The sequence below is a fragment of the Poromitra crassiceps genome, assembly GCF_964638095.1.
Source record: "Poromitra crassiceps genome assembly, chromosome: 7".
Lineage (NCBI taxonomy): Eukaryota > Metazoa > Chordata > Actinopteri > Beryciformes > Melamphaidae > Poromitra > Poromitra crassiceps.
In genome coordinates this window covers 53,834,562-53,906,650 of record NC_139628.1, presented here as the reverse complement: position 1 = coordinate 53,906,650, position 72,089 = coordinate 53,834,562, and the positions used below count along the sequence as shown (strand labels likewise).

The window sequence follows — 72,089 nt, the reverse complement described above, 5'->3', positions numbered from 1 at the left end:
TTTTTTTTTTTCTGGATGAAACTACACATTCTAAGCTTTCATTTTTTGTGTAACATTATAAAAATATTCAAACACAAAATTTCCTGCATTGTTTTATTTTCTTGAAAAGAACCTTCACAGGAGTTGGAAATGAACACATGCTGTATATTGGAGGCAAAAAAAGGTCACGAGCGATGACATCATCACTGCTGACATCACTAGACACTTGTACCGATGACATCATCCGAGCCTATGACATTGAGGACAGTTATGACATCAGCATCACTGTTATAGAAAATATTATTGTCTTGTACTATAAACAATGGGCCGTGGCCTCTCTGGGCGTCCCCCTGTCCGGACAGCCATATTCAGATGACCTGTGTGGAGTTAGCACAAAACATACAGATCTTTTATAACTGCTGCTTTGAGATGTGGGGGCGAGTCTATAGTACTGTAGTACTATAGAATAGGATATAATAATCTATAAATAACTATCTATATATAATAATATATAATAATATAATATATAATAATAATATATATAATAATATATATAATAATAATCTATAAATAACTATAGAATAATAATAGTACTGTTATCTAGTCTCTTTTTGAGTATCACTCACAGTGATTGTTGTATAAAGATACAACAATCACTGTGAGTGGTACTCAAAAAAGCAGGGGTAGAGGCAGAGAGGTACATGGTCACATTGCGGGCAGACAAATTTGGTCTCTTTACGGTGTCCCTTTGCTGCGCAGTGTGCACATTTGCGATTTGCCTTGCTCTTGGTGGGCAGGACTTTCACCGGCTGTGGCACATGTCCCGCAAAGTCCACATTCTGCCTCACTGAATTGGACCGTTTGCGTGTGTGTCTTGGTGTCTTTCCTGGAGGAAGAGGAGGTGGCTCGTCTGCCGGAGGAGGAGGGGGGGGGCAAGCAGATGTCGCCTCCGTCCACGATTTCACCACAGACAGGGTGAAGTCTTTGAGCACTTTGCAGCTGGACGTAGGATTGCATTTCCTGTACACAGTAAACGCGTTGCTCATTGCAATCTGCATGAGGTAGACCACGAACTTGGAGCTCCATTTGGACGTCTTCCTCACAAATGGATAGTAGGAGATCTTCTGGTCAAGTCGATCGACCCCACTCATGTACTGGTTGTACTCGACAACACATGCTGGCTTGCTCTGCAGGACCCGTTCACTTTGCCCTTTCTCTTTTACCGCCACAGTCTTCATGACATCCTGGTGGAAGGTGGAGATCATCCTGACGATGCGCTTGTCCCGCCATGCCAGGAACATCACCCCATCATCATGACGAGCGAGTCGTTCACCTACTCGCAGATCCGACATGGTCACCTGCCGGATGGACGCAGGTTCGCCCCTCTTCACCCGGAGTGTCCCAGCTGAGTGCATCTGGAGGCTGAGGAGACGTCGGCTCACGGTCCCGCTGTTGTAGAAATTGTCCATCCACAGACGGTAGCCATAACCCTCAAGGCCGGCAATGAGGAACTGCACGGTGTCCAGAAGTGTGCTGTGAATTCCACAGTATGGTTTCATTGCATAGCAATAACCGTTATCTGAATCACACAGAATGTAGCTTTTTATTCCGTACTTTATCGGTTTTGCTGGATTGTACACACGGAAACGTAGCCTCCCCCTCCACAACAGCATCCCTTCATCCACACTAATGTTTTGTGAGGGCTGGTACATTTCCTTGAACTTGGAGAGGAGCAAGTCAAGGATGAGCCGCACTTTGTGGAGCCGGTCGGTGGCATCGACCCTCTGATTGTCACAGAAATGGAGAAAGCGCCATATCAGCTGGAACCTGTTGCGGGACATTGTCTTCCTGAAGTATGGGGTCTCCATCGCCACATCAAGAGACCAGTAGTCCGCAATCCTGGGCTTCTTGATAAGGCCAGTCAGGAAGAGGAGCCCCAGGAAACGCTTCAGCTCTCCCACAGACAGCGGTTGCCAGGCGTTTACCCGGGTGTAGGGCATGTGCAGCTCATCCAGCAGCGCGATACACTGTTTAGCATAGATGTTGGTCTGCTCAACTATCATCTGCAGCAGCTCATCACAGAGGAACAGCTCCAGGAAATCTGCCGGCTTGTCTGACTGGAGTGATGCAGCCGCATTCCTGGGACCTGGCACTGCTGTGAAGGGGAAGATTTTGGGGCTCCAGTCTGGCATCGTATGCCAGCGTGGAGAGTCCTCCTGACGAGGCTTGCCCGCTGAAAAATGAAATAAAAGGTTTTTCTTCAGACAATTGTGATATGTAAAAAAGCTGTCTTTTTTCCAATAATTAGAAGCCTTGTGTTGACAATAATAATAATAATAATTGATATTATTATTATTATTATTATAGATGAGCTGGCTGCATACGTGACATGAATTTCCTGTAAAGTATCTATAGATTCTCACCTCTTGAAGACCCTCTCTTCCCAACTGCAGATGCCCGCACGCGCTCAGTCACCACCTCCTCCTCCTCCTCCTCCTCCACCACCTCCTCCTCCTCCTCCTCCTCCCCTGTAGTCAAAGTGAGTTTATAAAATATGATACATTCTTGAGGGAAAAAAGTTTATGTTTTCAATATCAGATGAATAATTGTAATTCTAAAATGGCTTATATCTCACCTTCGTCACTGGACTGCAAGCGGGCACGACGAAAGCTGGCGGGAGCACCTGCCTCTTCATCGTCAGTCCCCTCCTCAGAGCTGTGCTGCAACTCTGAAATTTTATATTTTACATGGTATTAGTAGGCTAATTCAGGATTGTTATTCTTACCAAGCTTTGTGTTGACAAAAATAAATTGATGAATAAGTGTGTGCGTTTATTTTTTTTATTTTTTACATTATTACCTCCAATGGTTTGTTTACTTGCTGGCCAGTGATGCCTGTTCCTATATAGATACTGTACTGTAAGTCACATGTTTAGATTGTTCTCATGTTCTCATGGTTTCCTTTTGTCCTGACAAATACATGGTGGATGAGTTGAGTTCCCTCCCCCTCCCTCCCCTGATATGTGAAGCGCTTTGTGTGTCTAGAAAGGCGCTATATAAATCCAATCAATTATTATTATTATTATTATAGATGTAGCTGGCTGTATACGTGACATGAATTTCCTGCAAAGTATAGGTTCTCACCTCTTGAAGAAGACGCCATCGCCACATCCCCCTCCTCTGAGCCTCTCTGAGGCGCCAGATCAGTCTCCTCCTCCTCCTCCTCCTCATCAAACTCGTCAGAGTCTGTAGTCAAAGTGAGAGTTTATAAAAATAAGATACATGATATGTGTTTTCAATATCAGATGATTTTTTGAAAATCGATTCATCTCACCTTCGCTGGAATCCAGGTGGGCATGACGAGGTGGTGGATGCCAGTCACCATCCCTCGTGTTGGATTCCGCAGGATCCGATGAAGGATCGGACGAGGGGTCCTCCGAGTCCGTCTCCGGAAGATCTCTCCTCCTCACGGCACGGCAGAGGGCCTGCTCCAGCGTAAGATGGCCAGCTCCAGGCCTAGGCCGTCTGCGCCTGGGCATGCTGCTAATCTATAGCTACACCTGGCTATAAACTAGCTAACACAGACACACAGACAGAGACAACTACACACACACACACACACACACACAGACAGACAGACAGACAGACACACCGACACCAACACCAACACCGACACTTATTTTTTTTATTTTATTTTTTATTTTTTTCACAAACACACTACTAACTAAGAGCTAATCTACTGCTAACGCTAACTAACACACGCGATCTCCCACACACACACACACACACACACACTGTGTGTGGTTTGTGTGTCTTAGACACACAAACCACTCACCAAACACGCCAAACACTCAAATCTACTCACCACACAATCTCACAAACTGATCTAAATATAATCTATCGCTAATGACTATGCTAAATACTCGCTAAATACTCGCTATGCTATGGATATGCTCAAGAGGAAATAAACGGACCGAGAGGAAGGGAAGACAAGGAAGGAATGGTGATTGTCGCGCTCTCAAGAAGAGAAAGGCAGCGCCCTGACGCAGGAAGGGGGGGGGCAGCACTGCATCGCGTCAAGATTGCGCCGATTTACGCATCCGATTCTTGTAGGGATTCATGTTGAATACTTGCCCAAGGTCCTAAACTATCTAAAAATTGAATAAAAGCAATTTCGAAAAAAAGACGCCATATGGCGTCTTTGGCACCCAAGCGAGATTAATAAAAAGACGCCGTACGGCGTCCATGGCACCCAAGGTGTTAAGCGGCGACAGCCAGAAGAAATACTGAAAATCTCTGAGAAAACCTGTCTTAAGAAGTGTGACCCAGTGTCTCAGAGTTTGATTGCTGGCCAGCAGTATTGAGGTTGTGGGTTCAAGCCTCAGTCAGTTTTGAGGTTGTGGCGTCAAGCCTCAGTTTTGAATAGAGACAGCCAGAGGAAAGATTGATGGATTCACAGCTAGTCTGTTGTATGAGCTCTTTATGTAAAAACAATGACATCTCAGTGAAAATGGTGGCCATCTTGGATTTGAGGTAAAATCTGACTTCCCTCCACATCTGAAAATAAACCTTATGGTATTCACTTACTATGTGAGAAATGTCATGCTTCTCTGAAAAGGTGCACAATTTTTATAAGCACATTTGTACATTGGATTCAGGGAAATGGTGGCCATCTTGGATTTGAGGTCAAATCCGCCTTCCCTCCACATTCGACAATAAACCTTATGGTATTCACTCACTATGTGAGAAATTGCGTGCTTTTTTTTAAGAAGTGCACAATTGTACATTAGATGTGGGGAAATGGCGGCCATCTTGGAATTTTGGTCAAATCTGACTTCCCTCCCAATCTGAAAATAAACCTCATGGTGTTCCCTAACTATGTGTGAAAGTTCACGTTTCTTTGAAAAAGTGATAATCTACTAATACAGCCAAACCGGAACAGTTACAGAGGAGGAAGAGAGGGTAGAGGGCAACTGGTCTTTACATCACAACCCCCTCAAGTAGGATGCTGGTAACTGGACCGACAGCGCCCTCCACTAGGAAGGCGGTCAGCGGAGGAATAAGCCCCCTCAAAGCGTAATATAATAGGTGCATTAGTAGTTTTCAACATGGGGTCCAGGCAGAGATGAGAAAAGTACACACATTCTTAGAAGTACTACAGTTACTTGTCGAAAGTGTAATGATTTGCGAGCAACCTCTGACCTATGACCCCTCCCCTGAGAGTTAGAATAGCGTCATCGGAGCACTCCCAAATCACGGAGGCGAGAGACCGTGATAACCAGCGGATCTCTTCCTAATAGAGGCTATCCCATACGACTATAAATACCCAGAGTAAAAGGCAGACGTAAGTTCCCCGATGAGTAACAACACGTTAATCCTTAGTCCACCTCCGGGTCCTAATCTAGGACCTCTATCCCCTCCTCCCCGAACATCGGGTGGGCAGTCTACCGATACAGGTGGCCTGACGGCACTTTTTCCCTCCAGGGTGAAAGAATTTACTAACCTATATAGTAGAATCACCCAGTACATAATTTCTAGTGCGAAACGAGCTGAAGCCCGAGATCATTCTGTCATTTCTACATGCATGGAGGAGGCTAATTATCTGAACCCAAAATCATGCCTCTTACCTTATTGGATGTGTGGACCCTTCTCAATGATGTTTTGAAGAAAAAAATAAAATAAATAAAAAAGTCCTTGGATTTTATAGGTTTTATATAAGTTAACACTTCTCCTTACAAAGCATACTATCATTGTCCATTACATTCTGTCCAATATAGATGACATCATTATCCAATGTACATTACCTTAAAGTCCCTGGAAACCAAAATCCACAAAAACGTTCTAACTATGTTATTTAGGGTCTTATGTTAGTAATTTTGTGCCTCCGAAATTATTATACATTACTTTCAACCCAAAGCCTTAAAATCGCCACTTTTCTACAAGATTCTAAAAAGTACTTCCTCATTGAAGACAGCAGTGCGCGAGGTGCTAAAACGCAGGAGCTTATGACGTCATAAGCTCTATATAACCTTTGTACACGCGCGCAATCCGCACCCACCTATGGCAAGTCCGTTCTTTGCCCCCAGTGACAGCGCTCCCTCGCTGTCCGTCTCCCTCCCACTCTGTCTCTGTTTTAGATTAGCAAGGTGTCGGGTTTCAGGCCATTCAGGCAGAGAGAGAGAGAGAGAGAGAGAGAGAGAGAGAGAGAGAGAGAGAGAGACAGAGCCGCTGAGCAACGCGCGAACACACACACTCACACACACACACACACACACACACACACGGTGTGTGCACTCATCTCTCTTTCTCCGTTTCCCTCCCCCCTCTCTCTCGCCTCTCCGAGAGACAGAAATTTCCCTGCTGTAGATGGGACACGCCCACACATTCCGCGGGAAAAATACACTCTAAAAAATAATGAAATCTCATGAGTTTTGCCATGGCTGTCAAACCTAAATTTATATACTTTGCGACGTTCATCATCGTTCAAATTTGGCTGGTGGCTTATTAACATAGGGTCCTGTGATGTGATTAACTCAAAATGCTAAATAATAAAGAAATATTTCTGGTTTCCAGGGACTTTAATTTTCAACACGGAGTTCATTATATTCTCCCTATTTAAGTATCACTCTTGGCTTTTAACGATTTATTATCTGAGGTGGCCAACCTGTCTAAATGAAACCTTGTGTATCTCTGATATGCATCTCGCTCCCATCTAATGTGGCTCTGGTTGTTTCCTCTCTCTCCCTTGTGGAGTCTATATCTGGTCTTCGTGCTCCAACCGTGTTCTCACGGGGGATCTCCTGCACGGGCACTCGGACAGTGCTTCTTTTTCCCTAATTCCAGAACTTCTCTTAATCTAATGGCCTGCCTATCACCTCTCTCTCCCTTGTGGAGTCTATATCTAGTCTTTGTGCTCCAACCGTGTATTCACGGGAGATTTCCTGCACAGGCACTCGGACAGTGCTTCTTTTTCCCTAATTCCGAACTTATCTCTTAATCTAATGGCCTGCCTATCACCTCTCTCTCCCTTGTGGAGTCTATATCTAGTCTTTGTGCTCCAACCGTGTATTCACGGGGGATTTCCTGCACAGGCACTCGGACAGTGCTTCTTTTTCCCTAATTCCGAACTTATCTCTTAATCTAATGAGACCTGCCTACAGAATCTTTGCTCTCTCTCCCTGGTGGATTCGAGCGCATCTAAGTGACGGTCTCCCGTCTGACTCCCTGCCTATGCAGGAGAGCACCAAGGCTCTGAGGTCCGGTTCTTTTATCTGTCCTTGTCTCGAGGGTGTGTCTATATTTTTGCTGACTCAATGACTTCAATTCTGATTGGATGCTACATGATCCCTCTCCTAATGGTGGCCCTGCCCATCTACTGGGCCACCTCCCTTAAGGCCTAAACATGGTCGTCCGTCCGCCTCGAATTGGAGCCGTCTCGCCGTCTGGCGGCGCCAGCGAGCCCTACATGCTCGGACGCCACTACGCCCTCCCTCCCTCCCTCCTGTGGAAGCTCCGTGTGAAAATGGCGGAGATTGTGTGCCAGGCAGTCTGAATGAAATTGAATGTAACGTTGCCAATTCTATGTATTAAATTCTAAAAAACGACCCTCAACATTTGGGAAGGCTAAGCCACACAACTAGTTCGTTATAATCTAACATCATGCTTTGAAAGGCGACTTTACGACGAAGAGCCAAGGCAACGGCCAATCACAACTCTCCTGCAGCTGTCGTCACGCACGTATCGTCGCCGTGAAGTCACATTTTCGAGCAGCCCCCGTCAGCCGACGGCGGCCCCTCCCCGTAGGACGGCGCTCCACCCGCCGTCACACGGGGAGGGCGGGGCGAGGCTCTGACGGACGACCATGTTTAGGCCTTTAGGTGTCTTGAACTCAATGATACTCTAACTGAACCATCCTTATCTGAAAACATCCATCAACTGGGACACCTCCTATGGTCTTGAACTCAATGACACTCTCTTCCCACTCTCATCTGAAAACATGTTATGTAACAGGCTTACTTCAGCACACAACAATGCATTAATACAATTGTCATTTCAAACTTTGTGCATGTAACACAGACTATTTCAGCATACAATTTAAAATCCATTCATATTGAGATTACATTTTCCACTTGGAAGTCCATAGACACGTGTTCACATCCCTCAGTCAACACAATGCATTTCAACGATATAATACAATCCATGTTTCACGTGACATATGGTTATAACATTGTGACTTCAGTGCACACAGGATATATAGAAAAACTTTGGTGAATAGCATTTTGATTAAATAGGAGTCTCCTCTCCTCCAGTCGGCTTTGCCCCCTCGCAGGTGGTGGAGCAATAGTTCATCCAAAGTTCAGCTTTTCCAACAAAAGAAAGACTCTGGTAAAAGTAGAAGTACTGATTCAACCGGTTTAATCAAGTAAAAGTATTTTTTTTTCCACAAAAATACAGGCTCTGAAATCTCTGAAAAAAATTCAACATTATTTTATGGGAAGGGAAATTTGTCTTGGACATACAGGCTGCTACATAGCGTAACATAATACAGAAGAAAACAAAAATAGTGCATAGCACACAAGTGCTGACAGTGCAAACATTACAGTACAAAACACCAAACAGAGTAATGCTAATCTAAGTAACGTAAATCTGTATGCATATGGACACACTCCAATTAACGCTCTTCAAGTAGTAGGATTGGCTACAGGTGATGTATGCTGATGGTATATAATCTCTGCTCCTGGATTTGTTTGAAACACAGTCACTGAATAACTAAATCTATAAATGAAAATAAATAAACTGACTCCCTTCAACCTTCAAATCAGTTTTGGTGCATGGAACACAAAGTCCTTCATCACTTGTGTTAGTGGTAGGGAGTGGACTTGGTTCAGGCGATGTGTGCCCAGCACTTGGCGGATCCAGGTCCGACACACGTGGGCCAGGCTGCGAGGACATCTCTTGGCCTCCGCCCTCTCCTCCAGCTGTGCCTGCTCTGTGGTCACCAGGACCGGGTCAAACTTGACTGCTGCGTCGATGTGCCACAGACATTACAGACGGAGGTATTTATGCATTTTGTAATATACTTCTAGCAAATAATCATCTCGATTCTGCACTTCTTATTTTGTGATTTTGTCTTTTTTTCTCTCATCAGCTTTAGTGCATCATTTTGGCAGTCTGAAAGGAGGTCATTACACTGCAACAATCAAGTGTCCAAATCAATCTAATGAAAGCGAAGAGTGGTATGACTTCAGTGACACCAGTGTTACAAAGGTACGGTGGCTCATTTTTTATTTTTCTATCATTTGCTGGCCGATCATTGCGGATAATTTACAAAATCCTCACACACTCGACAGGAGTACACAATCAAATGTTCGTTATGCAGTATTCATACAATAATTATGTAATAATTAATCACTTATTGTGATATTTTCAATTCTACAGGTCGAACAGCCACTATTTCTGTCATTGTGTCATATTTATGTCACAAGGTATATGTTTCCTTTATTTATCCACAGATTAGATTAAAGTTATTGTATGTATAATATGTTCTGCTTCATTTTGACTGATTGTAGTTGTTGTAGTAATAATTTCCCCCTTTAAACCAGCTCCCATACAGCTTACCTTCTCATTAGACCCCATCGGGGCTGCAATGGGTTAGCTGCTCATTGTGGCAGTAGCCAAGGCCAATAGGCCATTGGTTACACCCAAACTTGCTACGAAACAGAATTATGAAAAAACACCCCTAGAGTCTGCGAGAGCGGGGGCGGAAGATGACTCACCTATGGTTGACACGATTATTGACTCTGGAACGGACTTGACTATGAGTAGGGAAAACATGTCAGTGGAAGCCACTAGTTCAGATGTAGATGGAAAGAAGCGTCAGGTTTGCTTGTGTGGCTGGCAGAAGGTAACAACTTTGAGGGGCCTTAGAATCCATCAAGGCAGGAAGAGGTGCTTGGTAGAGGGAACACAGGGACCCAGGGCCGATTTTACACTTCATGGGCCCTGGGGCTATTCATCTCTGCAGGGCCCCCCCCCTCAAGCGGAAGGGAGTGTCGAAAAAAATTTGAGTGTTTTTTTTTAACCTTTTTTAGCCGTATTTAAAGGAATATCTCATTTTAAATCAACATTAAGATTATACTGTTGTGATGTCATTATTCAGTATCTTCTCCTTTTCTCACTAACTTTCATGTCACCACCTGCTCTCCTGTCAGCATTCTAACTTACAAACACAAACTGTAGGTTTAGCTTTCTCTGCCCTTTTTTTCCTTTTTTGACTGCCGCTTGCAGTCGCAGTTTTCTTTTCTGGAAACATACTGGCGCCGGTATCAGGCTTTCTTTTTCTCTCACTCCAGGACCAGGCACCTCCAGCAAGCGGGCAGCAGTTTGAGAGCAGGTTAATGAACTCAGTCATTGGACAATAGGCTTCAGCCTGGGCGCCTCCCGTCGTGTGATTGGTAACCTAAATGTCAGACCTGTCAATCAACGTGTCTGAACTTGTGATTTACCAATCACAATTTACCAATCACAACACACACACACACACACACACAGGGGCATCCCTGTACATCTGGGGGCCCTAAGCACGATAAATTCGGGAGCCCTCTCACAGTGGATGTTATTACTCTGCAAAAAAAATTGAATGGCGTCAGTAAAAAAAATTTTATTTTTTTTTATTTTTTTTTTGGGCCCCTTGATGTCCCGGGCCCCGTTGGTAAAATCGGCCCTGCAGGGACCCCGCATTGATACTTATTTCTTAAGAAGTTTATCAAGTCAGTCGGGTGAAGTCCAGCGACAGGAAGTAACCCACAGCTCGCAGGACATCAGCACCCCTGATGTTGAGGCAGGTCCTAGCACCGAGGAAAGCAGAGAGGCCAGCCAGCCAAAAAGGGAGAAGATTAGCGGTCAGAAGCCTAGAGTTAAGTGGCCAGGTGCAGCGGAAAGTAGGAAGTGGGAAGATATCAATAGTGATTTGGTTAGGATGTTAGAGAAGCTTAAAGGAACTGCTGAGAGTAAGTTGGAGAAAATGGGAGATTGTATTTATGATTATGGTAAGGAAAGTTTTGGCGTCTTTGAGAAAAGGAAGAAACTAGAGGGTGAGGTAGTTAAATCTAGGCGCCAACAAGAGATAGATAGACTTATCCAGGAGAGAAGACAGCTTAAGAGGCAGTGGAGGAAAGCTACAGAGGTTGAGAAGGAAGGCATTGATTGCTTGCAGTCAGATGTGAGGGAGCGGTTGGCAGTTTTAAGAAGAGCAGAGAGCATTAGGAAAAATAGGAAAAAGAAAGAGAGAGCTAGAATAGCATTCTATAAGGATCCATTTAGATTTGTGAAGTCATTGTTTAGTAAGGAAAATAATGGTAGCCTTATGGTACCTAAGCAGAAGCTTGAGGAATATTTGGAGGAGGTTCACAAAGATAGGGAAAGGTTTAGAGAGATGACAGTCCCAGCTGATATTCCACCTATTGGTGAAATAGAGAGCCAGTGTGATGATAGCACACCAAGGTGGAAAGAAGTTCAAGAAGTAGTGAGACGTGCAAGGGCCTCTTCAGCCCCGGGTCCTAATGGAGTCCCCTACCGGCTGTATAAGAGTGCTCCAGATGTGTTGCAGTTTCTATGGAAGCTGATGAAGGTAGTCTGGAAGAAGCAGGTTATTCCTAAGGCGTGGCGTAGAGCAGGGGGAATCTTCATTCCTAAAGAAAGGGACTCGTTAGAGATAAGTCAGTTTAGACCTATCAGTCTACTTAATGTTGAAGGGAAGGGTTTCTTTAGTGTTGTGGCACAGAGGCTGTCTAGTTATCTAGAAAAGAATAGGTTAATAGATACTTCGGTGCAAAAGGCTGGAATTCCCGGCTTCTCCGGGTGCTTAGAGCACACCAGCATGATCTGGCACCAAATCCAGTCAGCTAGGCGTGAGAAGAGAGACCTGCATGTAGTATTCTTGGACCTGGCTAATGCTTTCGGGTCAGTGCCGCATAGTCTGTTATGGGAGGCCTTTGATTTCTTTAGAGTGCCAGGTAGTATAAAGAGCTTAGTTAAAGCCTACTTCTTAGATATTCAACTCTGCTTTACCACAGCAGAGTACACTACAGCTTGGCAGCAGCTGGAGATAGGCATTATGGCAGGGTGTACAATTTCCCCATTAGTTTTTACCATGGCAATGGAGATCATTATTAGGGCTTCAAAATGGGTAGTGGGTGGAGAAAGGCTGCAGGGAGGGCTGCGGCTCCCTCCAATTAGGGCATACATGGATGACATGACGACTATGACCTCAACCGCTCCATGTACTAGCAGATTGTTGGATAAGTTAAATAGTAATCTGCAGTGGGCTAGAATGAAAGTGAAGCCAAGTAAGTCCAGGAGTATTTCAATCATTAAAGGGAGGGTAGTAGGTAAGAAGTTTGTTATAAATGATGAGGTGGTGCCTACAGTGTTAGAGAAACCAGTCAAGAGTTTGGGAAGATGGTATGATGCAAGTCTCAGTGATAAGGGACAGTTTGAGGAGGTGAGGCAGGAAATGATTCAAGGTATTTCAAGTATAGACAAGTCAGGGCTCCCAGGAAAGTTAAAGTTGTGGTGTTTGCAGTTTGGATTGTTGCCTCGGTTGATGTGGCCACTGACAGTGTATGAGGTTCCCCTTTCAAAGGTAGAAAAGCTAGAAAGGATGATTAACTCATTCATTAGAAAATGGCTCGGAGTCCCACGCTGCCTAAGCAGTGTAGCCTTATATGGGAAAGGCATATTGGAATTGCCATTATCTAGCCTGACAGAGGAGTTCAAGTGTGCTAAGGTTAGACTGGAAATGACTCTGACTCAGTCAAAGGATCCAGTGGTTAGGAGTGTAGCGCCCACAGTTAAAACAGGGAGGAAGTGGAACCCAAAGGAGACAGTACAGCAAGCACAGTCAGCTCTTAGACACAGGGATATCATAGGTCAGGTGCAGCATGGGCGTGGAGGCTTAGGGTTGTGCATAGGGAAACCTGTGTGGAACAAGGCATCAGTAATAGAAAAGAGGAAGATGGTAGTTGAGGAAGTACATAGGCAAGAGGAGGCAGTAAGATGTACTAAGGCAGTGTCGCAGGCAAAGCAAGGACAGTGGGTGAACTGGGAGAGTGTAGAGAAGAGAAAGTTGAAGTGGAGAGAGTTGTGGAGCATGGAGGCCAGCAGAATTAGATTTATTCTAGGGGCTACTTATGATGTGCTGCCATCTCCCCAGAACTTAAATCAGTGGTTGGGCGAGGATGGTGCCTGCCCGTTGTGTTCTAGTGTATGTACACTGAGGCATATACTGTCAGGGTGTAAGGTCAGTCTCTCGCAGGGGCGATACACCTGGCGTCACAACCAGGTGTTGAAATGTTTGGCAGCTGCAGTTGAGGAAAAGCGGCTAGAAGTAAATTCTCTAGTTGCTAGCAAAGAGACTAGACAGATCAAATTTGTACGTGAGGGAGAAAAGATTAGACCAATTAAGGTCAGGCACAAGTTAGGGCAGCTAAGTGTAGGTGGAGCCTGGGAAATGAGGGTTGACTTGAATGAACAGCTAGTCATCCCAGCATATATAGTTAGCACCCGGCTACGTCCGGACTTGTTACTGTGGTCTGAGGTAGAGAAGAGAGTTTATTTTATCGAACTCACAGTCCCGTGGGAAGATCGAGTTGAGGAGGCTTATGAGTGCAAGAAAGCTAGGTATGCTGAAATGGCAGCAGAGGCAGAGCAGCGAGGTTGGAGGGCTCGAGTGCGGCCTGTAGAGGTGGGCTGCCGTGGTTTTGTGGCAAAGTCCGTTATTGCCTTACTAACTGAGTTGGGCATTCGGGGACGGAGCCTGAAACTTGCGGTTAGCAACATGTCTCAGGCAGCAGAACGAGCAAGTGAATGGCTGTGGATAAGGAGGAAACATGCTAGCTGGGGAGCTCGCTAACGTCAGATTGATTGTTGTTGGTCATTGTTATGCGCTCCCACTTATAGGTGTATTGGATTGAGTGTAACATCTCTCTTTCTCTGCCACCAGTTGCCTACCTGGTCATCTGCCAATCATCTGCCTGGAGTCAGCTGCTTTCAGTTTACGCTGATTGCTTCTAGCACTGATATACAGCAGCAGCTCGAGGCGTGCTCTCTCTCTCTTGCTCATTCTACTCCTGGTTCATGCTGGTGGCAGCAGCATGGCCATCCCTGGGTTTGTTATGTTTATGGTTTCATTCCTTTGTGTTTAATTTCTTTACTTTGGGGAAGGTGGGACGGTAGCCTAGTTTTCGCGGCTTTATTTCCTTAGTTTAGGTTTTGTTATGTTTTTGGTAGTTTAGGGTGGTGCCCGGTCCGACGACTACAAGTCGGCCGGTGCGTGCCCACTCTTTTGTTGTGTTTAGCCGTCCCACCTGACCTGGTTGTTGTTTTGTGGTTTTTTGGGGAATTTAAGATTTTAGTTTCAAATAAATAACTTTTTCTTGTGCAAACGACTCCTTGTCTCCTCTATGTTATTGGCTTCCATGACGAGTCTTTCTGGTGGCCGTAACATATTGGGGGCTCGTTAAAAGCTTAACAGCAGGCCCTGTATGGGTTTTTTTTTGTAGGTGTCTAATGGCAGTCTACTTGTAGTATTTTTGGGTGGGGGTAACCATTTTTTGTACTGCTTTTGATAGGTGTGCAACTTTTTGTATGCAGTGTTCTGTTTTGTAGTTGCTAAACCTTTTTTTGTATGCAGTAACCTGAGAGGGTATTTTTGGTCCCCTGCTTAATTGCACTTTTTTGTTCTGAATTTGAGTATGGAGGTCAAGGATGAGTTTGTGGAGGCGCCTAGCCTAGAGAAGTTTCATCGCTGTACTAAGGAAACCTTGCTTTTGATTGCAGAACACTATGAATTACCTGTTTCTAGACAAGGGAAGAAGCAGGGAATTAAGGCTAAGGTGTGGGCGGGCTTGGTGGAGAAGGGGATTTTATCTCATAGTCCTGACACACCTCAATCTCCTGTGTTGTCTGAGCAGAAAATGGGTGAGATGATTACATTGAAGCAGCTGGAGATTGAGTCTAAGCGGTTAGATGTAGTTTTGAGGGAGAAGGACGTGGAACTTAAACGTCTTGAGGAGGACACCAAGAGAGCAGCGATCCACCTGCGTGAGATGGAAATTGGTACTCCTTCTCAACACGTTTCTAGGCAGCCTGATTTTGATGTGAGCCGAAATATTCGTTTGGTTCCGCCGTTCAGTGAGAAGGACGTTGACAAGTATTTCACATTGTTTGAGCGCGTGGCTACGTCATTGAAGTGGCCTAGAGAAGTGTGGACGCTGCTTTTACAGTGTGTGCTGGTCGGCAAGGCACGTGACGCGTATTCGTCGTTGTCTGTGGACAGTAGTCTCAACTATGACATGGTTAAAACTGCCGTGCTCCGAGCGTATGAGATGGTACCTGAAGCGTATCGTCAGAAATTCAGACGTTTCAGGAAGTATGAAAGCCAAACGTACGTTGAGTTCGCTCGTGAAAAGGAGGCTCTGTTTGAGCGTTGGTGCGCGTCACAAGGGGCAAAAGATTTTGCCCAGTTAAAATCCTTGATGCTGATGGAGGATTTTAAGAACTGTCTTCCGGATAGAATAACAACGTACCTTAATGAGCAGAAAGCGTCCGACGTGTCTAAGGCCGCTGTATTGGCGGACGAGTTCGTGCTCACTCATAAGGCTGTTTTTGGAGAGCGCTCCTCTGGTTTTAGTGGCAGACCAGTGGACCGTGGTGGTTATGTCAGGGACAGAACATTTCCTACACCACACTTTTCTGCGCCACTAGAGGGTAGCAGTGTTCAAAGAGAGGGCAGTGTTAAGAAAGAGGGCGAAATTAAGTCTGATAATGATGTGGGGGTTAAGGATAGTCCTATGTGTTTTTATTGTAAAAAGATAGGACACATTGCGGCACATTGTGCCGTGCTAAAGAGGAAAAATGCGAAGCCAGTGGCTTTGGTAAAGACCCAGCAGGCTCCGGAAAATCCTGTTTTTGTTGAGGGAGACGATTTAGATGTTTTTGCCCCTTTTGTTATGGAGGGTTTTGTGTCCATGGAGGGGATGAATAAAAAAGTCCCTGTGAAGATCCTACGTGACACTGCTGCTTCTCAGTCCTTCATTCTGGAGGATGTGCTGCCTTTCTCAGCTAACACTTCTATAGGTTCTGATGTTCCGGTGCTGAGTTTCAGTATGGAGAATTTAGGAGTTCCCTTGCATACTGTAAACCTTGAGTCTGCACTTGTTTCGGGGCAGGTAGCTGTGGGCATACGTCCTCAGTTTCCCATAAGGGGAGTGTCCATGATTCTGGGTAACGATCTAGCTGGGGGGAAGGTGTTGATTACTCCTGATGTGACGCCGGTTCCGATGTTGCAGTGCCCAGACGAGCTTGCTCAAAAATATCCCCGAGTTTTTGCATCATGCGCTGTCACTCGTGCTATGGCTAAAGATCAAGCCAAAAGTGATGAGATTGACTTGAGTGACAGTTTTATGGCAGAGCAGGATGGTGGTTTTGTGCCTGTTGTGTCTGCCCATGACCAGCAGGTTAATGAAATGCACCTCGTGGAGGCTGGACGGCTGTCTCTGTCTCGCGATCAGCTGATTGCTGAACAGAAAAATGATGCTTGTTTGTCAAGTCTGTTTGATGATGCGGTCTCGGAGGGCGAAATTGAGTCTGTGGAAAGAGGAGTTTTTCTTAAGGACGGTTTGCTTATGCGTAAATGGTCTCCATTGAGTGCATCTGTTCAAGATGATTGGACCATCGTTAAGCAAATCGTTGTGCCACATAAAATCAGGAGCGAAATTCTGAGTTTGGCCCATGATAGGCCTCTTGCGGGTCATCTTGGTGTGAATAAAACATATGACCGCATATTGCGACATTTTTTTTGGCCGGGGCTCAAGAAAGATGTGGTTCAACACTGCAAATCATGTCACATATGTCAAGTAGCGGGCAAACCGAATCAAACCATTGCCCCTGCTCCTCTGTATCCGATTCCTGTAGTGGGTGAGCCTTTTGAGCGTATCATAATTGACTGCGTGGGCCCACTTCCTCGTACAAAGGCTGGCAATTCATTTTTGCTGTCCATCATGTGTGCGTCCACTCGGTTTCCAGAGGTGATTCCATTGCGCAAAATTACAGCTCCTGTTATTGTGAAGGCTCTGACAAAGTTTTTTTCATTGTTTGGACTCCCAAAAGTGATACAAAGCGATCAGGGTTCAAACTTTATGTCCCGTGTGTTTGCTCAAGTCTTGAAACAGCTGGACATAAAGCACTGTCATTCTAGCGCTTACCATCCCGAGAGTCAAGGCGCACTTGAGCGTTTTCACCAGACATTAAAATCTATGCTGCGCGCTTACTGTCTGGAATTTGAAAAGGACTGGGATGAGGGCGTGCATCTGATGATGTTTGCAGTGCGGGAGGTCGTGCAGGAGTCACTTGGGTTTAGTCCTGCTGACTTGGTTTTTGCCCATACGGTCCGCGGTCCTTTAAAGCTCCTGAAAGAGAAATGGCTGCAGGACGACACTAAGCAAAATGTGTTGGATTATGTCAGCAGCTTCCGTTTCAGGTTGCGGCGGGCGTGTGAGTTGGCGATGGAGAACCTTAACACGGCACAAACGAAGATGAAAGGGTGGTTCGATAGGAACGCTAAAAGCAGAGAGTTTTCCCCAGGTGATCAAGTTTTGGTGTTATTGCCAATTCCTGGGTCTAGTCTGCAAGCTCGGTATAGTGGCCCTTACCGAGTTGAGAGGAAGATGGGTGAAAGGGATTACCTTATTGCCACTCCTGACCGCAGGCGTAGGAATCGTTTGTGCCATGTAAACATGCTGAAGCAGTACTGTGACAGACAGCCTGTCAATCCTCAGGTTGAGGAGCTGTCCAGTGCTGAACCGCCAAAATCTGTCTTGACCACGATGGCGCTGTCCAGTGCTGAACCGCCAAAATCTGTCTTGACCACGATGGCGCTGTCTAGTGCTGATATGGATGGAGGCGGGTTGAAAGGGGCTGTAGCGCACGGTAAATTGTCGAACTCCGAGGCGTTGCAGACCCTTGACTCGTGTTTGTCTCACCTGACTGAGTCACAGCGCGGTGATTTGATTCAGTTGGTTGAGTCAAATAAATCCTTGTTTTCTGACGTGCCGACTCAGACATCCCTTTTGAAGCACGATATTGATGTGGGCGGTGCGAGGTCTATTAAACAGCGCCCATATCGTGTTAATCCGGACAAGCGGTGCCGTCTTAAAAAACAGGTGAATTACATGTTGCAGCATGACATTGCTGAGCCCAGCTGTAGTCCATGGAGTTCTCCTTGTCTGTTGGTTATAAAAGCCAATGGTGAGGACCGTTTCTGTACCGACTTTCGAAAAGTTAATGATGTAACCATAGCTGATAGCTATCCTCTCCCACTGATGGAGGATTGTGTCGATCACGTCGGTAATGCCACTTTTGTTTCCAAATTGGACCTTTTGAAAGGCTATTGGCAAGTTCCTCTAACTGAGCGTGCGAAGGAAATCTCTGCATTTGTTACACCTGATGATTTCCTGCAGTACACCGTCATGGCCTTTGGTATGCGCAACGCGCCGGCTACTTTCCAGCGTTTGGTTAATGTCGTGTTGTCTGGTTTGTCTTTTTGTGAAGCCTATCTTGATGATCTGGTTGTGTGCTCTCGGTCATGGGCTGAGCATGTAGATCATTTAAGAGAGGTGTTCAAGCGCCTTGTTGAAGCAAACCTGACAATTAATCTCGGCAAGTGTGAATTTGGTCAAGCCACCGTCACGTACCTTGGGAAAGTGGTGGGTCGTGGTTGCGTGCGCACTATTCAGTCCAAGGTGGAGGCTATTGTGGCATTTCCAGCTCCCACCTCTAGGACTGAACTCCGTCGTTATTTGGCGATGGTGGGTTATTACAGAGGATTCTGTAATAACTTCTCCACAGTGGCAGCACCTTTGACTAACATGTTGAGTCCAAAGGTTACTTTTGTATGGACAGACACTTGTCAAAAGGCGTTCAACCGGACTAAAAGCGTGCTCTTGAGTGCGCCCGTGCTTGCGGCGCCGGATTTTGATACGCCGTTTAAATTGGCTGTGGATGCCAGTGACAGTGGTGTCGGTGGGGTCCTTCTTCAGGATGGTCCTGATGGCGTGGAACATCCCATTTGTTACTTTTCGAAGAAATTTAAGACGTATCAGAGATGGTATTCCACAATTGAAAAAGAAGCTCTGGCCTTGATTTTGGCTCTAGACCATTTTGAGGTCTATGTGGGTTCTTCAAACATTCCTGTTATAGTGTACACCGACCATAATCCTCTGGTGTTTTTACACAGGATGCGTAATAAGAACAGACGCTTAATGAGTTGGAGTCTCGAGCTACAGGCCTATAATTTGGAGATTCGGCATATCCGTGGAAAAGATAATGTCCTGGCTGACGCATTGTCGCGCAGTAATAATTGTGTCTGAATTATGTTTTCTGTGATGGCGTGTCAGAAACCATGATTCAGTGACTTAGGGTGGGGGTGTTATGCGCTCCCACTTATAGGTGTATTGGATTGAGTGTAACATCTCTCTTTCTCTGCCACCAGTTGCCTACCTGGTCATCTGCCAATCATCTGCCTGGAGTCAGCTGCTTTCAGTTTACGCTGATTGCTTCTAGCACTGATATACAGCAGCAGCTCGAGGCGTGCTCTCTCTCTCTTGCTCATTCTACTCCTGGTTCATGCTGGTGGCAGCAGCATGGCCATCCCTGGGTTTGTTATGTTTATGGTTTCATTCCTTTGTGTTTAATTTCTTTACTTTGGGGAAGGTGGGACGGTAGCCTAGTTTTCGCGGCTTTATTTCCTTAGTTTAGGTTTTGTTATGTTTTTGGTAGTTTAGGGTGGTGCCCGGTCCGACGACTACAAGTCGGCCGGTGCGTGCCCACTCTTTTGTTGTGTTTAGCCGTCCCACCTGACCTGGTTGTTGTTTTGTGGTTTTTTGGGGAATTTAAGATTTTAGTTTCAAATAAATAACTTTTTCTTGTGCAAACGACTCCTTGTCTCCTCTATGTTATTGGCTTCCATGACGAGTCTTTCTGGTGGCCGTAACAGTCATGATTAACGGTCCGCATCAACAGGGCTGAATCATTGACAGTGGTGGTGTAGTTAGGGATTGTTTGTTGTTGGTCATGATTGACGGTCCGCATCAACAGGGCTGAATCATTGACAGTGGTGGTGTAGTTAGGAATGTCATACTGAATCGACCTGGATAGCTAGGCTTAGATAGTGAGGTAATATGCAGTTGTGTGGTGGTAGCATGGAGGGGGGTGTTTCCAGGACGCTGGATTACACTGTTAAGCCTTCTTGAGGTGTCGTGGGCCTAACTTAACGAAACGTCGGTGAAGGAAGGTGCCCACTTGAAAACCCCAATGACATGCTTCATACTGCTGTTGGCTAGGGTAGGTAACTGGTGATTTGTGTCTTGTTTATTAGTTTGTTAGCCTGTTAGCTTTATTCTGGATTGGGCTTCTAAATGTGTTTTTCCTCGGATTTTGGCACAAGGGATAGTAACATCTTGTCCTGTGTATTAATTAATACTCATGTACAGGAAAGGTAAGTTTGCAAATGTACAATATTCACCTCTTGGTTAATTTATTCATTTATTTTAGACAGTAGTTATGTTGATAGCTTTAATTTGTCTTTTCTTTAAATCACCAAATCTCTTTGTTTATACTGTATCAGTAATTGGGAATACAACCTCCCATTTATTTAAATATTTTAACCAACAAGGCCGTCATCAGCCAGTTGAAAACACAGATTGCCTGATAAAGTTGTTGTTTGAAATGTTGCTTGTTGAATGTGACACTACTACTAGCCTATCTATCAGTAACAGTGTCTGTTTTCCCCTCTTCAAAGTGGACAAACCTGATCCCAAAAGAATAAATTAAGTCATTCAAGAACCTGACTTTACAAAGTCAGGAGCTGTGGCGGTAGAACCTGACTTTACAAAGTCAGGAGCTGTGGCGGTAGAACCTGACTTTACAAAGTCAGGAGCTGTGGCGGTAGAACCTGACTTTACAAAGTCAGGAGCTGTGGCGGTAGAACCTGACTTTACAAAGTCAGGAGCTGTGGCGGTAGAACCTGACTTTACAAAGTCAGGAGCTGTGGCGGTAGGAAGATACGACACGACAGAGAGAGGAGCGACTCCTTTCCCTCTGAATCATCTGAAGGACTATAGTCTTGAACTCAAGCAAAAGTGTGACATGGAAAGCGGTGATGATACGGTGGTGAAGAAACAGCGCGGGGGGCAGAGTATCGATGGAGAGCTGGAAGAAAAGCCAAACCAGGATGGATGTGATGTAGCAGCACATGCTGGACCATACAAAGAGCCGTTCCATCGCAGATGCACTGTAAAGGCAGACTCTCATAGACAAGAAAAAAGCAAGGTTATGGCAGAGGATTCCCAGAAAATCTTTCAGAGACTACTGGAACAGACTGCGGAAGGAAATCAAGAAATGGCCTTTAATGGGAAAATGTCAAGAGAGATTCTTCCTGTTGCAAAAGATGAAGAACAAATCAATCACAAGGAACATCAAAAAGACAGCAAGCCAAAGAGACACCAGGATGAGACGAATCATCTTACCTGTAGAGGAGCTCCTCTGGTGCAAAGACATACAGTCAACAATAAGGCAGTGCAAAACAAATATTCACAAAAGCAAGGACTAAACCCAGAAGTGATTTCCTCTGCTGCTATGGGAACACAGCATGGCAATGTTGGAAACAATAGAAAGTGTTTTGTAGTGAAAAATGTGATGGGCAGTAGCCTTACAAGAAATAATGACAAACATGCAGGGACTGAATGTGTAAAAATGAAAAGGGACGATGTAGCAGAGGCAAGCATAGAAACATTTGATGTTACACAGGGGGGAAAAGCAGGAACACATCCTACTTCCTCTAATCACTCCTCTACTTCTACAGGTCAATCCAGCTCAGGCATAGAAACCATGAACTCAGTGAGAGAAGGGAGGAAGGGAAATGTGCAACATGGTCTGACTCCAGGCCGCGTGTCGCGCTCCAAACCTTGGAGGTGATGAAAGAGAACATGAGGCGTGTAGGATGAAAACATTTTAAAAATGTTCAGGAAAGGACTAAGTCAATTCCATTTGTCACTTGGTTTTTTACAGGATTCACATTCAAATTCCTACAATCATAATATGGTTCTAAATATTTTGACCAAAAGTCATACAAACCTCATTCCTTTGTCACTGTGTATTGGCCATGTATCATGTGTGCTAAATGATTCTGATTAAATATTACTATTTTAATTGAATGTCTTGCCTGATATTGCATGGTGTTGCTAAATGTTTTGAGTTATCCTTTCACTTTTTGTTTAACATCGACCTGTACAGTATTAAGAAAGTCAGTGACATACACCCATCTTCTTATAATATAAAATTTAGTAAGTGGGTTCTGTCTGTCTATTTAAATTTTTGTCCCACTGATGTCACAATGTCTGACATCATCAGTGATGTCATCAGTGACATAATTATTGACCAAATCATCTCATGACATCACTGATGATGTCATAGGCATTGTGACATCATCAGTAATGTCATAGGCATTGTGACATCATCAGTGACAGGGATGTCATAATGCGAAGTTGAGCAATTGTGCACTGCGCATGCCAATAGAGCAGGCGAGGCCACGCAGCAGCTGAGCGTTTGGGTAAAACAGCAAATAGTCATTCTGTATTCATGTAAGATAAACTTTATTAATACAGATCAAAGTCAAACTGATCAAAAATGGAAAGGCAGTAGGTACAGTCAGAGCCGTATAATAGAAGAGTCGCGACATCTCCATTCACTCCAATGGACCAGTTTTTTACTCTCAAGAGTTCCAGGAAGTAAGGTCCTGGATTAAGCAGCACTGTTGAGTTGCAGCAAAATAGACAGTTTGTGTTGTACTCTGAAAGGGGTTTTCATCCCTTGAATCAAATTGTACATTAACAGCTTTATTTTAGCATGGCAAAGTAGCGCGAGACCCATTCCTGGCTGGCCAGGACAGCCATGTTTTCTTCAATGTCCTGCATCTCTTCATCAGTCAGCACTGCCACCCTGCGCACCTCTTGGTACGACCACACTGCATGACACAGCTGACCAGTGCCATCCTTTAGGGCAGGGCACTTAAATATGTACTGGCCCTAGGGTTAAAGAAAATACCAATTATATTGCATAATAATATATTACCAGTAGAACGGTTCCTGCAGTGGAGCTGGCTGGGGTTGCCAACATGGAGGTGATATTAGTTAGATAGTTTGGTTCCAAATAATATGTCCAACTGATACTTAATTTTTTTTTTTAATGTAATAATACAAAATTAAATTTTGTTTATTCAAGCCGATGGGCTTTTTCTCCCCCATACTTAAATGGAGATATAGCATTTTGGAATAAATCTTGTATAAGCGATGACCATGTCCCAACTGATAAATACCACCTGATGCCCCACTGACAAATCTGGGCCATCAACACAAGAAGCATAATTATGAGTGAGATGGTGGAAGGAAAGTAGCTACCTGATCCAGCAGGCTGCGGCACCATCCAGTGAGAGATTGTGGGGTTACGGCGTGGCCGCAGGACATCTCTGCTCTGAGGCCCAAGTCTCCTTCCACCGAGGCTGAGCAGCACAACAACATCAATGGAGTCACAGTTACAGTATGCAGCAGGTGATGCGTGCAGGAGGGGAGGGGGGGGGGGGGGGGGGTGGGGTTAGATTGGGGGTTAGCCAGGGCTGGGAAGGTTACTTTAAAAATGTAATCGATACAATTACTAGTTACCTGTTAATTTTTTTTAATCAGTAACGTAATCCAAGTATCACAATATAAAAGTATACTGTAACTGATTACTTTCTGTTACTTTTGAACAAATGTCCTGTATTTGACTATTGGAGTTTTGTGGCACGCTCCTCAGGAGGAGATAGATATTTCCCAAAACAGCTCATAGCCTACTCATTTCAGACTTTGTGTTGGTTACAGCAGGCGTTCAGCCAATCTACTGTTTCGCCTGTTTCTCATTCATAATAACACAATAACAATAATATTATTTCTATCTTTAGATTACAGTGCACTGATTATGGTTTCTAGTCTTTTGTGGGTGCACTGGTCCTTTTTAAGAGCCAAGTGTGTTTTTTCTCCACGCCTTTTTTTTTTTGCACCATATGATATCAAATATATAGACAATACCCAGTGAGCATTTTTCGGTTGAAAAGACGTTTAAAAAACGTTTCGGGTCAACATTGAAAAAAACGTGCAAGAAAGGTCTAAAAGTGAGTTTTTTCTTTTTTTTTTTTTTTTTTTTTAACTAAATGTAGCCTAACTGTAATCTTGATCACATCTTGTTTCTGTAACTGTAATGGATTACAGTTAGCCTACATTTCTTGTATCTTGATTACAGTAACCTGATTATATGTAATCAGTTACTTCCAAAGCCTGCAAGTAGCCTATACACAATACGGCCACCACTGTTGGGCAAGTTACTTTCAAAATGTAATATACTACATATTACTAGTTACTTTCATTTGAAAGTAATAAGTTACTTTACCATATTACTGTCTGTGTGTAGAGTAACTTGTTACTTATTATACTACTATTGCATTACTTTTACCAAAACAACAGCAGTAGCAGAATGACATCGCCGCCCGGAACCATCCTGAGAAATAATTTCAACCGCCTTGAATTCAGTGTAAACAATCCAAAATTCAAAATGTTATTTTTTTCCTTTGTTATTGTCATCTATAGTGGTTATTTGCATAAAAACACACAGTTTGATTGTATCTTTATTTAAATATGTGCTTTGATGAAAAACAATTAACCAAAAGTAATATATTAGGCTACATGTAATATCGTCGCCTTGCTAAACTAATGGCCTAAGTCACTTTTTTACGAAAATGATATTTTTGCCTAAGTCAGCTCTTCAGGATGCTCCCCACCTCTGGTAAAACGGCCAACATCCTAATTGAAAAGAAAATGCTGTTTTTACCTCAATAATCTAATGGCCTAAATCAATTGTGTGACTAAATCAATCTAACTGTGACTTAGGCCATTTTATCACTAAGTCACAAGACAATGCGACTTAGGCCATTTTACAAGCTTTTAAAATGGCATCTGCATCAAGGAAAAAGAAATACTTCAACATAAAGGAAGCTCTTTGTATGTACAAACTGCTAGTGGGTTGGTTACGGGTGTAGCCTCAGCAAGTGGGACACCGATTAGAATGAAGAGGGCCAGAGGAACATATGCCAAGGGTGTTTATTTAAAGCAGATCCCTTGATGCTGATGTACAGGCAGATGTACAGGCAGATGCAGATGTACAAGCAGATGCAGATGTACAAGCAGATGATTTAGGCTTCAAATAATGCATCTGTACATGGCAATCAATAGGGAAGAACGAAAGCAGCCTCCTCCACTGCTGTCTGGAGCACACACTGAGTGTGAAGGCTCTTAGAGCCTCTTAAGTGCAGGTGTGTGGTGATCAGTCCAGAATTAGGTGCAGGTGTGCTTAGGGGAGGGTAAATGGCTGGAGGTGAGGGAGTGATGGGTTATGGGAATTGGAGTCCGAGAGTCACTTTTGTACAGCCGCCCCCATATTCACTAGTGAATATGTATACTAAGAAAAGTGACTAGAGGCAGAGGAATTGAAGGTAAGGAGAGTAAATGAGGCAAACCGTTCGGCTGTCATGGCCGCCCCATAGCAGGGTGAAATGGGGCAAGCTGCATGGCCGGTGGAAAAAGAGCCAAGACGGCCGGAGGCAGGGCTGAAGGGGCCATCTGGTCCGGAGGGCATCCAGGAGGCAGAGCAGAAAGGTTGAGCAACCCCGGATGATGTCCCAGACACTGACACCACAGACAGGACCTTTCCGGAGGCCGACCTGGATGCTGGTGACGCCGGCAGGTATACTCAGGGGGCCGGCCCAGATATTGTCGACTCCGACTGGACTGTTCTGGAGGGTGGCGCCGAGGGATGGGAGCCACTGAAGATTGGTGCCGAGGGATGGGCGCCAAGGGAGCAGATGGAGGTGCGGGGGCCACCAGAGCAGGGGGTGCAGGGGGCACCGGGACTGTAGCTGGGGGGGCCACCAGGACTGACGGTGCGGGGGGCACCGGGACTGGCAGTGCGAGGGGCACTGGGACTGGCAGTGCGGGGGGCACTAGGACTGGAGCCAGGGGGGCCACCGGGACTGGCGGTGCAGGGGGCACCGGAACTGGCAGTGCGGGGGGCACTGGGACTGGTGGTGCAGGAGGCACCGGGACTGGCAGTGCGGGGGGCACTGGGACTGGTGGTGCGTGGGGCACTGGGACTGGAGCCAGGGGGACCACCGGGACTGGCAGTGCGGGGGGCACTGGAACTGGCAGTGCGGGGGGCACTGGGACTGGCGGTGCGGGAGGCACCTGGACTGGTGATGCGGGGAGCACCGGGACTGGCGATGCGGAGGGCACCAGGACTGGCAGTGTGGGGGGCACCAGGACTGGCGCCAGGGGGCCCACCAGGGTTGGCGGTGCGGGGGGCACCGGGACTGGCGATGCGGGGAGCACCGGGACTGGCGGTGCGGAGGGCACCAGGACTGGCAGTGCGGGGGCTGGGTGAGGCACAGGGAGCGCCTGGGCTGGGTGAGGCACAGGGAGCGCCTGGACTGGGTGAGGCACAGGGAGCGCCTGGACTGGGTGAGGCACAGGGAGCGCCTGGGCTGGGTGAGGCACAGGGAGCGCCTGGACTGGGTGAGGCACAGGGAGCGCCTGGGCTGGGTGAGGCACAGGGAGCGCTTTCCTTGAGTACAAGCATCCCTCTACCGCATCAAGCCTCCTCAAGAGGTGTCTCAAATAGTCCATGGTGTCTCGTGCAGGTTGACCATGCTGCCGCTCAGGTGTAGGCCCAACTACATGGGGATGGTATCGTTGTGGGGGAGGGGGGTGCGATGGTGGATGATATCCCCACAACTGAAGGTATGGAGGTGCCCTTCTTCCCCCTACTGGCTGCTGGTTCCTCTGGTCCATTCCCACTTGCTGAGGCCCATCCGGGCTCGAAGGACCATGTACATGCAGCTGGATAGAACGCTCATCCATAGGGACTTGAGACTTGACTTGGACTTGCCCCTCAAAGACTTGACTTGGACTTTCCCCTCAAAGACTTGACTTGGACTTGCCCCTCAAAGACTTGAGACTTGACTTGGACTTGCAAAAAATTGTGATACTTGTGAGCAGTGAAATTGTTTGAAATGTTAAAGGGTTAGTTAAAACCCAGCAAAGAGCTGGAGGAAGAAGTGAGGAGAGGCACATGCCTCCTCAGTGTTTGATTTAATTGACATTTGTTTGATTTAAGAAGGATTTAAGTTTAAATTACAATTTGTTAAGAGTGACCCAGCAAAGAAGAGCTGGAGGAACAAGTGAGGCACATGCCTCCTCAGTGTTTGATTTAACTGACATTGTTTGATTTAAGAAGGATTTAGGTTTAAGTTTAAATTACAATTTGTTAAGAGTGACCCAGTAAAGATGAGTTTGCTTTATTAAATGAAAGTCAAACTGCCCTCTGTCTCCTGAGTCTCTATCTATGTGCTCCACTAGCGTTTTAAACTGTTTGTGGTCACAGAAATGGGAATAAAAGATGTGCATTGTTTTGCCTAAGTCAGGTTTAAAATTGCCTAAGATGCAACGGCATGTTCATAAATTGGCCTAAGTCATTTAATCCACTTATGCAACATGATTTAACATACAGCGTTATTTGTATGTTAATAGTCATATATTTTCATAACCTTTTTGTGTGAAATGATTAAGGAATATCATATACTCTCTATTTGGTTCAGTTTTTTGTGTCTCCTGAAAAACTTGAAAATATGACTTAGGCCATTAGTTTAGCAAGGCGACGATATGTTACTTTTGTAGGCCTAATGAGTTACCCCCAACACTGACGGCCACAGACCTCGCGATTTGAGATGTCTCTCAAACGAAAATCAGAGATTTTCTCGCGCATGCCCCAATGCAAGAAAACAAATCGATGCATGACTTTCATACTGTAGTGTGGATCTAAAATAGGGTTCTATTGCGGTTGCCACCCAGTGACGCGGTTTGTTTACGAAAATGCTGCTCGGCTGATCCTAGCCTACATAAGATCACTAGCCAGCCGTGTATTTATATTGCACTAGGAAAGCCAAAAACAGTGGAATAGCCTACCATGCATTTGGTTTACGCGGTATTCGACAGGCTGTCTCCTCTTTTCACTTTCGATGTGCGCTGCGTGCGCTGCAGCGTACGGTTTTCACCACCCGCGTGATTTCGAATCGCACATAGGTTACGCAAAAACCACGCCCTGTGCCCGCCTACGCACCAGTCAAGCACCGGGATTGGCCAGGAGCAAGTCTTTTGTCTTCTTTTGACAGCTGGAATCTCCCACACCACAAATCAGCGCAGAGGGGTGGGACTGGACGGGCGGGACAGGTGTAACCTCGCGTAGGACAGGTGAAAAGCTGGAAGAGATCCTCTCTTCCAGCGGTCATCGCGGTCATCGCTGGCTTTCATGGTGTCGCCATGTGGAGAGGATAAGTCAAGGATGGGAGAGGTTTTCACACAGAAACCGTTTTTATTGTAGAGCAGGCCAGGAAGTAGTCTAATTAAAAGCAGATGACAGGTGTAACCAATACCATTCATGATGGCTCTATTCCATTTAGATGTTCCTGTGCCCTCATTAATGTTATTGGTTATACATGCTTTACTTCCTGCTTTACCACCTCAAAACGGTTGCTGTGCCTATACCCTCCCTGACTACCAAACGAACAGCCGAGTGTTTTTGTCTGCTTGCGCTTTCCGTAGCGGGTTGGCCCCTCCCCTCCCTGTCACAGAAAGAACATGGCTGCCATCAGGAGTGGGGTGACTCCGGGTTGCCTGGCCAGATGTTTCCTGAGACAGACTGGCAAACTGAGCCGAGGCAGCCATTCCCTCACAGACACGTTGAACCACGTAGGTGTTGTTCACAGTCTTATGTCTGTGGCTTTATCTCTGCTTTTGGTAGAAAGCGATAAACGGCGACTTTCATCGGCTAGCTTAACTAGGCGGCTAGCATCCTCACTGCCTTCTGTGACTTTGACAGTGCAGCTGTCCTGACAAGCAGAGAGTCTTCTCATGTTTACAGTGTAAATCATCAGGTTAATACTGTCCTTTGATGGACTGATTGTGGTAACACATCATATCAATTTGCTTGCTAATTATCACCAAGACTTGAGTTAAACCAAGTGTGTCAACATCTAACGTTACCTGACTAGCAAGCTAAGCTAGCAGGTGCCAGCTTTGCCATCATCCATAACAGCATATCGTTAAATAAGGATTAAACATACATTTTAATCACGTTGTAGATCGTTGTGTGAAGTGTGACACATGTTCCACCTGTTTTACATCCAGAGGTTACACCAGAGGTCCCATCTCCACACAGTGTTTGAGTGCAGGACACCTGCCCCCAGGGCTCTCCTGGGCCGAAGACACCATGCAAGGCTCCTGTTGGTTAACGCAGTGCCAGTCAGAAACAACAGCTCACAGGTGACTTGAGTCGACCGATCGTCTTCATGCAATGCTGCTGTTGTCTGAGAGGCATCAGTGAGCTGCATCTCTGTAAGAATAAAGCTCATGGGTATGTAGAAGAATACATAATCCACGCCACAGCATAAGTGCAGAGGTAGCCCCATAACGTGACCCTGCTACTGTACTCCGATATTCTCGTACAGCAGTCAGGGTCACACAGCGTTCGATTCGTCAATGGGTGGGAAACGCTGTTCAAAACGCTCTCCTACCCGTATCCGACGTCCGATTGCAGATCCGAAGATATGATAGTCTCCCTATGGAAGCCAGTAATTTGTCCGGCGCTGTTAAAATGATACTGCTGCGTGAAACAACCGTTTAAAAGCAGTCTTTCCACAGCCTGTGCTGAATTTACAGCAGGGTGTGTTTGATCTCACTATCATGGTGCACCGCTTGCACGCGGCGAGCAAACACATGCAGTCACACGGAGACGGCGGCTCAGTCAGTGATCAATGCAAATCCAGCGCACCTGGGAAGCAAAACATGTCATGAAATACTCAAACTCCCAAGGTTCCTGTCGGCACTAGGAAGCTTCTCCTCTCCTCAATACTGCACAGGCTGTGGAAAGACTGCTTTTAAACTGTTGTTTCACACAGCAGTATCATTTTAACAGCGCCCGTGAAATTACTGGCTTCAGTAGGCGGACTATCTAATTTGCTGCCAAAGTACAGTATGGTACATGAAGACAATGGAGTGGAAGTGCTGCTGGGTCTTTGTGGTGATCACATACAGGTGCTCTTTGGTATCTCAGTCAAATGTAAAATGCAAGTCTCCTTCAAAAACGATCCAAGGAACACTGTAGGATTTGTGCAAAATTAAAATGCCTTAATTCTTCATGGCAATATATGTATTAAAATGACCAACAAGTTGCGACCAACATAGGTCTTCATAAGGATCATTGTCAGCAGTAGCTTACACCTACTCTATATTATGTTACACTAATGAGTAGAATGGGAGGATGGTTTTTTGATAGATTTTTTTTCTGAACATACAAAAGAATATAAAAAAAATCCCCCCATTCTACTCATGAATGTAACAAAATATAGGCGTAATCTATTGCTGACAACATTTACATGGAGCATAATAATCAGCTTGAATTAAACACCAGATCCTATTAAATCACATCATTAAATCACATCAAATCACACATAAACTGTTGCCCCCGAAATCTTCAAAGCAATTGATTTCAATCAGATTGAGGAAAAAGTGTGTACCGTAAATTCCGGACTATAAGCCGCACCGGTGTATAAGCCGCACCTGCAAAGTTGACTGTTTTTTACATATATAAGCCGCACCGGACTATAAGCCGCGGGTGTTTTAATGGTATTTTTTTTTTTTTTTTTTTTTTTTTTTTTTTTTGTGTTTTAATGTTTAATTACCATATGTAAGGGTTCATGCACAGAGGGGATTGTCGGGAAAGAGATGGCTGTTTGAGGAAGCTCCCATTTATTAACATTTCAACAAAACAACATAACACAACACCACCTGTGTTTCTTTTTTACAGTGCACACAGTGTCATAGGGTGTATTCACACCTATCTCGTTTGGAGCAGTTGTTCCGAAACGGAGAGCATTTTCCCCCTTGGTGCGGTTCGTTTGGGGGAGTGTGAACACAGCAATCGCACTCGGATGCGGGACAAAACAAGCGGACCGAGATCGCCAAGAAAGGGTGGTCTCGGTCCGCTTCCAAACGAACTCTGGTGCGGTTCGTTTGTGGTGAGAACGTGAGCCGACCTCGATCCGCCACAACAGCAGTAAACGGTGCGCATTTTTGGATAAACCAGCTGCCGTAGTCAGCTGCGCTGTGCGTAATGGCCTGAAGAACGAACATTTTTATCGTTTAAAAACAACATCTTTCAGATCCTGTTTTGGCGACTTGTGACTTGCATCGATAAACTTTGGGGGATTTTTGGATCATCACATCAGCAGTTTGAACTCAATCAACTTACCTCGGACCATGGGAAGCAACGTTAATGTGTTGAATCTCTACGGATTTTGCGTGCGGTGTGCTGCGCAGCACACCGCCCTCTCTCTCGCTCTCTCTCGCTCTCTCTGACTGCGGTCACGCCAATGAAAACAAATCGTGGTAATCAGAGCCAGCCTTCTTTGTGATAAGATTGTCTGGTTCAATCAGACAATCAGACTGATTGCATGTCTTCCTCGAAATGTCCGTTTAAATTATTTATTAATATTTTATTCCTGACAGGACAGGTGTTCATAGCCTATGTCTCGGCTAATCCTCATCTCCGTGATAGTAGCCTAATAGCAGAATTTGCGAGGGTCTTTGATCTTCTATCTCCAAATTCCCAATAGCCTAAATAGGCTAAATAAATACATAGGCTACATAGCATACATTAATAAATAAAGATCTCTCTCTCTCTCTCTCTCTCTCTCTCTCTCTCTCTCTCTCTCTCTCTCTCTGCACGGCGGACGCCCGACATAGCCTAAAATGTAGGTCTAACAAAACGCATTTTTATAATCATATAGGAAAATCTCTGGGAATTATTTTGTCCATCCCGAGAGGCTATTAGCCTATCAGAGTCTCTGCTGGCCAATCCAGGAAGTTTGACAATACTATTTGGACCGTTTCATTTGTGGCTGTGTGAACACAAACGAACCAAGGAACAAATGCAACAATTGTATCAATTAAGTACCTGAATCGGAACAAAGCAAACGACCTACAGGTGTGAATACACCCATACAGTGTCATACAGTGTGGTGAAAAGAGGGCAAGAGAGGAAATTAAAACAGAAGTGGATTTATAGTTAGAAAGAGTGCTAAAGAAGAGAGAATTCTGTTTTTTTTTTTTTTTTTTTTTTTTTTTGAAAAAATCCATAGATAAGCCGCACCGTTATATAAGCCGCAGGGGCCAAAAAAGGCCAAAAAACGGGAAAAAAGCCGCGGCTTATAGTCTGGAATTTACGGTATGTAAACGAAGCTCGTGACCCTGACGAAGACCTATGTTGGTTGGATGGTTCTCCATCAATGTGCAGGCCTATTGGTCACAAACAAGGAAGTGATACATCATCAATGGACGGAAGGGGGAGGGGTTAAAGAAAGTACAATATGGTACATGTTTAGTAAAGTCTAAATTATGTCTGATTTTATCGGTGTACTTTGGCCTACCTTTCACAATGATGCCCTGTTGTATTCATATTGCCAGATCCCGCCTGAAACTAGATCCATGGCGATTCCAGATTTGGAAGCCTCCGACTCTGCCCTCGTCCTGGATTCAGGCCCAGTCCTCCTGCCTGCTGACCCCGCCCCCATGATCACAGAATCATTCACTGAACAGGTGGGCTGAGGCTGCGTTCAAAATCAAATCATCTGTCAAATATACACTTTGTCTCAACTGAACGATGTGGTGGCGTTTTATATTGATGCTTCCAGATCCCGCTTGAAGCCATCTCCATGGCGATTCCAGTGGTGGAAGCCTCGGCTCCTCCTCCCGTCCTGGATTCCTCTCCTGTCTTTGCGTCCGCTGACTCCGCCCCTGTCATGATGCAGCAGCTCGGTGAGCAGGTGGCTGAGGCTGCACCGACTGCGGCGGACGTCCTGCAAGCTGCAGAAATCAGTCTAGCGGAGCTGGGCTTGGCCGCCAACACCCCAGTAGGGCTGATCCAGAGCCTGCTGGAGTCCATGCATGTGGATCTTGGCATGCCCTGGTGGGGCGCCATCATGGCAGGTGAGCACAGATCGACACAACCTCACCGAACATTAAACGGACGGACCATATTATTAAAGGGCATTCTACTATTAGTTGAAGAGTGCTGCACTGCCCTCTGTTGGTTAAAGGGATAAACCCACTTCAACACTGCTGAAAATAAACTGTACAGTATATTGTATACAAATACAACTGTATTGTAGGTGTATTTTGTGTTTCTGTGCTGATTTTATTGCTTGCTTTGTTATTCCTACAGATAACTGGTTAAATATAGACAATGCCAATTCATATAGCAATATTTGCAGCACAGCTACAATGGACAAAAGCTTTCGACTATCTAAACTTATTCTAAAGCATCAAATGTCAGGTTTTGCTGTCAGTCCCTCAGAATCAAAGAGCAAAGGGCTTTTTCTACACTCACCAGGTTGCATCAAAATCCATTACTAGAGAAGTCCACCATAGAAGAGGCCCAGATAGCAATTTCTCCATTGACAGTAGCCTCAATAGACCAGAATGCAATGCAGGCACAATACATGTTTGAGTAAGGTTGCAACTTTCACATTTTCTCGAGGGGAAAAGCTTGCTCTCTTTTTCTGACTATGATATTGCCATTGCTCTCTCCACCTACACATACTGCATGCAGCAAGTGCAGGCACGTTCTCTGGGGGGTTGTCTAAATGCATTCTGGGAAAAGTAGAAATCACTAACGGAGGGAAAATGGGTACACCTCATCACCAGATCACTCTTGGAATGCAGTGAACAACATACATATTGATCATTATAAAACGGTGTATATGACTATTTGATGCCAAGCAAAACGTGCAATGCTGTGTTTCCTGTTCTTTCTCCTTCCCTCCCACCTCCTTCCTGTTTCTATTAACCCCTCCCCCTCCTACAGGAACGGTCCTGGCTCGTTTGGCTGTGTTCCCGTTCATAGTGAAGGGCCAGAGGGAGGCGGCCAAGCTGAACAACGTGCTGCCTGCGATGACCAAACTCACCAACAGGATGAACGAGGCCAAACAAAGCGGGAATAAATTTGAATGTAAGTTCTCTCTCTTCTCGCTGGATTTGATTTTGCCTTTTCAGTCCCAAGCCCTCTCTGTGTGTTACTGTGTGTGTTACTGTGTGTTTTCATATAAGCCAGTCCCATCAGTTTACCATAAGCCGTTGTCTCTGTGTCATAGTCGCCAAGGCCTACACCGACCTGAACCTGTTCCAGAAGAAGCATGATGTCAATCCTCTCCGTGGCTTCCTGGTTCCTTTGGTGCAGGTCCGTGTGTTTATGTGTTTCACTTTGCGCTGAGAAATGTACGAAATTGGATCATAGTAACAGTAAATATGTTGTTTTGGGGAGGAGCCCATGGGGATTGTGAACAAACGGAACGTTGCTTGACTTGTACACTGTTTCTGCCCAGTAAACTGTGGAGAAAATGATACTATTCTATTTAGGGCTGCACAATTAATCGTATTTTCATCGTCATCGCAATATGAAAACCCCGGTGTCAAGATGACCCTGACCCTAATGGTGGCCAGCTTAATTGGTCCTCGTTTAGCACAATAAATTCCTTATCTCCAGCTGTGGATCTTGGGCCAAGCATGATGTCATTTCTCAGTTGAAACTCAGTAATTGGGCTAATTCTTTGTGAGACAGCAAAGCTCTTATCTTAGCTCAGATGATGAAAGTCATCCCGCCCACTTGCAGACTGGATTCCATCTCTTAATATTGCAGGAGAATTGCGCTTTTTGTTGAATTGCTTTTGTTGCACACACTTGATGCGTGAACATCAGGCCTATTTTGCTACCACAAGGGACCACAAGGGCATCTCTCAATCTCCCAGTCTCTTTTACTAACACAGACATTTCCACCGCATCAAAGGTAAACACGTTTTGCTCTCCGTCGAGGTAAATGTCTTCTCTTGTGAAAGCGACATATTCTCCATCGCAAAATATCTAAATTGTGTGATGATTTATTTTTGCGTCCAAAAGGTTCATCGCTCATGTCAGAGCAAAGCACTCATCTCATCTGTCCGTTTCCCCCCAGGCACCAGTCTTCATTTCCTTCTTCATCGCACTGAGGAAGATGGCCTATCTCCCCGTGCCCAGCCTGCAGACAGGAGGCACGCTCTGGTTCCCGGACCTGACAATGGCAGATCCATACTATATCCTGCCTCTGGCTGTGACCGGAACCATGTTCTTCATCCTGGAGGTGAGCAGAGTTTTATTGCACTTGTCAGAGGTGTCTCTAAAAAAACATAAGAAAGATCATCATGCAACAACATTCACCCACTCATTTATTTTTGCTATTATATCCTTAAAAATAAAAAGATAATAATTATAAAAATACACAAATTAACAATAATAATAATGATGATGATGATCAAAATGTTTGTTTTCCACAAACAACAGAATTATTAATTAATATTTAATATTTCATGTAAGTCTATCTAACCATGTCAAGCCAACACCTTACGGTCACTATTCTCTCAAGCCAGACTATCTCTTCTACGATCATTAAATGCTCCATAGACAGCCAGGTACGTTTGCCTAAAATTTGGCCAGCGTTCAATGGCATTCGACCAATCACGATACATGTAAACATAACCGAGGCAGGTGATTGGGGAAATAAGCGCATGTCCCGCCTTGAGCGGACGTCCTGCCTTAAGGCGGTACATCCTTTTTGACCAACTTTCCCCTCCGTGAAGTACAGACGTAGTTGTCGGGAGCATATATAATTCTTTTTCCAAGTGTGACAGTGGCAAGTTGTATGCTTTTATTTTGAAGGCAGAATTGTCTTCTGGTATTTTTGGTCACAAAAACCGCCTGACTTTAAATGACTGGAAGATTATAGTGAATTAATCATTTTCGATGCTTTTAAATGCCTGATGTCAGATCAGATCAAATTTGAGCCAATGGAATATTGTCTCGTGTGTAAAACCTTTGAACGTAATCGTGCTTCACCTTAATATTCACCACCGTTGTTAACCTTTTCTCTTTCAGTTGGGGGCGGAGTCTGGTATCGACAACCCCAATCTGCGAGCCATGAAGACAGTGTTCAGGATCATGCCGTTCGTCATCCTACCCCTCACTATGAACTTCCCCACGGTCAGTCTGTCTTCACACTCATCTATTTTTCGGTTACTATTGCTTTAGTCTCGCTTGCCAGACTCTCCCAGCCGGGGGAACGCTTTCACTGTGGACTAGAGGGGAAAAAGGCTGTTTACAGCCATCCACCGAACATACCATGCAGGCTGCTTCATTGCATAATCCACATTGATCGTTTTCAGCGTGTAGCTAGCAACGAGCTAGCGACTACCGCTGCTGTTGTTATTGTTTCAAAGGATGCATTTGAGCTCGGCAGATTCCACACGTACAGCAGCAGAGGCATACAGATTCAACACGGGGGGGGGGGGGGGGGGGGCGTGGAAAGGAAATCCAAATATGGTCGCAGCCACAGTCAGAGCGGGTCGGAGCCAATTGCAGAACTTGCAGGGAGCGGAATGGGATTTCCATCCGGCACCGACTGAAATGGTCGGCACCAATGATAGGGCTTTCTCACCGGCAGGGCTCCGTACCGGTTCCGGTTCCCGAGCCCAAATTTGAACCGGCCGGCGCGTTCAGACCGAAAAAATAATTGGTTCGGAACCTGAAAAGTTGGTTCTCAGCGGAACCAAAAAATTGTTGGTTTTTCTTTGGGAGCCGTGACATCATCAGTGGGCGTGTCTCATTCTAGGCTGTGAAAACGAGCAGGAAGGAGAAGAAGGCAGCGACAACATGGAGAAAAATAATTTGCAGTGGTCTGCTGAGGAAAACCAAATGTTTAGTGGCGATTTGGGCATCTACCGAATCTCAAGAGAAGCTAGAAAGCAGTACAAGAAAGAGCAAGTCATATGCCGAACTTGCGGAAGAGATGGCCAAGGCTGGGTTCACTCGAACACCAGACCAAATAATTAATAAACTTAAAAAACTGAAGGAGGACTACCGAATAATATCCTCCCACTTTGGTTCCGCTTAAACTGGTGTGAACACGGGCTGGTTCACCAGAAAGCACCAAGGTTCTTCTGAGACTCCAGAACGGAGCCGTGTCTGTCTGAAAGCGGTATCAGAGAGCTAACGGCGGGTTCACACATACGCCTAGAGCAACGCTTTAAGCAATGCATAAAATTTAGGCGTCCTTGTTAACAGATGAGAGCGTTCACACAGACAGCTGCCACGCTGCGCTGAAGCCACGCTCTCGCTGCGCTGCATTTATCGTTTAGGCGTCTGTTCTATTTTTCAGCATCTAGGCGTGCTGAACTGTCAAGCTATGCAGGAAGTGAGCAACAAGAATGGCAAAGAGCGTCCTGTTTATTTTCACAATTGAACCAATTTCAAATTAAAATATTATTAATCACATTGTTGGCTGTTGTTTCTGACGGACTTGGGCCATATTTTCTACCGAGTTTGCCCAAAAGGGAGGGTGATTCAAGATTCAAGATTTTTATTGTCACTCCATGGTACAAGTATCACGTGTGAAATTCTTGTGCTGTGGACTCCGTTTACAACATAGTACAAATATAACAGGGCATATGAGTGCAAAAACAACAAGAGACACAACAAGCAATAAGGCAGTAGAGTGATAAGACAAGTCAGAGACAGTGGCATATTCACTGCACATAGGTGCACATGTCGTGTGCATACTTTAGACGTGCTTAAACATTTTAAATTCGGCGTATTTGACATACAGGTGCAAATAGCATATTCCTTATTAAACATACAATTAAACTCGGCGGTTTAAATTCGGCGTATTTGACATACAGGTGCAAATAGCATATTCCTTATTAAACATACAATTAAACATTAGACATACGTAATGGTAGCAGCTACAGTACGGTACAGTACGGCTACTTCACTATTTGTGTATGTTAAGGAGTCTCGTGGCCTGCGGGAAGAAACTGTTCCTCAAGCGATTCGGTGGAGCGCGAATTAACGAGTGCATAGTAGGAGAGCTGTCCTTCATGTGTTCCTCTATATTAACGTCTTTTCTGTCAGATGTATATATACCCCCCCTGTCTCAATGCATGTATCACTCATGGTGTTGATGACTCATAGTCACATGATTACCCGAGGGAAAATAACAATTAGCCTACAGCCGGCCAGGAAATAGACAGACATCGTCACTTGCACATTACAATAAAAAAGAGGTTTATATTACTCACCCATGCTATAAATCAGATCTGAAAAGTGTAAAAAACCGCTGCTCATGTGATCAGCGTAGCGCAGAGCGGGGCTTCAGTGTGGCGTCCTGTGTGAACGCAAATAGGCGCCTAGCGTGCATGAAGCGATGCCTATATGCGTAGGTGTAGCTTAAAGCGTAGCTTTAAGCGTCGCTAGGCGTATGTGTGAACCTGCCGTAAGTCCACCATGCTGCTTCAACCCAGTTAGACTACTATTGGTTTAAACCTATCTGACATCAAGTATACTGCAAACTCCATGGTGTGATTTTCATCCCCAAAGAAATCTTGAAGATCTAAATCTTCTGCTAGACCTTATTGGATTAGTTTGTTAGTCTTAGATGAGCTGCTACATTTCCTCTCTTCTATGCTCCTTCTCTTTTTGATTCATGCTAACCAGGCACATTTCTTTATCCGACCTTCCTCCCTGAACCCCAGGCGGTGTTTACCTACTGGATCACCTCCAACTGCTTCTCCTTGTGCCAAGTGGTCCTGCTCAGACACCCCCTGGTCAGAAAGAAGCTGAACATCCCAGAGAGGATCACCCACCCCACCTCCGACATGCCCCAAAATGATGGCTTCATCGCCAGCCTTAAGAAGGGTTGGTGTTCAAAAAGGAAATCTCATAGGATAGCTGGATGGGAAGTTGGATGGATAGGTGGGATTTGGTTTGCCGAGTGCCTGAAGGGTGGATGGTATTTAAGAATAGGATGATGGACAGCGGAAATGTGTCGCTAATGTGTTTTTTCTTCCTTTTTAATATTAACGTTGAACCCAAAGGGCGATGAACAAAGGGACAGACGATCAACTTTTAAAGCTACACAAGTGATTTTCCGACCACTAGAGGCCGACAGAAACAGCAACACATTTTGTAAACACATACTGCAAAACTGTTGTCCCCAGCAGGACAAACCATGCATAGAGGCTAAAATAGGAAAAGTTAACGAATAGGTCGAAAAGGCACTATGACTCGAGTCATAGTGGACAACAAGCTTCCCGAAAAGAGGTTAAAACAAGAACACTTCTGGTCCACGTGTGGCTATATCATTCCTTAAATCGCTTATTGCATGTTTAAGGAACTGGGTATTTTATGATATACTGCAATTGCTATTAGATTAGTTGTGCAGTCTCGAGAAGAGAAAGCAATGTCACACATTCATCAAACCCTAAATATGTGGTTAGGATGTGTTCCATGCCTCTTTTTTTCTTTTTATACCTCCGCCGGCGATAGCCAGGCTGGAGGCTTCATGGTTTCGGGGTTGTCCGTCCATACGTCCATCCTTTCGATGTTCATTAATGCGATATCTGAGGAACGCTGTGACGGAATTCGCCTCAAACGTCCACTCAAGGATGAACTGATTACATTTCGGTGGTCAAAGTTCAAGGTCACTGTGACCTCACACGCCATTTCCAAGCTCGTTAATGCGATATCTCAGGAATGTCTTGACGGAATTTCTTCACATTTGGCTCAAACTTCAAAGTCTGGACAAACATGGATGTCGACTGCTCACTTGTTGGCGGAGGCATATATCCGCGGTGCGGTCATTCTAGTTATTTTTTACTGTGTACTGTGCACACTCCCCCTCCTTATAACTTTGGGTTGTCCCTCCCAGGTTGGAAGAACGCTCAGCTGGCCCAGCAGCTGGAGGAGAGGGAACGGAGGATCAAAAATCATCTGGACCTTGCTTCTAAAGGTCGGTCACACACTTCTGCAGCAGCGTCACGCAGCTCGAGCCGTTTTTACTTTGCTTTAGCAGCACCGTGCAGGAGAACGGAACAAATAAAAACAGTCAACTGCTCACACTCCTGAGTGACACTCAGAAGTGGCCTTCTTGTTGTGTTGTTGTTAGCTCATCTTTGTCACTCACCTTTCATGGGATGCAACACTGAGGATGAGCCAAATGTGTGCAAAACTCTATCTATGTGCTATCAGTCTTGTGACTGATAGCACATAGAGGTCACGTGGAGGCTGGGTTTACCCAGGCTAGCCGACAGCTGCATTGAGAAATATAAGATTCTTTTCACCAGTCATGCATCCATTAAGTCAGACGACCGCTTAATGTCCAATTTATGCAAGGAAAGGAGTAAGTCAGGGATACTCAACTTGCTTTGCCCGGGGGCCACTTTCGTGAAATGATAGAAGGCCAGGGGCCAGTTAATAAACAAACAATATACAATTTTCTTTAGCGGATTGTAGGTTTTTGGGGTGTCAGCCGGAGTTTAGTCTGACAATGTTGTGCACATCGGATAGTTAGTTAAGTTAAGTTAGTTAGGTTAAGTACATACATAAGTGCCTGGGTAGCTTAGCTGGAGCTCAGTCAAACTTTTATTTCATCTTAGTTTTTATTTTATTTGTTTTTATTGTGAATTAGATTCTAATTCACAATGAAAACTAACGTGAAATTATTAGAAAATGGTCGGGGGGCCAGTCTGCACCCTGTCACGATGTTTTGAGATCTGTTACAACAGAGGAAGTGATCGGTCCAATCTCGGCATCCGGTCTCTCAGCCTCACAGACTTTGAGGCGCGCTACTTCTGAGTCCACGACGACTTCGTACCGTCTCAGTGCAAAATCAGCCATGCTTGATGGCTCTCGTGTGAACCTTTGGAGACTTTTATCTAAATATTTAGCAAGTGTGGAAACCTGGCAATTGTCCTTAATTCACAGCGTCAGTGACTTTAATAAATGACAAAGGGGAAGTGTCCAAAATATGTAAACAAACCAAACGTGGCAGGCGTTTGGGAAGAAAAAGTATATCTGTAAATGTTTTCTTGTGCTTGATCCGAAAATAGATCATCTCTGCACTCACTTGAGACAATAGCGTCGCTGTATCCAACATGTCATTTCACGAAGCCTAACCATCGTTTCTCGAGTTCAGTCGCTCTCCCTCTACTCTGAACATGCTGGTGATTGTCACAGTCACCAGTCACCTGGTGACTGTGAGGGCTCAGGACAGATAACCCGACGCTGCCAGATGGATGGTTTTGTTTTCGTCACGTGATCTGATTTCAAGATCCCGCGAGAATCCATCTGGATTGCAAGGTTACAGGACAGGGGCTGGACGCTGAGATTTCACCAGTGTTGACGGAATTGTAGTTGCACCTCCTCATGGCTAGATGGAGCCATTACCATGAATCTTCCATGCAGTACGTGTCTGAAGCAGTGAATGGGTTTAGAATAAACACTGTAGCAGACATGCATTTATTTAAATATTTCTCTTCCCCCCCCCCTCCCCTTTTCTTCATCTTCTTCTTCCAGGTCCACTGAGGCAGACTTTTACCCATAATCCTCTCCAGCAGACCGGCCCACCCATAGCTGCAGCATCATCAGCCAAAAACAAACCAGCCAGTCACAAGGATAGGCCCTGGAAGGAGACTATTGGATAGATAAGACTGTATGAATGCTTGATAGCCGAATGAATTTTGTGTACATATTTATGGACAGAGGAATATGAAGAGAGGACAGCGTTGGAGGAGTTTGTCGTTATACATGTCATATTCTAATTAAAGGGCAAAATTTGCCTTATAACGACCATTTTGGTGTGTGTCTTGTCATGAGATTTTAGCTCACAACTGATCCATTAGTTCTGCCTGGTATCCAGTGGGAGAATTTTTTTCAAAGAAATTGTCCACAAGTAATTTTATTATAAATACATAATAGTCTTTTATTATTTACCATCTTTGTACTCAACTGTCCCAAACTCTTTACATTTTAATAGGTCGTCTTTGAGTCACTGAAGGAAAATAATGTTAATTTGTGTAAAAAAAAAAGAAAATAGCCCTTTACTTCACTAGACAACATAGCCTAATACAAAAAGGCAACAGGACAAATAATGAACCTCCCCTTTCCAGATGAGTCAATGTGGAAAGCGTTACATATTCTCTGCTACTATTTCTTTTATCTTTCTTTAAATAATAATTTTTTAATAATAAAATGTTCTATTAGCCTGGGTAAACCCAGCCTCCACGTGACCTCCATGTACTGTCGTTATCTGTGACGTCACGTTGAAGGCTGGGTTCACCCAGGCTCATTTTCTATGGTCCCTCACCACCAGTGCTTTCCGTTTCAAAGATGTTCTCTTCTCCACTTAAGCAAATTGAACCTTAATAATTATTTTCTGATGTACTTCAAGTTAAATCAAAAGTAATCTCCAGGCCTCGTTAACGATATGTAATTTCATACGGACACTTGGCACGTCTTAAATCATTCTCTACTGGGCGAATAGAAATGGGTGTTGATTCTTCAGGAGTGCATGAAAATGTTCTCGCAGTCGACTGGAATGTCATCGTGGCCGTCGGAACGCCCCGGCGCTGTCATCCATTCGTTAACAGAATCACCAGTGAGATGATTGACAGGTCAGAGAGGCGGGTCCATCTCCTAAGTCCTCAAGCAGCCCAACGTCTGTGGGGGGGGGGGGGTGAGTTCTGGTTGAGCCTCTTGGGTTTGTGCGTGGTCAGTCTCCGGCCTGGCTTGTTTACTACCAAAACCACTCTACTCTGTCTTGTCAACGTCCATTTCAGTCAGAACAGAGTAGCACACCTTCTGGATCAGCACGCCGGCTTTGGCTGAAAGGGTTCAAGAGAGGAGAGGGAGGTTAGGCCCATGCTGCTGCGTACCGTTAAGAATCATATCAAACGTAAGAATATTTTTCATTGGCATTGTGACATGTTGGATTGAGTGAAACAAATGTTCAGCTCAGTTAAATTAATAGTCCAAATCTGATACACAAATCAAAGTAAAAACAAACATTTGCTGGATCCAAACTAATTAATCTGTACAACAGCCATGTATCTCAATTGTTTTTCAAGTAGCCAGTTCACTGACATTTGCGTCTACTTCATACAGCCTACAGTGCATTTGATTCTATGTAGTTAGTGCATTGAGAGACACTTTAAAAGTTATTCTATTCTAGACACACGACCTAATGACACTACAGTATCTGACTAGAATTAAATTGATTAATTTTTAAATACCAAAACAGTACAACAGCAATAGTCAATAACACATATTTTATGTGAACATGAACATGCTGCAGCCTTACCGATTAAAGTTCGTACCCACATGGGCCTCTTGTGGGCGGGAGTGTAGATGCAGAGGAAGTAAACGGGCACTCCTGATAGGGCGATGCCGATGCCAATCAGGGAGTTGACGGTGTCGCTGTAGAGCGGCACCACCACCAGGAAGATGGTGAGGATACAGAAGATGATGGGAAAGAATAGACTGAGCTGGGGGAGGAGGAGAAGGAAAAGGCATTAGACGGTTTATCACATAAAAAGGAGTTATTTATTCAGTGACGAGGTCCGGGGACCCACAGGTGTCTTTGGGGTTGTTGCAGTGGATCCCCAGCAAAAAGGGAGATCATTTATTTTCACTATAATACCATCCATAAGTAACACAATGATAATGTGTGACTGGTTTGGTCATGGGTTTCATATACTTTCTGTAATAAAACATCTAAAAGCAAAACTCTTATCAGATGGTGATCTCTGGAACAAAATCTTATCAAATGGGGCTCCGTGATGTAATTTGTGTTTTAGGGGTACTTGACATTAAAAAGTTTGAGAAGCCAGTTCTACAAAGGTCTGGCTGAAAATTGATATATTTTGTAAAAATTGTTAAGGTTATATATTATATAACCTTTACAATTTTTACAAAATATATAAATGTTTGGGGGTTTGTTTGCACAGATGTTAGATACCGTAATAACAGTTACCTTTAGTGGCCTCTTTCTGTCAGGCTCCTTCCAGCGCAGATACAGCTGTCCCAGGATGGACAAGCCCACAAAGAACCAGTAGCTGAAGCTGTAGTAGTTGATAAGCCTGAAGATGTCCTCCACACACAGGTAGATCAGTGCCATGACGCCCTGCAGAGACACACACACAAGTTAAGACGGGCAGTGTTTGCAGAAGATACAACAGTAGTTTGTCGGAAATTAAAGGAATAAATCAAATCTATGAGACATCAAGAGAAAAGACTACGACTCACGTTGAAGAGCAGAGCGGGGATGGGAGTGAAGCGTTGGACGTGGATCATGCACAGGTAGTCGGGCAGGTGTCCCTCTCTGGAGCCCACAAAGAAGAGCCTGTGAGACACACACAAAAAAAAGGTTGTAAGACTCGAACATCAGCGATGAGTATGGTTCCACTTAGATGCCACTAGTGTCCTCTAGAGAGAGAGTGGCGTCAGCGGAGGACCAAAATGCGTGACTCATTAGCCAATGAACAGCCAGGAATGGGTCTCGCGCTACTTTTGCATGCTAAAATAAAGCTGATTATGTACAATTTGATTCAAGGGGGTAAAAACCCTTTCAGAGTACAACACAAACTTGTCTATTTTGCTGCAACTCGACAGTGCTGCTTAATCCAGGACCTTACTTCCTGGAACTCTTGAGAGTAAAAAACTGGTCCATTGGAGTGAATGGAGATGTCGGGACTCTTCTATATACACGGCTCTGGATGCCACTATTGTGAATTTCCAGAGAACACTGCAAAAGGTCCCATTTCGTCTTATTATTGACTTCTAAAATCGTAGTCGTTTCAATGTAAATCAACACGTTTAAAGAGTTTTGTCGTCGCACGTCTAATTTCTTGGTACTAGTGTGGCGATCTGTCTTATTCTGTCTAGTTTCAAGATACTGATACTTAGTGAAACTGTTACTTCACCGTATTGGCAGAGTTCTAATCTTATTCCTTAGAGAAAAATACGATTTGAAGGCTAAAAGTGAGAAATTACCGTTATTTTTATTTTTTATTTTTTTTGCAGCGAAGAGAGAAAAGTGACTGTACAAGTTATTCTCCAGTCATCCGGACGTGGTTGCATCACTCACCTGGAGGAGGCCAGGATGGAGGCGTTGAGTCCTCCAAAGCAGGACAGGGCCACCGCCAGAGGAATAGTCCAGTTCATCACGCCAAACACCTGGTCTGCAAACGTCTGGGAGAGGGGACGAGGTGAGAGTCTTTTGTTACCAAGTCTAATAGGCTGCATTTACACTGCGGCCCAGGTGACGACATCTGAGCTCCTGATCATATCTGCAGGTTTTGTGAGGCTGGATATGTGGGACAGATCAGATTTGGCTGACCTACATAATACTGTATATAAGTGGCTGCCATTGCAATGAAGATAAGCTGGCACCTCATTCACAAAAGCATCATCACAGGAGCTCGGGAGTAGATTCGACTCCCGATCTCCTGTGAGCAGCTTCAGATCTTCAGGCAGGGCCTTTTTGGTGTATTCCATAGTCTAGGCTTAGGTGATCAGGCGTTTGACATCAGGCCAACAGAATCTAACCTTGCTTGCCCCTCCCTCATTTACCACCACTGAGGTGCCCTTGAGCAAGGCCCTTAACCCCAACCGCTCCAGCGGTGGTGCTGCCGCTCAGTGGCCAGCAGATCAGACTGTGGTTGTACTGGTCAGCTTCCAGGTGTGAATGTGTGTGTGTGAATGTGAACAGGGCGCTCCTGAAAAAGAGAGCATTGCTCTCGGTGAGACTCCCCCTGTATGAATAAAGGTCAAAAATAAAAATAAAAGTAATGTACATGTAAGGCTGTGTGACTGGTTGTCAAGGTTACCGCGGGCGCGCTCATGACGTTATAAGGGCGCGCCGAGCTCAGGGCGGTTGATTTGACTCTGAGGAAGACAGACTTGTCTGTCGAAACGTCAGTCAGCCCCTTCTATTAAAACGTGCAGACGGAAAAGAGTGCTCCGGTGTCTTTACTTCGGGTAGTCTGTGTGAAGTGCCCAGGTGTCCGGGGCTGCTGTGAGGCTCGGCGGGTGGGCCTGTGTAAAGCCAAGCGAGCGCCAATGCCGGAGAAGTTGGACAGGAGTGTTGGAAGCCAGGCCTGTGTCACTGTTTTTACTCGCCACTTATGAATTGCTTTAAGAATGTACTTGTAAACTGAATTGCTTTGAGATGTATTTGTAAACTGACTCGCCATACAAAGAGAAGGCGCAGATATGCGTTAAAATGATAATATGAATAAAACTGCCTATTGAGGAATCTGTTTCGGACATCATTTAGTGGGGGGGGATTAGACCTGCGACCACATTACATTTGGCGCTGTGAGCAGTTTCTTTTTTGGCGAGTGAGTTAAGTAGTGGCGGGTGTGGGTCAGAGACAGTGGCACAGGTGAAGACATCACATCGGCCAGATCAGCGTGGGACACTCGGCGGCTTCAATTGGTCCTAACGCTACACACAATGCCTACGAAGGAAGAGCTGGAGATGGAGCTTCGGGGATTAAAGGAGAGGTTGGTGCAGGAAAAGGCAGACATGGACGATTTGCGCTCACAGAACGAACATTTAACTGCGCAACTGCACGAAACAAAAAAGCCAGGTGAAGCTAGTGAATCAGGTTTACTGGCTGATGATAGTTCTGCTGCACCACCCTCCACCCCCTCTGTACGTTCTCAACCTTCTGTGGAGATTATTTATTTACCTAAGGAGAGAAAAGCTGCCATGTTTTCTGGTCAGGCTGCGGGTTCATTAACTTTTTATGACTGGGTTGACGAGCTTGAGAATTCCGTTTGTTTTCATAGGTATGTGGGTAAAGAAAAGGCTGCCTATATTTATGATCATTTAGAAGGGGAGGCTCAACAGGAGATAAAACATTCAGCCGTTGAAGTGAGGAGAAACCCTGAAGTGATGTTGAAAGTACTTGAGGAGGCTTATGGCACCCCGTCTTCTTTGGTGAAGGCTCAAAAACGTTTTTTTGATAGGAAGCAGAGGGATGGGGAGGGGTTAAGGGAATATTCTCATGCGTTACTGTCCCTGGCTGCGGAAGTGGGCCGCTGTAAGGGGGGTGATAGGCTATGTGGGGAGGAGTCAATTAAACATCAGTTTGCTGAGAATGTGAAGGATGTTACACTGCGGAGAGAGCTAAAGAAACTGTTGAGGCAGGATCCGCGTATTGAGCTAAAGAAATTGTGTGGGGAGGCTATACTGTTGGCGGACGATGATGTGAGGGGGAGAACTTCAACTGCATATGCCTGTGAAGCGGCCGCGGAGTGTTCTGCTGTGGATGCTTCCGCTCGGCCCGATCCTATATTATTGGAACTGAGGGAGGCTATGAGGAGACAGAATGATAAAATGGAGGCTCTAGCTAAAGAGGTGGCACACATCCAGGTTCAGGTGGGCGGGCGGTCCCGGGCCCAAAGGCAGGAGCCCAGATATGACCCGGAGGGTAGGCCTATTTGTTTCCGATGCCAAGGCATAGGGCACATAGCGAGGATGTGTGGGCGGGCACCAGGGCGAGCAGGTGGGGCCAGCGGTAGGGGGGCCGGTGGTATGGATGCAGCTTTAGGGGAAAATGCACATGGGCAGCAGGGAAACTTTATCCCTTCGTAGTGGGGAGCCAAGCTACGGATGGGGGGCAAGCAGGCTCAGGGGGGACATCTGGTGGCCAGGAGGAGGTAGTGGAAGCGCTGGTGGGACCTGTTCCAGTAGTACAAGCTGTGGTGGGGGGGGTCCCGGTGGCCTGTCTGTGGGATACGGGGTCTAATGTGTCAGTGTTGACGGAGAGTTTTTTTCAGCAACATTTTTCAAACATGGGGGATGATGCTTTGAAAGAATGTGGGTGGCTCAGTCTGAAAGGGGCTAATGGGACACCATTACCTTATGTTGGGTACTTGCGGCTGGATGTACAGATAGCCGGGGTGGTGTACCCTCAGTGTGGGCTGCTAATTGTGAAAGACTCCCTTGATGAAGTAACACAGGAAAAGAGGAAAATGGTGCCTGGTATAATGGGGATGAATATAATAAAGAAATGCAAGGATTGTTCATCATGTCCTGTGGGTTTTTCCAGTAGTCCACCTCCCTCAGCCACTATTGAGGGTTTTGTTAAAGTGTTTGCCTCATCGCCTGTGGTGGTGCCTGCTGGGTCTATGTGCCTTATTTTAGCCTCAGGGTTTCATAATAACAACCCCACAGGTCAGGCTGTGGTAGTGGAGGCTTTGGGGGTGGATGAGGGGTTGCTGCCTGGTAACCTGGTGGTGTCCACATCATATGTGTGGATGCAGGGAGGAGAGTTAATGGTCCCTGTCATTAATGTTGGCCATACAGATGTGTGCTTAGATCCACGCACTCGTCTGGCACGCATAACTGTGGCGGATGTGGTGGCCGGGGGCGTTAATTCAGTGGCCTTCCAGGAGGTGGAGCCTCAGGTACTGGAGGTTTCTGTTAATATGCAGGAGGCCACAGTGAGAGAGCCATTAGTAGGGGTGCCCAAGTTTCCATTCAACTTTAGTTCCCCTCTTTTGAATGAGCAGCAGTCAGCCCAAGTAAGGGAGCTGCTGGATGAAAATGCAGATGTATTCGCCAGAAATGATCATGATTTGGGCTGCACTGAGACTATTCAGCATGATATCCCCCTGTTGGATAACACCCCAGTGAAGCAGCGTTATCGGAGGCTTCCTCCAAGTCAATATGAGGAGGTTAAAGCCCACATTATGCAGCTGCTGCAGCAGGGGGTTATTAGGGAGAGCTCCAGCCCGTACTCGTCGCCTTTGGTGATCGTGCGCAAGAAGGATGGGGCGCTGAGGATGTGTGTGGACTATCGGCAGCTCAACGCGAGGACCCGGAAGGATGCATACCCCCTGCCGCGAATTGAGGAGTCGCTGGATGCGTTGGGGGGTGCTCAGTGGTTTTCCACGCTCGACCTGGCCAGTGGTTACAACCAGGTGGGGGTAGTGGAGGGGGACCGCCAGAAGACAGCGTTCTGCACTCCGTTCGGCTTGTTCGAGTTCGATCGCATGCCTTTCGGCCTGTGCAACGCACCGGGGACCTTTCAGCGCCTCATGGAGCGAATCTTTGGGGACGAGCACTTCCAGTCACTGCTCCTGTACCTGGATGACGTGGTGGTGTTCTCCACATCTTTTGACCAGCATCTTGCCCGCCTGCGAATGGTGCTGTCACGGTTCCGTCAGCATGGCTTAAAAGTGAAGTGGAGTAAGTGCGCGCTATTCCAGCGTGAGGTGTCGTACCTGGGTCATGTCATCTCTCCGGAGGGGGTGGCGACCGACCCGGAGAAGGTGCGTGCGGTGGCGGAGTGGAGGCGTCCCGAAAGCTTTGCAGCTCTCTCCTCGTTCCTGGGCTTCGGGGGCTACTATAGGAGGTTTGTGGAGAACTTCTCCCGTATTGCGGCACCTCTTCATGCCCTTTCAGCTCTGGGTCCCCACAAGGGGCGTGGCTCACGGTCCGGGGGGATCCCTTTTTGCCAGCTGTGGAGCCCAGAGTGTGACAATGCTTTCCAGATGCTGAAGATGCGGCTCACCTCAGCCCCTGTGTTGGCGTACGCAGATTTCACCAAGCCGTTTTTCCTGGAGATCGACGCTAGCCATCAGGGGCTGGGGGCGGTGCTGTCGCAGGACGGGGAGGGGGGCCGGAGGCCAGTGGCCTATGCAAGTCGTGGGCTGCGGCGTTCCGAGAGGAACATGAACAATTACAGTGCCATGAAATTGGAGCTGTTGTCCTTAAAGTGGGCCGTTACGGACAAGTTTCGCGACTACCTACTGGGGCGCAAATTCATAGCCTTCACAGACAATAATCCACTGAGTCACCTGGCAACGGCTAAATTGGGAGCAGTGGAGCAGAGATGGGTATCGGAGCTAGCCCAGTTTGACTTTGAGTTGCGGTACCGGCCTGGGAAGCAGAATGCCAATGCCGATGGACTGTCAAGGCAGTATGGGCAGGCTGAGGGTCCGGGGCTATGGCAGACGGTTGAGCAAGTCAGAACCACTCTGTCTGCTGGGGTGGGGGGCAACCACGCTGCTTCTGTTAATGCCATGGGGGTCTCGTCAAGCTTCCCGGTGTATTCTGGCGACTTCCTGGTTTCGCAGCAGCAAGCTGATGCTGTCATCGCAGCCTTCCGGAAGTATTGGGAGAAGGGACAGAGACCCACTCAAGCAGAACGGGCACAGGAGGCCAGGGAGACGGTGGAACTCCTTCGGCAGTGGGATTACATCAGGGAGGAGGCAGGGGTGCTGTATCGGGAGCTCCAGGACTCGAGACGGGGGCGCCTGAAGCAGTTGCTCCTGCCCTGCAGTTTGCGTGCGGAGGCCCTGGCACACATGCATGATGGTCATGGACACCAGGGAGTAGAAAAGACATTTCAGCTGGTGCGGGCCAGATGCTATTGGCCAGGGATGCACTCCGAAATTGAGGAGTATTGTCGGCGGTGCAAGCGGTGCATTGTGGCCAAAGCCCCACTGCCGAAGGTGGTGACGGAATGGGGGAGTTTGTTGGCGTCCCGACCACTGGAGGTACTCGCTATGGACTTTACGGTATTGGAACCGTCCAGCGATGGCCGTGAAAACATACTGCTGTTCACAGATGTCTTTTCAAAGTTCACGGTGGCAGTCCCAACCCGAGATCAGAAGGCTGTGACGGTGGCAAAGGCACTGGTGAAGGAGTGGATCCACAAGTATGGAGTGCCTCAAAGAATTCACTCCGACCAGGGGAGGTGTTTTGAAGCCGAAATCATCCAGAACCTGTGCAAAGTATACGGGATGAATCGGAGCCGCACCACTCCATACCACCCCCAAGGAAATGGGCAGTGCGAACGGTTTAACCGGACCCTCCATGATCTGTTGAGGACGTTGCCCCCAGACAAAAAGAGGAGGTGGGTGGACCATCTGCCAGGTGTGGTTTTTGCCTACAATACAGCAGAGCATTCCAGCACTGGCTATACGCCCTACTTTTTGATGTTTGGCCGTTCGCCCAATCTGCCAGTGGACATTCTGTTTGGGGTGGGGGAAGAAGGGTTTAATGGCACGGCAGAAGATTGGATTTGCGCACACCAGCGGGAGGTACAGGCAGCTCACTCGCACGCACAGAGACAAATGGCGCTGCATGCAGAGGCTCGGAGACGAAGCCGGGGACCCCCTTCCAAGCAGAGTGCTTTGCATGAGGGCGAGTTGGTGTACAAACGGAATCGCACCTTCAGGGGCCGGCATAAGATCCAGGATTTGTGGCTGCCCGTGCCCTATCAGGTTTTATCTCGTCCGAATCCCAAGGGGGCAGTTTACACCATTGCTCCAGTGGACGGTTCCCAGGGCCCCAGTAATGTACACCGTCTGGAGCTCAGGCGCTGTGGTGCTGATCAGCCTGCACCTCAGACTTCGGGGGTGGGCGAAATGGACTGGGGGCAGGGCGGGAGTTTGGAGAGTGAGGAGTCAGAAGAGGAGGCAGCGGTGCTGCTGCGAAAAGGCTTAAGATCAGATGGAGCGGACCCTGAACCACTGCTTGGGCCAGCCAGTGATTTGGATGAGGGTGAAGTGGATCCACAAGCAGTGCATGTTGAACTGGATCTCACTGATGCCGAATCACAGCAGGGGGCTGGAAGTGGGCTGTCCGAGGAGGAGCTGGAACCCCCTCCAATGGTACCCCGGCGGTCTGCCCGGAGCACGGCCGGCATCCACTCCAACCCATTCCACCTGCCAAGATCTGCGGTCCCAGGGCGAGGACGACGGGCGGGAGCTCAGGTAGTGGCGCAGGTTAACAGTCTCTGGTTGGGCACTTTAAAAGATATTTTGTCCACGCTGATTGATAACCTCAACAGTAATATAGAGTAACTTGGCCTGGATCATTGGGGCAATGATCTATTTTGTGGGGGGGTGAATGTAAGGCTGTGTGACTGGTTGTCAAGGTTACCGCGGGCGCGCTCATGACGTTATAAGGGCGCGCCGAGCTCAGGGCGGTTGATTTGACTCTGAGGAAGACAGACTTGTCTGTCGAAACGTCAGTCAGCCCCTTCTATTAAAACGTGCAGACGGAAAAGAGTGCTCCGGTGTCTTTACTTCGGGTAGTCTGTGTGAAGTGCCCAGGTGTCCGGGGCTGCTGTGAGGCTCGGCGGGTGGGCCTGTGTAAAGCCAAGCGAGCGCCAATGCCGGAGAAGTTGGACAGGAGTGTTGGAAGCCAGGCCTGTGTCACTGTTTTTACTCGCCACTTATGAATTGCTTTAAGAATGTACTTGTAAACTGAATTGCTTTGAGATGTATTTGTAAACTGACTCGCCATACAAAGAGAAGGCGCAGATATGCGTTAAAATGATAATATGAATAAAACTGCCTATTGAGGAATCTGTTTCGGACATCATTTAGTGGGGGGGGATTAGACCTGCGACCACATTACATACATACAGCCAAGACCTGCACAAATGTTTCAGTACTGTGAGCCAGTGCAGTAACTTAGGAGGGAAAGGTACCTTAGTAAGTGAGGGGATATGGAGGAGGCACTTACCACAGCTACAGCATCGCTGTCTAAGATTGCGTTGATTGGGAGGACAGTGTAGTAAGCCACATTAGTCAGGATGTAGATCACCGTCACTATGGGCATGGAGATCGCGATGGCAAGCGGCAGATTCCTGTAGTTCACACACACAGACAGCAGGGGGCAGCAGAGGAGATGGAGAGAGGTTGAGTCAGTTGCACAGGGAGACTTACAGATTGAGGGTTCCTCGCTCAGGAGTGTGAGGGTCGGGTCGGGAGCTGAGCGCGTGGGTGAGCGGTAGGTGCGCGGGCTGGAGATAGGATGGGGATGGGGATAAGGTGGGGGTGTTTGTGGGGCTGGAGGTAGGATGGGGATGGGGATCAGGTGGGGGTGTTTGTGGGGCTGGAGGTAGGATGGGGATGGGGATAAGGTGGGGGTGTTTGTCACCTAATCTGCCTGAGAACTCTGCGAGAGGCTTGTGATCCAATCACATGTCTAGTCTTGCTTCATTTGATCAGCTCGCAGCTGTGTGAATCAAAGCAAAGCGCTCAAGCACGTGCACACGCACACATGCACACGCACACGTGCACGTGCACACAGACACATGCACACAGGCACATGCACACACACACACACACACATACACACACATGCGCACACGCACACATGCACATGCACACACGCATATTCACACACACACACACACACACACACACACACACACGCACACACGCACACATGCACATGCACGCACACACACACACACACACACACACACACGTGCACACACGCACACATGCACATGCACACACACACACACACACTCACACACACACACACACACACACGTGCACACACGCACATGCACACACTTCCGATGTACTTTCTGCCAAAACAACAACAACAACAACAACAAACAACCCAATTGAGGTGTTATCTTGGTGCTCTCCTGTCCTGTGTTTTCTCTCAGTCTATGTTGTTTACTACAGAACGCTTTGCCTTCTTATTGACTGGGAAAAGACAATGTTGATGAAATCACTGCAGTATTGGCAGCCTCGGCCTCCAGGTATCCAGCTAGTTCACAGCCTCGCCCTCCAGGTATCCAGCTAGTTCACAGCCTCAGCCTCCAGGTATCCAGCTAGTTCACAGCCTCAGCCTCCAGGTATCCAGCTAGTTCACAGCCTCAGCCTCCAGGTATCCAGCTAGTTCACAGCCTCGGCCTCCAGGTATCCAGCTAGTTCACAGCCTCGGCCTCCAGGTATCCAGCTAGTTCACAGACTTGTATTGGCAGCCTCGGCCTCCAGGTATCCAGCTAGTTCACAGCCTCGGCCTCCAGGTATCCAGCTAGTTCACAGCCTCAGCCTCCAGGTATCCAGCTAGTTCACAGCCTCGGCCTCCAGGTATCCAGCTAGTTCACAGCCTCAGCCTCCAGGTATCCAGCTAGTTCACAGCCTCAGCCTCCAGGTATCCAGCTAGTTCACAGCCTCGGCCTCCAGGTATCCAGCTAGTTCACAGCCTCAGCCTCCAGGTATCCAGCTAGTTCACAGCCTCAGCCTCCAGGTATCCAGCTAGTTCACAGCCTCAGCCTCCAGGTATCCAGCTAGTTCACAGCCTCGGCCTCCAGGTATCCAGCTAGTTCACAGCCTCAGCCTCCAGGTATCCAGCTAGTTCACAGCCTCAGCCTCCAGGTATCCAGCTAGTTCACAGCCTCAGCCTCCAGGTATCCAGCTAGTTCACAGCCTCGGCCTCCAGGTATCCAGCTAGTTCACAGCCTCAGCCTCCAGGTATCCAGCTAGTTCACAGCCTCAGCCTCCAGGTATCCAGCTAGTTCACAGCCTCAGCCTCCAGGTATCCAGCTAGTTCACAGCCTCAGCCTCCAGGTATCCAGCTAGTTCACAGCCTCAGCCTCCAGGTATCCAGCTAGTTCACAGCCTCAGCCTCCAGGTATCCAGCTAGTTCACAGCCTCAGCCTCCAGGTATCCAGCTAGTTCACAGCCTCGGCCTCCAGGTATCCAGCTAGTTCACAGACTTGTCGTTGTCATAGAAATGTCCAACTCCTTCGCCTTGCGACACTTGGCGTCAATAATACAAGGGGGTTTGGGAAATACAGGAAAAAGATGGCAGATAAGGATGATATCCCTACCAGCATTCAGGATTCTTCCCCCCAGCTCTCAATGTTGATAATTTTGACAAAAGTTAGATCCAAAATCAAAGAAATATCACCGGAATCACCCACTGCCGGTCAATCATTCATAAACTCCCATAGTGGTACATGTAACGCAATAAACACTGTAAATGTTCTACCAAAGTGAATTATCGTTTCATGGGCTGACTTAATGTATGAGTCAGCTTCCCTATGCCAAAGTCTATTAATAGTCTCTAGTAGTTAATCATCTCAAATGCTGAATTGGCGTCACGTCAGTGTCTGAGGGCAGCTTCATTCTTATAGAGAGCCACAGTCACGCCCACTTCCAGGTTAGGCATGCGCACCAAGAGATTTCATCCGCCATTTATTTTACCATAGACATTTTGTAAAATTCTTAGAAAAATAGTTTTACTTAGTCAAACCAAACGATTCAGCTATATTGAGAAACAGGAGAGACCATAGAACAGACCAAAAAAAATATATATATTTTCTCTGTTTTTTGTTTTGTTTTGGTCTGAGTGAAATGTTCTATGGTCTCTCCTGATTCTAAATATAGTTGAATCGCGTGGTTTCACCAAATAAAATGTTTTTTTTAATAAGCATTTTACAAAATGTCTATGGGAAAAACACTTGGTGCGCATGCTGAAGCAGGAAGTGACGTCGACTTTGGCTCTCTGTATTCTATTTGTCTCTCCTGTATCATCTCTACAGCTCCTTCTCCCTCCTCACCTCTCTGGGTTCTTGATCTCCTCTGTGACAAAGTTGAGCGTGTCCCAGCCGGAGTAGGAGAACAGAGCGGAGTACAGGGCCAGAGCGATGTCGCCCGGGTCTCTGGACGAGCCATCAAACAGGCCGTCGAAGTTCTGCGTGTGACCTAAACAACGACCAAAAAAAGGCACAAAATTATGAACGTCTTTGTATTTGAAGAATTGGTTTCCAACCATTATTGGAATGGCTGTTTCCTTGTGAAATATTTAAAAACATAGCTAGTGCACGTTAAAATAAAGCTGGGACATAACCCATGGTTTTTATAATGTGGTTGCCAAATGTGAATTTTAGTTCCTATCCTTCAAAAATAACAAATTTCTTTCATGCTTATTATGTGCTTATGTGCTTATTATGTGCTTATTATGTGTTATGTTTTTTCCTGCCCGCAGGAAAAAACAAAAATTAAGTTTTGGTTTCAGGAAGGTGCCCACTTGAAAACCCCAATGACATGCTTCATACTGTTGTTGGCTAGGGTAGGTAACTGGTGATTTGTATGTCTGTTAGCTTGTTAGCTTGCTGTTAGCTTGTTTGTTAGCTTGTTCTTAATCTGGATTGGGTTTCTAACTGTGTTTTACCTCAGATTTTCCCACAAGAGATAGTAACATCTTGTCCTGTGTATTAATGAATACTGTTCAAAATCAGTTTTCACGTTTAGGGAATGTGTGAGAGATGACAAGTTCATCTGGCAGAGTTGAGGGATCGGGGGGGATTTCAGATGAAAGACAGATCCAGAGACGACATCAGTACCTTCTCCGATCTTCACCAGGCCCGTGATGATGACGGCGATGAGGGCGATGACTTTGGCGTAGGTGAAGAAGTCCTGGACCCTGGTGCCCCACTTCACATAGGCACAGTTCACAAAGGTCAGCAAACCTGAAGAAGAACCACAGTAAGTTCACACAGACTCTCCGATATCTAGAATACGCACTTTCATATTTCATATGCACGCGCCAGTGTTGTAATACACACTTTCATATTTCATATGCACGCGCCAGTGTTGTAATACACACTTTCATATGCACACGTCAGTGTTGTAGTACTTTCATATGCACGCGTCAGTGTTGTAATACACACTTTCATATGCACGCGTCAGTGTTGTAGTACTTTCATATGCACGCGTCAGTGTTGTAGTACTTTCATATGCACGCGTCGGTGTTGTAATACACACTTTCATATGCACACGTCAGTGTTGTAGTACTTTCATATGCACACGTCAGTGTTGTAGTACTTTCATATGCACACGTCAGTGTTGTAGTACTTTCATATGCACGTGTCAGTGTTGTAATACACACTTTCATATGCACACGTCAGTGTTGTAGTACTTTCATATGCACGCGTCAGTGTTGTAATACACACTTTCATATGCACACGTCAGTGTTGTAGTACTTTCATATGCACGCGTCAGTGTTGTAGTACTTTCATATGCACGCGTCGGTGTTGTAATACACACTTTCATATGCACACGTCAGTGTTGTAGTACTTTCATATGCACACGTCAGTGTTGTAGTACTTTCATATGCACACGTCAGTGTTGTAGTACTTTCATATGCACGTGTCAGTGTTGTAGTACTTTCATATGCACACGTCAGTGTTGTAGTACTTTCATATGCACGCGTCAGTGTTGTAGTACTTTCATATGCACACGTCAGTGTTGTAGTACTTTCATATGCACACGTCAGTGTTGTAGTACTTTCATATGCACACGTCAGTGTTGTAGTACTTTCATATGCACGCGTCAGTGTTGTAGTACTTTCATATGCACGCGTCAGTGTTGTAGTACTTTCATATACACGCGTCGGTGTTGTAATACACACTTTCATATGCACACGTCAGTGTTGTAGTACTTTCATATGCACACGTCAGTGTTGTAGTACTTTCATATGCACACGTCAGTGTTGTAGTACTTTCATATGCACGCGTCAGTGTTGTAGTACTTTCATATGCACGCGTCAGTGTTGTAGTACTTTCATATGCACGCGTCAGTGTTGTAGTACTTTCATATGCACGCGTCAGTGTTGTAGTACTTTCATATACACGCGTCGGTGTTGTAATACACACTTTCATATGCACACGTCAGTGTTGTAGTACTTTCATATGCACACGTCAGTGTTGTAGTACTTTCATATGCACACGTCAGTGTTGTAGTACTTTCATATGCACACGTCAGTGTTGTAGTACTTTCATATGCACGCGTCAGTGTTGTAGTACTTTCATATACACGCGTCGGTGTTGTAATACACACTTTCATATGCACACGTCAGTGTTGTAGTACTTTCATATGCACACGTCAGTGTTGTAGTACTTTCATATGCACACGTCAGTGTTGTAGTACTTTCATATGCACGCGTCAGTGTTGTAGTACTTTCATATGCACGCGTCAGTGTTGTAGTACTTTCATATGCACACGTCAGTGTTGTAGTACTTTCATATGCACACGTCAGTGTTGTAGTACTTTCATATGCACGTGCCAGTGTTGTAGTACTTTCATATACACATGTCAGTGTTGTAGTACTTTCATATGCACACGTCAGTGTTGTAGTACACACTTTCATATACACACGTCAGTGTTGTAGTACTTTCATATGCACGCGTCAGTGTTGTAGTACACACTTTCATATGCACACGTCAGTGTTGTAGTACTTTCATATACACACGTCAGTGTTGTAGTACTTTCATATACACAGGTCAGTGTTGTAGTACTTTCATATGCACGCGTCAGTGTTGTAGTACTTTCATATGCACGTGTCAGTGTTGTAGTACTTTCATATGCACGCGTCAGTGTTGTAGTACTTTCATATGCACGCGTCAGTGTTGTAGTACTTTCATATGCACGCGTCAGTGTTGTAGTACTTTCATATGCACGTGTCAGTGTTGTAGTACTTTCATATACACACGTCAGTGTTGTAGTACTTTCATATGCACGCGTCAGTGTTGTAGTACTTTCATATACACGCGTCAGTGTTGTAGTACTTTCATATGCACGTGTCAGTGTTGTAGTACTTTCATATGCACACGTCAGTGTTGTAGTACTTTCATATACACACGTCAGTGTTGTAGTACTTTCATATGCACGCGTCAGTGTTGTAGTACTTTCATATACACACGTCAGTGTTGTAGTACTTTCATATACACACGTCAGTGTTGTAGTACTTTCATATGCACACGTCAGTGTTGTAGTACTTTCATATGCACGGGTCAGTGTTGTAGTACTTTCATATGCACACGTCAGTGTTGTAGTACTTTCATATGCACGCGTCAGTGTTGTAGTACTTTCATATGCACACGTCAGTGTTGTAGTACTTTCATATGCACACGTCAGTGTTGTAGTACTTTCATATGCACGCGTCAGTGTTGTAGTACTTTCATATGCACACGTCAGTGTTGTAGTACTTTCATATGCACACGTCAGTGTTGTAGTACTTTCATATGCACGCGTCAGTGTTGTAGTACTTTCATATGCACGCGTCAGTGTTGTAGTACTTTCATATGCACGCGTCAGTGTTGTAGTACTTTCATATGCACACGTCAGTGTTGTAGTACTTTCATATGCACACGTCAGTGTTGTAGTACTTTCATATGCACGTGCCAGTGTTGTAGTACTTTCATATACACATGTCAGTGTTGTAGTACTTTCATATGCACACGTCAGTGTTGTAGTACACACTTTCATATACACACGTCAGTGTTGTAGTACTTTCATATGCACGCGTCAGTGTTGTAGTACACACTTTCATATGCACACGTCAGTGTTGTAGTACTTTCATATACACACGTCAGTGTTGTAGTACTTTCATATACACACGTCAGTGTTGTAGTACTTTCATATGCACACGTCAGTGTTGTAGTACTTTCATATGCACGGGTCAGTGTTGTAGTACTTTCATATGCACACGTCAGTGTTGTAGTACTTTCATATGCACACGTCAGTGTTGTAGTACTTTCATATGCACACGTCAGTGTTGTAGTACTTTCATATGCACACGTCAGTGTTGTAGTACTTTCATATGCACACGTCAGTGTTGTAGTACTTTCATATGCACGTGCCAGTGTTGTAGTACTTTCATATGCACGCGTCAGTGTTGTAATACTTTCATATGCACGTGTCAGTGTTGTAGTACTTTCATATACACACGTCAGTGTTGTAATACTTTCATATGCACACGTCAGTGTTGTAATACTTTCATATGCACACGTCAGTGTTGTAGTACTTTCATATACACACGTCAGTGTTGTAGTACTTTCATATGCACGTGCCAGTGTTGTAGTACTTTCATATGCACGCGTCAGTGTTGTAATACTTTCATATGCACGTGTCAGTGTTGTAGTACTTTCATATACACACGTCAGTGTTGTAGTACTTTCATATGCACGCGTCAGTGTTGTAGTACTTTCATATACACGCGTCAGTGTTGTAGTACTTTCATATGCACGTGTCAGTGTTGTAGTACTTTCATATGCACACGTCAGTGTTGTAGTACTTTCATATACACACGTCAGTGTTGTAGTACTTTCATATGCACGCGTCAGTGTTGTAGTACTTTCATATACACACGTCAGTGTTGTAGTACTTTCATATACACACGTCAGTGTTGTAGTACTTTCATATGCACACGTCAGTGTTGTAGTACTTTCATATGCACGGGTCAGTGTTGTAGTACTTTCATATGCACACGTCAGTGTTGTAGTACTTTCATATGCACGCGTCAGTGTTGTAGTACTTTCATATGCACACGTCAGTGTTGTAGTACTTTCATATGCACACGTCAGTGTTGTAGTACTTTCATATGCACGCGTCAGTGTTGTAGTACTTTCATATGCACACGTCAGTGTTGTAGTACTTTCATATGCACACGTCAGTGTTGTAGTACTTTCATATGCACGCGTCAGTGTTGTAGTACTTTCATATGCACGCGTCAGTGTTGTAGTACTTTCATATGCACGCGTCAGTGTTGTAGTACTTTCATATGCACACGTCAGTGTTGTAGTACTTTCATATGCACACGTCAGTGTTGTAGTACTTTCATATGCACGTGCCAGTGTTGTAGTACTTTCATATACACATGTCAGTGTTGTAGTACTTTCATATGCACACGTCAGTGTTGTAGTACACACTTTCATATACACACGTCAGTGTTGTAGTACTTTCATATGCACGCGTCAGTGTTGTAGTACACACTTTCATATGCACACGTCAGTGTTGTAGTACTTTCATATACACACGTCAGTGTTGTAGTACTTTCATATACACACGTCAGTGTTGTAGTACTTTCATATGCACACGTCAGTGTTGTAGTACTTTCATATGCACGGGTCAGTGTTGTAGTACTTTCATATGCACACGTCAGTGTTGTAGTACTTTCATATGCACACGTCAGTGTTGTAGTACTTTCATATGCACACGTCAGTGTTGTAGTACTTTCATATGCACACGTCAGTGTTGTAGTACTTTCATATGCACACGTCAGTGTTGTAGTACTTTCATATGCACGTGCCAGTGTTGTAGTACTTTCATATGCACGCGTCAGTGTTGTAATACTTTCATATGCACGTGTCAGTGTTGTAGTACTTTCATATACACACGTCAGTGTTGTAATACTTTCATATGCACACGTCAGTGTTGTAATACTTTCATATGCACACGTCAGTGTTGTAGTACTTTCATATACACACGTCAGTGTTGTAATACTTTCATATGCACACGTCAGTGTTGTAATACTTTCATATGCACGTGTCAGTGTTGTAGTACTTTCATATACACACGTCAGTGTTGTAATACTTTCATATGCACACGTCAGTGTTGTAATACTTTCATATGCACGCGTCAGTGTTGTAATACTTTCATATACACACGTCAGTGTTGTAGTACTTTCATATGCACACGTCAGTGTTGTAGTACTTTCATATGCACGCGTCAGTGTTGTAGTACTTTCATATGCACACGTCAGTGTTGTAGTACTTTCATATACACACGTCAGTGTTGTAGTACTTTCATATGCACACGTCAGTGTTGTAATACTTTCATATGCACGCGTCAGTGTTGTAATACTTTCATATACACACGTCAGTGTTGTAGTACTTTCATATGCACACGTCAGTGTTGTAGTACTTTCATATGCACGCGTCAGTGTTGTAGTACTTTCATATGCACACGTCAGTGTTGTAGTACTTTCATATACACACGTCAGTGTTGTAGTACTTTCATATGCACGCGTCAGTGTTGTAATACACACTTTCATATGCACGCGTCAGTGTTGTAATACTTTCATATACACACGTCAGTGTTGTAGTACTTTCATATGCACACGTCAGTGTTGTAATACTTTCATATGCACGCGTCAGTGTTGTAATACTTTCATATACACACGTCAGTGTTGTAGTACTTTCATATGCACACGTCAGTGTTGTAGTACTTTCATATACACATGTCAGTGTTGTAGTACTTTCATATGCACACGTCAGTGTTGTAGTACTTTCATATGCACGCGTCAGTGTTGTAATACTTTCATATACACACGTCAGTGTTGTAGTACTTTCATATGCACACGTCAGTGTTGTAGTACTTTCATATGCACGCGTCAGTGTTGTAATACTTTCATATGCACGCGTCAGTGTTGTAGTACTTTCATATACACACGTCAGTGTTGTAGTACTTTCATATGCACGCGTCAGTGTTGTAATACTTTCATATACACACGTCAGTGTTGTAGTACTTTCATATGCACACGTCAGTGTTGTAGTACTTTCATATGCACGCGTCAGTGTTGTAGTACTTTCATGTTTGTTTGTTTGTTTGTTTTTTGTAATAGTCCCTAATCATTTGGCATATATTGATAGCTATATTAATACCGTGACATTATTCAGTTTTGTGCGCGGGCAGACACGCGTGTTCCACCTCCATGTGGATGTTCAGTAACTCTGGACTCGGACTCTTCTTTGGTGACTCGGACTTTGACTTTGACTCGGACACTGGGGAATCGAGACTCGACACGGACTCACTATAGAGTGACTTGACTACAACAGTGGCACACACACACACGCGCACACACGCACACACACACACACACACACACACACACACACACACACACACGCACACACACACACACACACACACACACACACACACATCCAAGCTCACTCGTTCAAAAAAAAAAAGTGTCAACAATATGAGTGGTGACATGAGCTCAGTATATTCAGTGTGGCCAGATTTAAGGAAACGCTGCTGCTGACTCAAGCAGACTGGCCTGTTGTTTTTCAGACGGGGGAAACAGCTGAGTGCAGCACATACAAGCCTACACACACACACACACACACACACACTTACACACGCACACTTACACACACACACACACACACACACACACACACACACACACACACACACTTACACAAGCACACACACACACACACTCACACTCACACACACACACACACACACACACACTTACACTCACACACACACACACACACACGTACGTACACACACACACACACACACACACACACACACACACAGGTAGGTAGCGGAAGTGAGAGAAAATGTGGAAGTGTAACGGAGACACTGATTTTGCATTTCTGCATCCCAGCCCACGGCCTGAACGACTGACACAACCACTGACACACTGCCTGAATGACTGACACAACCACTGACACACTGCCAGAACGACTGACACAACCACTGACACACTGCCTGAACGACTGACACGACCACTGACACACTGCCTGAACGACTGACACAACCACTGACACACTGCCTGAACGACTGACACAACCACTGACACACTGCCTGAACGACTGACACAACCACTGACACACTGCCTGAATGACTGACACGGCCACTGACACACTGCCTGAATGACTGACACAACCACTGACACACTGCCTGAACGACTGACAGAACCACTGACACACTGCCTGAACGACTGACACGACCACTGACACACTGCCTGAACGACTGATACAACCACTGACACACTGCCTGAACGACTGACACAACCACTGACACACTGCCTGAACGACTGATACAACCACTGACACACTGCCTGAACGACTGACACAACCACTGACACTGCCTGAACGACTGACAGAACCACTGACACACTGCCTGAATGACTCACACAACCACTGACACACTGCCTGAATGACTGACACGACCACTAACACACTGCCTGAACGACTGACAGAACCACTGACACACTGCTGCCTGAATGACTGACACGACCACTGACACACAGCCTGAACGACTGACAGAACCACTGACACACAGCCTGAACGACTGACAGAACCACTGACACACTGCCTGAACGACTGACAGGACAAACGGACTGACAAGTCAGACCGACCCACTACTTGTTTCTTGATGCAGAGAAAACATGTTTTCCAGCTGGTCTCTGTGACTTCTCTTATCTCTTATCAGCACGTGTTCCATGCAGGTTCATAAATATGGAGATAGGAGCACACTCACAGGATGTCTGTATTTTGAGCCATCCAGTGCCCTTCAAGTGCCGATATAACTTAGTGATAATACGGAAGATTTCACTTTTCTTGTCTCTGACAAAACACCTATTGGCCATGAGCAGTAATTGCAGGTGAGATCCAAACTGTTATTATGTGACATTACTCAGTTTGTTCGGCCGTAGTAACCACCCGTAATGCTAGCAGAGACAGTCGCGTTATCCTACTTCACACAAGAGTTGTCAGGAACCTACAGTAACCTACAGAGTGAGTCTGTTGTGTTAGCTCCACCCACCCTGTGAACCTACAGTAACCTACAGAGTGAGTCTATTGTGTTAGCTCCGCCCACCCTGTGAACCTACAGTAACCTACAGAGTGAGTCTGTTGTGTTAGCTCCGCCCACCCTGTGAACCTACAGTAACCTACAGAGTGAGTCTGTTGTGTTAGCTCCGCCCACCCTGTGAACCTACAGTAACCTACAGAGTGAATCTATTGTGTTAGCTCCGCCCACCCTGTGAACCTACAGTAACCTACAGAGTGAATCTATTGTGTTAGCTCCGCCCACCCTGTGAACCTACAGTAACCTACAGAGTGAGTCTGTTGTGTTAGCTCCGCCCACCCTGTGAACCTACAGTAACCTACAGAGTGAATCTATTGTGTTAGCTCCGCCCACCCTGTGAACCTACAGTAACCTACAGAGTGAATCTATTGTGTTAGCTCCGCCCACCCTGTGAACCTACAGTAACCTACCAGAGTGAGTCTGTTGTGTTAGCTCCGCCCACCCTGTGAACCTACAGTAACCTACAGAGTGAGTCTGTTGTGTTAGCTCCGCCCACCCTGTGAACCTACAGTAACCTACAGAGTGAGTCTTATTGTGTTAGCTCCGCCCACCCTGTGAACCTACAGTAACCTACAGAGTGAGTCTTATTGTGTTAGCTCCGCCCACCCTGTGAACCTACAGTAACCTACAGAGTGAGTCTATTGTGTTAGCTCCGCCCACCCTGTGAACCTACAGTAACCTACAGAGTGAGTCTTATTGTGTTAGCTCCGCCCACCCTGTGAAACTACAGTAACCTACAGAGTGAGTCTATTGTGTTAGCTCCGCCCACCCTGTGAACCTACAGTAACCTACAGAGTGAGTCTATTGTGTTAGCTCCGCCCACCCTGTGTCACCACAGGCACCCAGTTCATAAATGCTGCAATACTGAGAATGCAAAGGCTTCCATCAATGGGTCTTAGGCTCAATCACCATTGTGTTAAGTCACTATCAGATAGATAGTGACTTAACAGACATTTATTTAGATGAAAATCTTCTGTATTATCACTTTAAACTTGCTGCTTTATATCCATATATCTTAATTATGACTGGAAAGAAAAGCATTCAGTAAATCTTTCTCTCTATTTTCTGATGACTCTACAAGTGGTTTAAGCACTAGTCTCTTAGAACAGACGAGTTGGCTTCCGCAATTTTCAAATGCTCTCGCCATACCGTCTGTACGTTAGACCCCCAGAACATGCACAAGGAAGTAGTGAAAAAAACCTTCAGACCGGAAGGAAGTTCGACGGAATCTGACCAATCACGACACGCGTGTCCACGAAAAATATGTTCCCCCCGGAAACTTAAACCGATGCAGGTTGCTAATGCTAGCAGTGCTTTAGAATTACCATGGAAGCTACGCCGACGAAACCGGTGAAAGAAGACCCTGATAGACGTAAACGATGTATCCGCGGCTTGGAGGAACCTCGTGCAAGAAGTGTACTTATTCCAGAGTTAAACGAAAGTGATGAGGTAAGTTGCTAACGTTACTGAGCTTATCGTTCGTCTTACTAATCAGCGTTAGCTAACGATAGCTACAGCAGTATACAGCTAGTTAGCTAATGTTAAATTCTGATTGGACGAATGAGCGGAAGTCCCGCCTTTCAACTTCCTCTTCCGTTTGGTGCATGATTCTCCCCCACGAAGTACAGACTGTATATAGCTGCATCCACCGGATGTAGATAAGACAGTCTGTTTTAAGAGACTATTTAAGCACTGATTCAACAAACTCCCCTGCAAACGAGCGGAGTGGTCCTATTTTATCTACATTAGTGTTATCCTCATATCAACACTCGAGTTCATATCACTGCCTGCTCAAAGACTAATACGCCCGTGTTATCACCTCGCGCTAACCTCCACATCACGCAGACATTCAACGAAGAGACCAAAACAGGCTTCCATCAGCGCGCCCCACACGTCGACCACCATAACAGCACAGAGTTCTCAGTAAAGACTCATAACACCATGGTCTTCCTCTACGCCCGACAGGTAGAGAGGAGCATAACAAGTCTGCTCCCCCGCTGGCGGCCCGGCCCGTGCAAACACAAGCAGAGCAGAACGTCCTGGACGGAGGGTGACGGAGGAGAAGCTCCTCGCCACACAGAAGTGGAGGCGCGCCGTGTTGACAGTGGAAGGTTAGAAGGGTGGGAGGTGGGAGATCAGGTTTTTGGAGGCTGGCGCTGGAATCTCCAAATACGGTCCAGATGTCAGGTCAAATGGTTTCTTCTTCAGGTGACTCTTTACAACGAGGGCACATTAATTAAGGGTTAGCTCATGTTTAATAAGCGACTAAACCTTAATTCACGGTTAACTCATGTGTCCAGTAATCACTAAGGTCATCAGTGTTGTCATAGCTCGGAAACTCAGGCAGCAGAATTTTCTCCGTCTTTCCGACTTCGTGACAGACTACGATCACATGCGCGAAGCGACACCGGCACTTCCTGGTTATTTTCCCCGAGCAGGGCGACGCCCTCTTCCTGGTTACTTATGGGGGTTACGTATCCGGATACAGGTGACATTTAAAAACCAGGTGTAAATGGGGTTAAGTTTCTCCCTGCAGGTACACAACACCCCATTTTTCACCTGGTTTTTAAATGGGACCTGTATCCGGATAAGTCAGAGGTTTTCAAAGTGCGAGCCGGGCCTTCCCAGGGGGGCTCCAAGCAGTTTCAGGGGAGGCTCAGTGAAAAATATTAGGCTACATTAGTTATTAAAAGGAGATCTCATAGAATAGCCTAAATGTGTGTGATTTGGTTAAAGAGATAGTTCAGAGATACAGTAGTTTGGGGGAATTTGACCGTTTTCCCCAGAGTCGGAAACAACATAAATGGCTTCAGACAGACCTTTTTTATCTGTGTGGTCTGAAGTATGTCAAACAGCAATATCAGCCTATCCTGGATCAATCGTTGACTGTCGATAGTGTCTATGGGATCAAAGAACATATTGATCGCATAGGCATCCAGGAAATGAGCGAGGGGGGGGGGGCTCCTTTTCCCAAGCTTTGTCTTGTGGGAGGCCCACAGTCTCAGACTTTGAAAACCCCTGGAATAAGTTGTCTGGATAATGGTCGCATTTAAAAACCAGGTGTAAATGGGGCGAAAGAGACCCTGAACACAATGTGAGCCAGACTACCTCCAGATGTGGTCAGGAAGATCTGATCACATTCTGATCACGACGTGTTTACACCTTGCATGAACGTGTGTTTTTCCGTCTCCAGATAACATCCAGATTAACTTATCCTGATTCAGGTCACATTTATGCATTGTCTTTTTGTTGTTTTTCCTATTTCTTTATCTCTGAATATTGACATGAGCGCTACGCTGCATAATGACACCAAGACAAATTCCTCGTACGTCATCTTGCATACTGTGGCAATAAAAGTGATTCTGATTCTGATTAAAAACCAGGTGTAAATGGGGACGATCGGTTTCCTCGAATGGAGAGGGCAAACGGAGAGGAGGAGAGTTTCTCTTTACGAGCCCAGCTGGCAGGAACCATGTTTAGCTTGTTTAGCATCTTGGTAGCTTTGAAGGGTTTGCTGCTATGCTGAACTGTCGGTTGCACCGTTGGTCGTCCGAGTCAGGTCAGAGTCTTAGGACTTTACCTTTGAGCTATCAGCACAGTCAGCCCTGCACAACACTGCTTATCATGCACTTGTGCGCACATGCCTATTAGATGGGTGTGGGTGGGTTGATAAATGAGTAATATTTATTACTAACTAGCACGGTGATTTGATTCGGATCCTTAAATGTCAGCGCTTATCTGTGAGTTTCTTTGAGATATTGCTGGCCAGCTCGTTAACAAGCTCTCAGCCTTGGGAGGGGGGTTGTTGTCTCGGTGTCTCTGGTTGCCTGAGTGCTGGCATTTCAGTCACCGCTGCGCTCCACAGTTGGGCTCGGTTGCCTGGGGTTGCGTTGTTTTGCGAATTTGCTGCTGCTTTCTTATTACTTTGATTAAAGTGTGTTTGTCAGCGATGCTCTTTCTGGGTGCTGTTAGTTGCCTGAGCAATCTGGGTTCCAACCACAGACAAAAGGGTAAGGCTGTCTTTCACGGGCATGACTCACCCTTCATAGGGCATGACTCACCCCTCATAGCTCAAAAAGCTGTGACTCCAGCGGACATGTGCAAGACGCCACGCCGGCTCTTCTAAATCAGTGCTCCTCTGAGATGGGCTGAGCTGGCATGATCTTCCCTGACTCTCCCTGCTCGGCGCAGGAAACACGTGCGGACGTCTGACTCTTGACATCCCTCGGTCGGTTCCTCTTTTTCTCTGTGTGGGATTCGGCTGCTGACATGCTGACATGCCTTTCATTGCTTTTCACTTCTCTCTGTGAAACACACAGACCGACGTGAAGCCCATACAGCTCACGTGCTGTCTCTGTCTTACATGCAAACCTCTGCAGCTGTGGAAGACGTCTTCATCATCTCTCTCTATATAGCTCACTCACTCACTCACTTACTCACTCTCAGTCTATCGGTCGATCTATCTATCTATCTATCTATCTATCTATCTATCTATCTATCTATCTATCTCTCTCTCTATCTATCTATCTATCTATCTATCTATCTATCTATCTATCTATCTATCTATTTATCTACGTATCTATATCAGTGGTTCTCAAAGTGAGGTCCGGGGACCCTCAAGGGGTCCTTGAGATGGTTCCAGGGGGGTCCACAGCAAAATCTTATTAAATGGGGGTCCGTGGTCTAACGGGGGTCAGTTTAGGGGTCCTTGACGTGAAAAGGTTTGAGACCCACTGATCTATATTACATTCACACTCATCTCTCTCTCTGCCCACCCCCCACTCTCTCTCTCTCTCTCTCTCTCTCCCCCTCTCTCTCTCACACACTCACTCTCTCACACACACTCTTTCTCTCTGTCTCACACACACACACACACACACTCTCTCTCTCTCTCCCCCACTCTCTCTCTCTCTCTCTCTCTCTCTCACTCACACACACACGCACACACACACACACACCCCCCCCCCCCTCTCTCTCTCTCTCTCTCACTCACACACACACACACACTCCCCCCCCCCCTCTCTCTCTCTCACACACACACACACACACTCACTCTCCAATTTTGGTGATTCTCATGTTTTCTATAAGTGACTATGTGTGTTTGATGCGAGATGGAAAAGTCGGGTGCCGTGATGTTTTGACCAAGTAGGCAATATTAGTTTTGCTGTCATGTTATGTTTTATTTGATGTTTTCATATCCTATATGCCTATAGCCCTATGTTTCTGTTTATTAAAAAAAAAACATTTTATGAAAAGCATTTCAACATAATATAGAGTATAGACTTTTAGCAGTATGAAGGATGCTGCTGTGTGGGAACACAAAGTCTACGTGCAGAGAGGTCTGGTGTGTCCGTGCCAGATGATCTTATCTGGAGACTTGCTCCAAACAATGAATCCCTGGAGGAAGGCTCATTCATTAGAGAGCTGTAAGTGGTGTTCCTGCACACTCCTTTCCTCTGCTTGTGTGAATCGGAAGTAGCGTGCAAGAGGCAGCATAAATATGATTTGTGTTCATAATCAATTTGGAATCAAACTCTGACCAGACCATGAGAGAGCGTCCGTTATTCCACAACTTTTGCACCGCACCTAGATGTGTGTGGCTAGGCTCACCCCCCCCCCCGCCCTGCTGTACAAGGAAGTGTGAGGGTCTCTCTCTGTCCTCTCTCTCCTTCCTCTCACACACAGACACCCCTCAAACACGTACTTACATATACAGGCGGCCGCCAGCAGCCTGTTGGCCAGGTACGGCGCTATACAGGTGGGGAAGATGGGCTGCACCATGTAGTTGGAGAAGGTGATGGCGATGACGGCCTGGCTGGTCGGCTCGATGATCAGCAGCGACGTCCACAGGCGGATGAAGGCCAGGAAGCCCCCGAAGGCCTCCAGGATGTAGGCGTAGGAGGCCCCCGACTTGGTGATGGTGGTGCCCAGCTCGGCGTAGCACAGGGCGCCGAACACGGAGAAGATCCCGCCGACGGTCCACACCACCAGCGACAGGCCGTAGGAGGCGCTGTGGATCAGCACGCCCTTGGGCGAGACGAAGATGCCCGAGCCGATCATGTTGCCCACGATCAGACACACGCCGTTCAGCAGGGAGATCTCCTGCTTCAGCTTCATGGATTCCCCCGAGTCTTCGGACTTGACGGACGGCGGCCCGCTGTTGGTCGCCTCTTGCGTGGTGGGGGCGGGGCTGTAGGACGCCATCGTTGGGTGTGTGTTGGCGGCTGGTCGATTAAAGGGGGCGGGGGGATTGGGGATATACCTCTATGAGAAGCTGCTGATTGGATGCAATTTCAGTCACTCAAGAGTCTTTCTATTTGAGGCCACTTTTCTCCAGCGAGCTATGGACCATCTGGTGACATCTGTTGGAGGAGAAGATAAAAAGGTCTTATCAGTGAGGCTGTTGCCACGGCGACTGATTTGTCAGAGCATACACACGTTATGGCAACTGAGCTATTTGATCGCGAGCAGACTGTGAAACAATTAGAATTCGGGATCACGTTGGTCTTTCAAACCACGGCCAAAACTAGTGACGGGTTCAATGTATTTAGCGTGTCACAGACGCTGATGAAGGGAACACGTAGAAAACACAGCCACGCACATTGAGACAGCGCGTGCTCACGTCTGGATTTGGGAGCAGTTTGAGAGCGCCACTAAGCGGTGCGGAAAATGGCCTTTTAAGGTTGAGTGTATTGACAGAGAGAGAGGGAGAGGAGCAAACATGCACACATGCGCCGCAAAACACTCGTCATTACTAACCTGTGAAGTCTGAGAAAAGTAAGAATGACTGACAAACACGTCACACACACACACACATTTGAGACACACATGAGTCACAGCCACCCATTTACCTACCTACACACACACACGCTTTCTTCGCTGTCAGCATAGTGACCTGTCACATGGTTACCAAAGTTCATTATCCTCAACATGTATGGACTTTAATGATGAGACCGAGCGAGTCATGCCGGGCAGCGTATATTGCACTCAGACCCACCTTACTCTGCATGACAACCTCCACACACACAGGTTTCAATAAACACACTCTCGCTCTGTCTGAAGTCAAGTTAATATTCTCAATTTTGCCCTGGTCTGAATCAAACACACACACACACACGCACGAACACACACACACACACACACACACACACACACACACACACACACACGCACGAACACACACACACACACACACACACACACACACAGTTAAATGTCAAGATTCAGTTGGCTGTCCGTGGGGTTGTGAGTGATAAGCACTGAATCAGACTGTGTGGTAAAAACAGACTTTAGTGACGCAGTGACTTTGGACAGACTGGCACAGAGATCAATATTGAGACAGAACAATGAGGTGTACAGATATAGATTATGATTCCAAGATAGGCGTCTGGAACTGAAGAGGAGAGATATAGAGCCATAATGGAGAGAGAGAGAGAGGGCAGAGAATCGTCAAAGTATCGCTGTGCACTTTACTGAGGTAAGGGAGTGGAGAGACACTTTACTGAGGTAAGGGAGTGGAGGAGACACTTTACTGAGGTAAGGGAGTGGAGGAGACACTTTACTGAGGTAAGGGAGTGGAGGAGATCTGACAGCGAGAGGCTGAGGAGTTCAGATGCCTTCCAACACGTCGGCACGTGCGTTCGGATAAGGAGTGAAAAAGGTGCAAGGTTCAAAACCCGCTGATAAAGTAGTCCTTCAGAGTTACTCAAGGTTATATTCTGCCTCCTGTAAGCCTCTGTGGAGCGCTGGTGAAAATGATATCCTTCCACACA

General features: G+C 46.0%; 2 protein-coding genes across 2 annotated transcripts; one reads left to right on the top strand and one right to left on the bottom strand.

The window, feature by feature from the left end:
• Positions 1-28,810: 28,810 nt before the first annotated feature.
• On the top strand, positions 28,811-41,881 carry LOC310780136 (mitochondrial inner membrane protein OXA1L-like; the record flags this gene model as incomplete). The annotated part of the gene is made up of 11 exons (XM_083640690.1): positions 28,811-28,921; positions 29,360-29,494; positions 32,696-32,827; positions 32,923-33,217; positions 34,095-34,238; positions 34,381-34,466; positions 35,238-35,402; positions 36,194-36,298; positions 38,845-39,007; positions 40,020-40,100; positions 41,666-41,881. The coding sequence occupies 11 exons, from the start codon at positions 28,811-28,813 to the stop codon at positions 41,791-41,793; spliced, it is 1,545 nt and encodes a 514-aa protein (XP_083496816.1). The 3' UTR covers positions 41,794-41,881.
• A 277-nt stretch (positions 41,882-42,158) lies between these two features.
• On the bottom strand, positions 42,159-70,623 carry LOC310780137 (Y+L amino acid transporter 2-like). Its single transcript, XM_083640691.1, has 9 exons — positions 70,026-70,623; positions 56,271-56,396; positions 55,485-55,629; positions 52,640-52,763; positions 45,234-45,337; positions 44,393-44,489; positions 44,121-44,270; positions 43,449-43,632; positions 42,159-42,972 (listed from the first exon to the last, which is right to left on the bottom strand). Exons 1-9 carry the CDS (start codon positions 70,519-70,521, stop codon positions 42,899-42,901), a joined length of 1,500 nt encoding a protein of 499 aa, XP_083496817.1. The 5' UTR covers positions 70,522-70,623; the 3' UTR covers positions 42,159-42,898.
• Positions 70,624-72,089: the final 1,466 nt, after the last annotated feature.

What these genes read in the sequence shown, in the direction of transcription:
- LOC310780137 (XM_083640691.1), bottom strand. Translation starts at nt 70,521, where the DNA reads ATGGCGTCCTACAGCCCCGCCCCCACCACGCAAGAGGCGACCAACAGC. An exon ending in ACAGAAAGAGGCCACTAAAG is followed by an intron (nt 43,633 to 44,120) that starts GTAACTGTTATT and finishes CTCCTCCCCCAG; the next exon opens with CTCAGTCTATTCTTTCCCAT. An exon ending in GTGGGTACGAACTTTAATCG is followed by an intron (nt 42,973 to 43,448) that starts GTAAGGCTGCAG and finishes GAACCCTTTCAG; the next exon opens with CCAAAGCCGGCGTGCTGATC.